Here is a 72,089-nt window from a genome sequence, read left to right as displayed (position 1 = left end):
AATGCGTGTTCCACTTTGCGGTATCCCAAAAACAGATTGGCCAAAATCTTCATTCGTTGATACCCATACAAAGTGGTAACCACACACAAATATTGTAATAGGCCAGCGAAAGGCAAACAGACTTGCATGTTTTATCCGGCCGGATACACAAGTTTTTGTTAAACACTTAACACAATTCCTGAGCCCAAAAAGGCAAACAATGGAATTGACGCGGACTCATACGACAAAGGTATGGAGTACACTCGACCCCCATTCACAAATGGTAGAGTTCCGGTAATATAAGCTTTTACAAAGCTTAAGCAATTCTAAAACCCTCACACGGTAAATAACAGAATTGATGCATACCCATACAACAAAAGTATGGAGTATACTTGACCCCGTTCATAAATGGGTAAAGATTACGCATACACACGTTCAGACATGCAAGAATTAAAAACACTTGTACAAACTGAACAAAGAAACTTTATATTCAAAAAATTCAAGTATCCACATGATGCTTACGGAATTTACATAAAGTTCCTATTCTATACAAGAGGAATACAAAAAGGAGGCACACTCGCCAACCTAAACCCTATTTTGTACCGCTGGTCCCCGCGTCTCCTCCGGCACCACCAGCGGGTTCTTCCTCTTCCACATCCGGATAAAGCATCCGCAAGCGGTCGACATAGTCCGCAACCTCCAAACACTCGTCCAGCTCCCCTACACAGGCAAGGGGCGTATCATAAAAGGAGGCTACGGCCGCTTTCAGACGACCTTCGGTATCCACGTCACGGAACCCGGATGCCTGATCAGTATAACCGCCTGCGGACAATACATTGATATGCCCAATGCAGCGGTTATAACCAGCCTTGAAGCCAGCATCGCGCGCACGTTCCTTAACCAAGTCCAAACCAGATGAGGTCTCAGGGGCATTCATTATAGCCTCGACAATCTGCAATAAAAGGATCATAAGTCTTGAAATACTAATCCAAGCCAATGTAAAGGCAACGGATACTTACACGCGCGATACCGTGAGTCCGCAACCACTCACGGTCAGCTTCCAGCTGGTTAAAAGAGGACACCAAGGCATCCTTGGCCTCAACAGCAGCGTCAGCCCGCTTCTCCGCAGCAGACACGCGGGCAGTAAGGTCCGTAACCGCGACCTCCCGGGCCTGAACCTCAGCCTGTTACAAAAACAGCAAACAGTTCACTCGATAAATATTTTCAAAACAATAAAGGAAATATACAACAGAGGTAACGAAACATACCTGAAGGCTGGAAACAACCTTACCCAAACGAATGCACTCCACATTCGCCTCGTCCAGAGCCTTGGAAGAACGACTCTCCTTCTCCGCGGCCTCTTCAAGGGCCTTTGAGGCACGAGCCCCGGCTTCCTTGGCCTCTGCAAGCGCCTTCAGGGCGTCGGCCTTCGCCTGCAGCGCTTTCACAGAAACGGCCTCAGCCGCAGCCTTCTCCTGGCTCAAGGTAGCATTCGCTGCCTTGGCATTTGTTAGCTCCTGCCGAGCATGAAACAGAATGTCATTCTGCTTAGCCCACGATGCATTCCACTTCTTGCGCTCATTGGACATTTTTTCATTCCAACTTTTGCGCTCATCAGCAAGAAGTTTAGCAAGGGTACGCACCTGTTTTAGCTGGGCAGCGGCAGCCCATTCCGAAGTCTGCTTCTGCTTCTCAAAAGCAGCTTTATCCTTCTCGAGCTGCTCCGCACCCGCACGAGCAGCCTCGACCAACTTCTCTGCTTCCGCCCGCATACGAGCAGCCTCCTCCTCGCGGCGGCCCAGCACCTTATAATCTTCCAAAATGGCATTAGCCACAATGGAAGTCCCTACCAGCATTGACGAGAGCTGATTTATACGCAGCTCTCGGGGTACGGCACGGGCACGCTCAACTTCAAAAGGGGTGCCCAAACCACCCAGAATCTCCTTGCAGGCCGCAGGGTCATTTGAGATATCATCCCCCTGCATAACAGTCCAGGGGGTCGGTGATACACCATACTGCGACCCGGGGAGTATGTGCGGTAATAATACTCCAATTCAGACTCCCCAGGCTGAATTGGAGGCCCGTCATGACCCGCACCACCAGCAGACGAGCCGCTACCTTTCTCCCCAGCAGGAGACTTCTGCGGCTCAGCATCCTGCTGCCGCACCTCAGCATCAGACTTTTGCTTACCGGCATCTGAAAACCTCAAGTTCAATCCATCACCCTCATCAGGAGAGATAAGATTGTCAGAGGAGTCCACAGTGTCAAAAATCCGGTCAGCAGTCGTCTCCACCGTCTTCTCCAAAGAGGGATCACGAACTGGCCCAACAAAAGGGGCCGCAGGCTCCTTGGGCGCGACCGTCTCCTTCGTTACACCCGCACCCGCAGCAGCGGTGTGCGGAGGAGACGCAGGGATGTCGAAAAAAGAATACCCCGCATCTCGGGATTCTGCAATACAAAGAGTATTCAATGAGTATTTCCCACCCATGGTACATACAAAACAAAGAAAAGGGATATACTTACCAGCAGCAACTGCAGGTCTCTTCTGCACCGGAGCAACTCTCCTGGTCTGCAGCCTCCGCCTCTTCGGTTCACCACCACCAGCAGCTTTCTGCTCTGGCCCCCTTTTCTCTCCAACAACGGGGGGAACCACAGCAGTTCCACCCGCGGCCGCACCACTACCTATAACACCCAAACCCTCAAGGGTGTCAGATACTACGACGTAATCGGTATATCCCCGAGAACAAGATTGATAGGTACCTGCGGCTTCAAAAACGGAAGCAGGGGCAGCTGAGCTTTCAACACTCCCCTTGCCACGACCCCGCACGGTCTTTTTTACCGTTTTCTTCTCCACAGTCTTCTTGGGGACGCGTTTCTCAAACTTCCCCAAATCCGCAAGGACACCTAGATTCACACAATCAACAGAACCAGTCAAAAAGATAAATTGAAAAAACTAATGCCACGTAAGACGTACCTCTTGCGTCTTCCGGAACCGGGGCATCCAGCACCGCTTTCGACGGCACACGGAAGTTCTTCAGAATTTCAAGGTTGAAACCTTTCTTCAGCTCAACCGCAATCAGTTCAACCTGGCCCTTGAAATCAGGCTCAAACATCCTCCATAAGCCAACCGCATCCGCTGATACATGCATGCAGGTTATTACAAAGGCTTAGGAAATAAGGAAAATAACAAAGGGTAACGAGCTTACCACCACCCTGTTCCCGCAACACGGGCCTTTCCTTCCTATCCGGTCTAGAAAGCATCATCCGCGATATCCACAGTTGGTCATTATCCAACTTCTTGAGTTCAATAGGCCGCAGCCTAGTGAACCAGTCTGCGGTCTTCGCGGAAGCAACAGGAATATCTTCATCGGAAACTCCAACATCGACATTCCTGAAAGACATGTTAGCATAGACCGCACAGGCTTTCACGTAGAAGAATACCCCGCATCTCGGGATTCTGCAATACAAAGAGTATTCAATGAGTATTTCCCACCCATGGTACATACAAAACAAAGAAAAGGGATATACTTACCAGCAGCAACTGCAGGTCTCTTCTGCACCGGAGCAACTCTCCTGGTCTGCAGCCTCCGCCTCTTCGGTTCACCACCACCAGCAGCTTTCTGCTCTGGCCCCCTTTTCTCTCCAACAACGGGGGGAACCACAGCAGTTCCACCCGCGGCCGCACCACTACCTATAACACCCAAACCCTCAAGGGTGTCAGATACTACGACGTAATCGGTATATCCCCGAGAACAAGATTGATAGGTACCTGCGGCTTCAAAAACGGAAGCAGGGGCAGCTGAGCTTTCAACACTCCCCTTGCCACGACCCCGCACGGTCTTTTTTACCGTTTTCTTCTCCACAGTCTTCTTGGGGACGCGTTTCTCAAACTTCCCCAAATCCGCAAGGACACCTAGATTCACACAATCAACAGAACCAGTCAAAAAGATAAATTGAAAAAACTAATGCCACGTAAGACGTACCTCTTGCGTCTTCCGGAACCGGGGCATCCAGCACCGCTTTCGACGGCACACGGAAGTTCTTCAGAATTTCAAGGTTGAAACCTTTCTTCAGCTCAACCGCAATCAGTTCAACCTGGCCCTTGAAATCAGGCTCAAACATCCTCCATAAGCCAACCGCATCCGCTGATACATGCATGCAGGTTATTACAAAGGCTTAGGAAATAAGGAAAATAACAAAGGGTAACGAGCTTACCACCACCCTGTTCCCGCAACACGGGCCTTTCCTTCCTATCCGGTCTAGAAAGCATCATCCGCAATATCCACAGTTGGTCATTATCCAACTTCTTGAGTTCAATAGGCCGCAGCCTAGTGAACCAGTCTGCGGTCTTCGCGGAAGCAACAGGAATATCTTCATCGGAAACTCCAACATCGACATTCCTGAAAGACATGTTAGCATAGACCGCACAGGCTTTCACGTAGAAGAACCTCTTCTTCCAGCCTGTCACACCCTTAGGGGGTGTCATCAACTTCAGACTCCCATGCCTTTGAGTAAACGAGAAAAAACCGGTGTTCACCGTCAACTGGTAGAACCGCCGGAAATTCTCTACTGTAATGGGCAGACCATGGGCACGGAATGTGTACTCAAAATTCCGAATCCGGAACATTCCGAACAGACTAAGCTGGGAGATATGGAGGTGATAATACTCCAACACCTCCGCCACAAACACCGTCACCGGCAACCTAAGGTTGCCATGGTTGAAAAAATCTGCCCACAAGGTTATATAACCGGCCGGAGCATCGGCACCGGTGTCCCCCACTTGTGGGTAAGTAGCATTCCAGTCTTTGGCCATCTGAACAGTGGCCATCAGGGTTTTAAAACTACCTTTTGTCCACTTCAACACCGGTAACCCACCACCGGGAACATCAACATCATCATCTTCGTCTTCATCAGCCGATACTATCGGCTATTCAGGGTTTTCACCCTCCACATTGTGTGGATTAGATGGTTCAGCCATCAAGAATATCAAAGAAAGAGAAGATGGTGAACGGAAACACCAGCAACCTCACCGGAATTTCAGAAAAAATAGTCGGAGAAGACAGATAACAGTTTCTCTCTCAAACGGCAATTTTTTTTAATTTTCGAACAAGTAAGGGGAAACCACGAACGGTTTCCCCTTATATACCCATCGCAATTAATGCGGAGGGAGAAAACAAATGATCACGTTCAAAAAGAGCGAATCATAGGACACCACGTGTCGAGCGCCGTTTCCGCTGACGGTTATCACGCGCGCGTGGCCGCCCACGCGCCTGACACAAGAGACGTTTACACTCTTCGCTACAGTGCATTTAATGCCTCGGGCAGTGCAAACGTCCTTTCATTTCAGCACATGCCAGGAAGATCTCACCAACTTCCACCAACTCACACGTGCGTCCAGCCACGTATGCAACAAAAAGCGACTACATTATCCAATTATAAGCGGCATGCGGTTTCTCTGGTATACCGCACCATAACCCATACCGCATGTCGTTTTTTAACATACCCCTAAAAATAGGTAAAAACATATATCTCTACACTATAAGGGGGTATAATACCTATCCGCACGACCCACGAGCACACGTGGAATATGCGGACATGACACACACGAGCCCGTTCAGGTGTGTCAGATGCTCAGAACCAGCGTTGGCCGTTGGACTGAACCGCATCTCAGACACAGGGGAACTGCATTGCCTTCATTCTCTTCAAGCTTCAAATCCCTCCTGCCCGGTTCATAACCGCAGAGGGTATATGAACATCTTCTTTAACAAAAGGAAGGAAGGGTATGCACGCGAACGCACATCAGCAACCCTGTCTCCTGAACCTTCAAGAGCTACATCCGACCCACACCCACTTCGAGCAAATGTGGTAATACAAAACCGCAAACACTCACGAGGAGCTACGGACATAACCATAGCTTCCGCAGAGTGGTTACTACGGAAGAGCCAAGCTCACTCCACATCACCGAACAATGCTACTACAAAGCAAACTCGGTATTAGAGCGGGAAGGTAAGTGGCTCCAAAACGAACGCAGAACAGCGCTCTAAATAAACCCGCGTCGAACAACAAGCGTCCGAACAGCGGTAATAAGTCTGCTTATGACTTTATTAACCCGATTATGGGCCGCATAGAATAAACAATGGTGGGCATACCCTTGCCTATGACCATGTTTATTTACCCATAGTATGAATATACTATGACCAATTTTATTGATACATTGTTCGACCAAACATGGCCAACAATGACGCAACGAGGTAACCGCAAAGACCATGCGGTTACTAGAGAGCTACGACGATAAACACGAAAACCCCACAAAAAAGGGGATCGTCGTCTCATAACTCGAGGCTGAACATAGAGCTCGAGCAAAGCACTTGCAAGCATCAACAACTTTTGATCCCAATCTCAAAGATTGGTCTAAAAGTTTTCTTTTCTTCTTCGTGCACCAATTCAACAATTGGTATGAAGAAAAGCCCACCTTTAAAGGATGGGAAACCTCCACATACCTTCGAAACACCATCTCAGAGGTTGGTTCGAAGTTTGTGCAGCATTACTAACAAGGTCTCCAAGAGACCTTCGGCACAACAACAGGTGGCAGACCACCTGGTGACATAAATCGGCTGAGAATCTCGCACCAGACGAGATTCCTTCACCGATACGGAAGAGGCGTCAGATGACCCTTCCGGACCTCCAGCTCCATTTACATACAGAAAAGACCACACATGGTCTAGGATCTTCTCCAGACTCCAAACTACCTTCCAAACACCATAGTCCAGTACTCCTCCCACATACACCTTGTATGTGGCAGCAACACTAGACTGGGGGGACTTGAAGGGGTATGGTCCCAGATCTCGCGTCAGCATCGACCGCGAGTGACCATTACCCTTATCAAAACCCCCACTAGCTAACAACCCACTTGTGCCCATGCGGGAACGCATCGACACAAGGGTTGAATCCAATCTATCTAGTAACAAAGGAGGACTTACATGGAACAGGAGAACGGTAGAGTGATGCGACATAGCATCACATCTGGTGTACGAAAACGGAAGCATTCACAGCGACGCGGCATCGCACCGCGTCCAGTGAACACTTCTATCAATACAGGAAAGCCTTACCTTAGGCATAGAAGGAGATGAACGTAGTGGTACGGCTGACACCGCACCATACGGACATTTTCGTCACGACAAGGGATGCAGGCAAGACGACGATGCGGCTAGCACCGCATCTCGCGTATTCCTTGATCACAAGTAGGAGACGCGATAACTTCAGATGTTACCGCACGTAGCGATGCGGCTTGCACCGCATCCTATGTACTCAAGCAAGTGGTACTGACACCACAGTGCAAGTGGCACCAATGACAGTTACCTGTCAGAGCTACGTAAGCAATGGACTGACGTGGCGTAACCTCCATAACCGACGAGCCTGACACACCTGAAAAGGGGCAGCACGTCGTCAATCCATCCATCATCATCCTCCTCCACTCCTCGGCTATAAATACCAACCCCAAACCAGGTTTGAGGTATCTTCTCACAACTCTCTCACTACTACTACTATCTTACTTTGCTTCCCAAGCAAACTACTGATTCTCACGCCGGAGAGTGGTAACAAGGAGCACCCCCCACCCCATCCTCCTTGTTACGAGTCACGGCTTGTTTCCTTGTGCAGGTAATCAACCACCGGTGATCCAGCCAGCGATCCTCGAGAGGAAGGGATTAACCCTTCTTGACGAGACCAGTGAGTTAACCCTGCCCGGTTAACCATTGTTTCATCAACCCCCTTGATCTGTCACTCTCGATATCAGCTCTGGCACCCCTGTTCTCTCTCTCTCTCTCATTCAGTTCCGGCGAAGACAAAGGCAGCGCCGCCTCAGGCGGCGACGGTTGTTCCCCGTACTCAAAACCCCCAATCTAGAGAGAGAAACCTCTCAGGCGGCGATGTTCTGTCGTTGTTCATCGAATGAATATCGATCTGAATAAAAAACAAAAGTTGTGGTGTTGGATTCTGGATCGAGCGGTGTTATTGAGAGAGAGAGAAGAGAGAGAGTCAGATTTTGTTTAGAGAGAGAGTGTGCAGAGACTTTATAGAGAGAGATGTATTTTTTAGGTTTTTTTATTTGACCAAAATGCCCATGCACTAAAGGACAAAATAGGCAGCTTTCAACAGTCAAAAAAGGGGGTTTTGGGATTTTGGATTAAAATGACAACAAAATGCAAACCACAGGGACCCAGATGTAAAAAGTTTGAGATTTGGACTAAAATGGCAAAAGTGCCCAAACCACAGGGACCAAAATGGCAGTTTACTCTTCAACTACTATACGATGACTACGTGTTTTTAACTTATACTTCTAATTTATTTTTTTTTTCAACAAAATGTGATTGGTGATTTTGTGAGTATATGAAATTCGAATTTTTAAGTCTATAGTTAATCTTAAACATTTAGAAATATGGATAGTTTTCAAAATATGAGAACTTGTAGGGAACAATTACATAATCGGGTAATGTTTTTTTTTTTTTTTTTTTTTTTTTCATTTCTAGTTACCATTGCAACTTTATTTTGTGTTTGCTAATATAATCAATTATATTTTAGACCAGACTAGACATGAAGTTCCAATGTTTGTTTGTGAGAATCGGACCACCGAAAAAGGTACGCATAGAAGGAAGGTTGTGTTTTTTGACCAGAATCCATTCTGACTCGTCACCCGACCCCGCCCATTTTGGCAGGTGTAATAAGGAAGGTTGTGTTTTTTATCTTTTGGTTTTTTGCAGTTTCTCGTTAATGTGGGAGGTTGGAGTTTTTTTTTTTTTTTTCATTTTTCAATAAAGCCCCTCAAGTTATTATGGATTTTTCAATATAAACCCTAAAGTTTGTTTGAGTTTTGAAAGGACTTTAAACTATAATAATTCAAATATATTAAAATTTGGTTTAATTTTTAGTTATAAATTAAAACTTTTTAAATATATTAATTTTTAGAGTTTAAATTAATTTAAAATAGTTTTGGGAAAATCTGAGACTACATCATACACAATGGGGAAAACTGAGATAAGTGAGGAAAAACTTATATGGCATCGATGTGACACACAAGGAAGTCTGGCGAAAATGGACGACTCCCTTCACCCTAAGATGTGAGTCCGTAATCATGATTTTTTATTTTACTTGAAAGACTCAAGAAACGACCAATTTCATTGACAACAAATGCAATTATACAATAACCTATACGCCAGAATAACTATGAAAGCTCTAGAACTTTTTGAGTTTATTCCCAAATTTGACTAATCCTCTTGGATATAAAAATCAAAAAGTCTTGATTTTAGATAAAGGGGTGGATGTCCCATATACTTTATGCCCAAGTCGATCCATGGTAGAGGAGTCGGTTGACCATATATTTAGAGGATGTGATGTGGCGGTTAAAACGTGGAAGGCTATTTGTAAATGGCTTGATGTTTCTTTATCTTTGGACTATCATTTCAAAGGAAATTATGCTATGGTTGGATTCTTTGCAGATTGAGAACAAGAAACATAAACTCATTCGTGGAGTGATTCTCAAGACTTGATGGACGCTTTGAAAAAGTCGAAACAAAGTTATTTTTGCGTAAAATAACATAGCAAAGTAGCTTATTTATTAGGGATTTTACATATTTCCCCTTCCTAAGCTGCTTTATTACATATCTACCCAAACCATAAAATCAATTACATATTTCCCCTCCCTAACTGATATATATTACATATTTCTCCTTTTCATTAAAATGACTCTTATTTATGACTATTTTACCCTTAGTGAACTAGTAAATGAATATTTACATATTTCCTCACCATTAACAGTGAACTATCACATTGATACCTAGTTAAACAGTCGAGTATCACATTCACAGTGAATTTCACAAAATAATTAAGAAATAGTAATTCGTTGTACTATTTTCCTTTCATTTAATCATCCATATTTTTTTACATATCTGCAATCACAATTCTGAATTTACATTAAAAAATTTCCTGCAGCAGTCTGGTATCAAGAAACCATATGGTTGAAAAGTCAAATCTCGACGGAAAACGTTTTCTCAGTGCTTTTGGTATCAGAGCCCATATAATATCTACTTCTAATGTGCAAAAAGATTGCACTTTGCGTGATGGATCTATTTCCGTAGGTAAAATTGGAGAAACAATAAAACCAAATTCAAAAAAAAGTGGAATTTAACACTTTCCAATGGAAAGATGTTCCTAACAAAATGGCAAGAAAGTGTTTAGAGGATAGGGTTGATGTCATTGATCAAATTTCTGATGTCATTGTCCAATGGAAAGATGTTCCTAACACTAACAATATGTTCAGAGTGTTGACTGCGTGTAGGGTTTTTTTTTACGAACTGATTATATGCTTTGGTGAGGGAGGAGTAATTGAGGGTAGTTAGGTAATTTCTTAAAAAAAAAAAGGGAAATATGTAATTGATTTTATGGTTTGGGGAAATATGTAATAAGGAGGTTTAGGAGTGGGAAATATGTAAAAATCTCTATTTATTATTAGATAATTTCCCACTTGTGTTTTATAGTATGGTAATAGGAATAGAAAATGTAACATTACATTAGTTATAGAGCGTGGCTTGAAATTCTTTGATTGTCATATAAGTTTCCCATTTTTTAAACTTTTTTTCGTATCCAATCGTTAAAAAAAACTTCTGAAGTCACTTTCTAGTGACCTCCAACTTTCTAAACACCGTCCACGTTAGAAGAGATATCAAGATTTGCAAGAAAAATAGTTTTTAGTGTTCGGGTGTGGTAATGATCCTCATGGTCTCCATGACCCTCCACATTAGCGCCATGTCACTTATTTTTAATCCATCATTCAAAACCACTACCCTAAGGGTGTAGTCATGACCCAAACCACTATTATCTTATTTTAATTTATTTGTAAAAAAAGAAAAAAGAATATTAAAAAAGGAAAGGGGGGTCATGGTTGCCATGGTTTAATCCATGCCAATCATGGTGGATGAAACAAGGGGGGTGGTGTAGCAATTTATTAATGATCCTACATGGCAATTAATGACCCAACCATGTCCCCCAGAACCTTTAGCCTAATATGTTTTTTCAAACACTTACAAAAAAATATATAAAAATTGGCAAGAAAATAATCCACTTTTCAGAGGGGACGAGATCTTTTTATTATAAGAAATGGTCTTACAAGTATATTGTTACATACTTACATGTATGATGTGAATATGAATTTTGATATGCAACTAATAGATCTCTGTCTATCAAATATATAATAAAAAATATTGAACTTTATTTCTTAATTATTATACTATGGGAAAGAAATCATGATGGTTCAATAGATTGCTCCAGGAATTTTCTAAGTAATCCAAGAGAACAATCACAACAGGCATGGATCACAATATATTTTAATGTTATATTGAGATCAAAACAAGATCCAATTAACAATTGCTCCTGCATTTAACTAATAGCCTGTTTTAAGCATAAACCTATAAATCGTATAAACTTAACATATTACTTTAAATATGATATATTTTTCTCTCACTATATCTGATAACACTAGGTATAAGTATCATTACACTTCTAGCGAATTTCTACTTTGAATGGATCAGCACAAGAGGTATTTACTAGAGAAAGTATGTGCGTGTGTTAAATACACATACGATTGGGTAACGTATTTTGGGTAGTCCACTTGGTAGAGACACTTGCTTCTTAAAGGGTAGGTCCCAAGTTCAAACTAGGGCAAGAGGAGTATGTATTATTGGTGTAAAGTAGAATACGAGTAACATTTGTTGTTAACAAATATTTATATGTCTTAAACCACCTTTGATTAATTACCAACCAGCTGATACTATGAAATAATTGGGATACAAAGGGGACTGAAATTCTTTTAACTACAAAATTGCAAATATTTGTACACAACACAGAAACAGCTGTTAAATGACTTATCATGCACATAAATGTCTTAAACTCACACTTCTCAGAAATATTAACTAGCTTGGAAAATATTAAAAATTAAAAAAAAAAAAAACACTTCACACTAAACAATGAACTACTTCAGCTCCTAACTCCTTAATTGATCCTTCGTTAATTCACTTATATCGATTGCTTCCTGAAAAAAAAAAAAAAAAAAAGAAAGATATTTTATATTTTATTAAACATAATGACAGCTATAACTCTCTCTATATAGAACTTTTTCGTTATATTTTAATGACATTCAATCTTAATTAAATGGAGAACTATACAATGATATTCAAAATATATACAAACATGAATCAAGAACATCGATCCCTCCTTTTCGTCCAGTCCCATGATCAAAGCGATCGGATGACCCAATAATTAAGTTTTCTTTAGATAGAGGGACGTCTCATCCCAACCAATATTATATTATTATGTTGAGAACTTCGAGAAACGCATAATACTTTTGTACCCCTTTCGCTTTAAGTTACATGACCCCCATTCCACTATTTTTCTCTCTTGTTAAATCATCAATCTACTACATACATGTGCTTTATGCCGTTCTTGAGCTCTCAACATACTATTGGTTGTATAAAAAACACACCCCAATATAGCAAATTTTAACATATAGTTGACCATGATAAGTATACAACCATATGAAAGAAGAATATATATGGTTTTAACAAACTGTTAGAAAAGAAATGTAAGTGAAACCTCTTTACAATTTAATCCAAAATCACTTGTTTTCTTCCATGAAAAAAACCAACATTTTGTTCCTATAAGATAAAACATAAATATGATGATGACTGATCTATATATAGTGATATACTAACTTGAGAGAGATTGCATGCTAACCTGAGAAATTGGGATTATAAAAGGTAGGTTTAATCTTTGTTTCATCAATGGTTTCTAACCCTACAAGATTCTTGTTTTGACATTTTCTGAGCCCAAACTTCTCTCTCCACCATCCTTTTGAGTTCTTATAATTGTTAAAGAACATAACATCATCATCATCATCATCTGCAAGAAGCTCATCTCTGAGTGTCACCACCACCTTCTCCTTCAATGGTGGAAGTTTACCAGCAGCTTTGAAGAAAACTTCATCTGCAGAATTTAAGGACAATGTGGGAACTGAAAACTCAAAATCAGAAGACACAGGGGCTTCGGTGTAACTGTTTTCATGGTGATTATTTGAATCAATGAAATCAGTTGAGAAAGAGATTCTTGGGTCCATCAGGTCTCCTTGTGTTTCATTCTTGACTTGCATGTTTAAGCAAGCCATTGATCTATCTTGATTGATGATGTTCAAAACACACACAAATGTTGTTTTAACTGGTTTGGTGGTTGTGTGGCACTCCAGGCCGGGTATTTATACACATATATAATGATAATGATTCTTTTTTTATTTTCTATTATTTTTCTTAGTTAGTTTATTTTATTGAAAATTAATATTACTTTTATCTAGTAGAGGTACGCTCATTTCAAAACCAATGACGCATGAGAACTGCTAGAATCGCATAATGAACTTGTAATTTTGCTTTGATATAGAAGGCGGTTACATAACCACCTCCGTACCCAATTATCTTACTAAATCATCAATGCGATACGCAGATACGCAGAAGTGCTTTATGTGGTTCCACATTTCTCAACATAAAATTGGTTTCGGAAAAAAACTATCTGTTACATTATAAAATTTCCTAAAGTCATTGAAACATCATGAAGAACATTATAAAGGACAAGGTATCTACATTTTTTCTATGTGTATACTTTATGCCGAAAATCCTAACTTGATCATACTAGTAAATTTATAACAAATCGAAATAAAAAAAAGTATAAAATAAAATGAAAAATGCATGAAAATATGATCAGTTATCCTACATTGTAAGTTTTGTATACGGTCAAATTCCCAACACTTCGAAGGCGGAGTGTAAGATACGAGCTAGAATTCTCTATCCTTTATTGATCGAGACAATCCAGTATATATACAAGAGGCTAAGAGTTATTCTCTAAATCAATATTAAATGCCTATGATACTATACAATCATTTCTATATATAGGCTATCTATTACAACCCCGCAGTCGAAGCGGGAGGAGAGCGTATGCTGAGACTGGAGCGAAAGTCTTCAAATAGAATCCGTGGGAGCCCTTTGGTGAAGATGTCAGCTATCTGATAACGAGACGGTACGTTGAGTATGCGGACATGGCCACGCTGGACATGTTCCCTAACAAAATGAATATCCAGTTCAATGTGTTTGGTACGCTGATGTTGAAGTGGATTTCCAGAGAGATAAATGGCACTGACATTATCACAGTAAACTAAAGTTGCACGCGAAAGAGGTCATTGTAGTTCAAAACGTAAGTTGCGAAGCCAGCAGATCTCAGTTACCACATTTGCGACACCCCGGTCTTCAGCTTTTGCGGTGTGGAGCAGGAGATGGTGGACTGTCGTTTAGAGGCCCAGAAGATAAGGTTGTCACCGAGATATACATAATAGCCAGAAGTGGAACAACGAATGTCTGGACTACCTGCCCAATCAGCAAATAATTTTGATAATTACAAAATTACCCTACAAGATCATTTGTAGAGTAATTTTGATAATTACCCTACGAGCAAATAATTACGAAAATGTCACCGTGTTTGTTTTTTCATGTCTTTCGTACGTTTTATACGATAAGGCTGTTTGTACGTGAACTTAACTCTACTTTCTATCGTAAAAATAATAACCACCACCACGACAACAATATAAATAAAATAATAATAATCATAAAAATCATAATAAATTAAGTAGAAATGAAACTTCGCATTTAAATCATAAAGACTAAAGTTTACTCCAAGTTATATATTCTCATAAAATCATATAACAGTAACATTTCAAGAATATTATAATTAATCAAAATAAAACGTATTGCATTACTCACATCATCTTGTTAATATTATAAGTAAATCAATCAAATTTCTTTAGTTTGTAATCGTATTAAGAATTATTAATTTAAGCTGATTTACATGCTTAAGTTCATCAAGGATGATATTAAATGTAAATATTCGTTTTATTAGTTAGGGTTTAAATGATCATCAGGTGAATTTTGAAAAACTTTTGGTTCATTGAGACCAAATGATTATACCAGGAGAAAGTAAAGTAAAACTGAAAGAAGTATATATTGCCTTCTCTGAATATCAACAAATACGATATCAGGGTTATTTGTTTACATCTTAATGAGGCTCTTAATAGTTCATACGTTTTACTGGTTCAGCACTTAATGGTTCAGACTGTTTGTTTCACGAGCAGATGTCTGAATGGTTCAGAAATTTGTCTCTGAATAGTTAAGATTTATACAGAGTCTGAATGGTTAAGATTTATACAGAGTCTGAATGGTTAAGACCTTTAATCTGAATTGGTCAGACATTTGTTTTGAACGGTTAAGCATTATACAGGCTCTTAATGGTTCAGACCTCTTACTGGTTCAACACTTAATGGTTTAAACCTCTTACTAGTTCAGCACTTAACCATTCAGATGTTTTCAAACACCCATCATTATTTAAAAATCATTACACAATTAATAGCTTTACATTCAAACGAGTAGGTTTTTGCATGGTGATGACCATTAGTCATCTTGAAAAGACAAAACTGAAATACATGTAGATCTTATAACATTAAACTCGTCATCAAGCACAGTAAAATATATACCAAATTGTATTTTTTTCCCCATGTTTCACGATTGTAATTGGTTATCCAAGACAAAGTTTTTTTATAATCACATCTTCTTATTAACAAGATAAAATAAATTGAATATGACAACATGCATGACACAAACTTATACTCGGATCTAGGAAACTTATAATCGAGAAAACTCGTTACCGATGACATCATGTTTTGATATTCAACTAGGAGAGACACCCGCGCTACGCGGCGGGGTATCTGGTAAGAAAGGTTGTTAACATATTTTTTTTACCAACCTTTCACATATATGACATTACGATAAACAAAGAATCTACATATTTTGGTTTGTTACTAATAAAAAAATGACTTATTTCAAGTACAAGTCCGTTTTTATTAAAAATTTATATCTGAACATACAGAAAAAACTAACCGTGTATTTAGTTATTTTTATCTAAAAAGACAATAAAGCAAGTTGTTAGAGGAAAATAACGTTACTAAAAAAATAAATGAGTTAAATATGTATATAGCTTGTAGTATAAGGGTCGAAATTCATAAAAGCGAATATCGCTCCCGATAATTCGATAGTAGAATTTTTTTTATATCGAACATGACTATTTTTTTTTTCAAAATACTTATCTCAAAATGTTGAGAAAAACAAATTGATTACAAAAACATATTTATGTTTTTTTAAGTTCATGTAAGTTATTAAATAAAATTAAAATTACTAAACTTAAATGAGTTATCGACATGCATTAGACATGTATTCTTTCTGATGTAAGGAGTGAATTATTTATACTTACATTCCATTTATAACTATGTATTGATTACAAAGTTCCTATAAGATACTTATTTTAGTAATATGGATTTTTTAAATAAATATTAGTTAAAAAAATACTAAATCCATATGTTGTGTTGGGGTGTTATTATAATTTTGGTTTTGTAGTAAATAAAAATTATAATTTTGGTTTTGGAGTAAATAAAAGAAAGAAGTCCTATGTTTAGACGTTCAATTAAGGAAAAAACGGAACTTGGAAAAACTCCAAAGGGAATCAAACTCTCGGCTGCACGCTGGCTTTCATATTAACTTTCCACTAATGTAACAACTTGCTTGTTAGTTTTCTCGCATTATTAATCTAATACAGAGAAATAGCCTGCAATTAAACATAAATAAAAAAAGGAAACTTAATGGATGTCATATGGCATCCACTAATTGGCTCCACCACTTCTCACTAACCAAATAAAAGAGGATATTAGGTGACACGCTTGCGCTACGCAAGATGGTGTTAAGTAAGAAAGATGGCGAGCATATTTTTATATGAAACTATCACATATAAGACATTTTAATAAACAAAGAAGCTTTATAGTTTGTTTTATTTCTAATAAAAAAATTATTTGAAATACAATTTTAGTTTAAAATTAAACATGAAGGAAAAATAAGGTAAAGAAAAAAAATTCAAACTTCGGTGAAATGGATTATAGTTTCTCACTTCACCTTATTTGTTGAAGACGAGTCTAATTATCGATATATCTTAAATTAAATGACAAAAAAGGTGATATATGCCATCTAATTATCAATATATCTTAAATTAAATGATGAAAAAAAGGTAATAGATGCCAAATGTCATTCACTTATTGAAGCCATAAAGATTACTGTACATCCTCTTTGTATTTGTTAGATATAGAATGTCTAATATCTTGATATATAAATGTATTTAACGGGATCAGATAATTAACCAAAACTAGCTTTTAAACCCACACGTTGCGGCAAGATCGTTAAACTGAACAAACATATAGACGTATAAACATTGAACCATACATATGCGTTGCAACAATCGTAAAATTTAGACCAAAACGTAAAACAATATCATAGAAAAGAATAACTAAGTAGAAACATTAAAAAGGCATTATTCAAGCGGGTTTGAAATAATAATAATAATAATAATAATAATAATAATAATAATAATAATAATAATAATACAGAGTTTAATAAAATTAAAAGTAAACCATAAGGGTAAATTTATACTTTTACTAATACTCTAATTATAAACATGTGAGTACAACCAACTTTGTTAATTAATGCTTTGTTAATAATAATAAAAATAATAATAATAATAATAATAATAATAATAATAGCTAAATAAGCTTAAAAATATCAGGTATATGAAAACTTAAACTAAACCATAGGGTTATATTGTACTTTAACTAAAAATAAAGTAAAAGTTATTGATCCTCTAAAGGAAAAAATAAAAAGCTATTGAAGTTAAGGAAGAAGATGAAAATTATAAAGTGAGGTACAAAAGAATAGAATAGTGTGCAACCACTTAAAGCACTAAGAATTTGAGTAGTGAATATATGAGCACAAATCTTTTTGGGGATTAATACTATATAAATTCTAAAAATAATCATGTATACTTATGGTTAAAAAAACAACAATTTCAACAATCCTCTTATGTTTTCTCTTTCCTGTGTTGTGTCATCGTCCAAAAATATACGGTTTCACTCAAATATTGAATATAAATATAACAAATAAAATTAACTTATCAGTGTCACATGATATCAGTCTCTTATATCTACCCCTGATCATACTTGAGAAATAAGGGTTAAAAACAGTCGAATTGTTAGAAAACTTTTTCATTTAGATAATATGTTGTGAACCGAACTTTTTCTATTGTTATCCACCCCTGACTATACTTTAGAAATAAGGGTTAAAAGAAGTCGAATTGTTAGAAACTTTTTCATTTAGATAATATGTTGTGAAGTGAACCATTTTCTATTGTTAAGTAAACCCAATCTGTCTATTTTCCTACTTTATTATTTAATCGTTACCTATTTCAAACCCTTACTCCACGTTTTCCATGATGACCATTTGACATGATGAACAGACAAAACTTTGCATGTATCAAAATGTTAATATCTTGAATTGAATATGTTAGTGAAATGAGCTGTAGAAGATGCCCACCACCTCTTTAAAGTTTGACCACGCATTTAGTGGGTCAAAGTTCAAACCAAATGGTTTTCACTAAATTTGTTACCTACCCATTCCATTCTATCTTTATCTCATTAAATCCTATTTTAACACACTCATACAACTCAATAATGCATGCATATATACCATAACCTTATTTGGTCGGATAATCATGTACTTCTTTTATCTACCGGTTACAACTAGTGGAACCCAGGCCCGACTAATCTATGTCGTCGCCCGAGGCCTAAATTTTCAAAGGGTCTGAAAGCTTTTTATATAGTATATGCATATATGTTTGTTATACATAAAAGTGTTGGTAGTTCAGTGGAAAAAAACATCCTAAGATAATGTAGATATCTTAGGTTCAAGGTTTGGCTCTAGCACCAAGATCTTACTTTTTTTTTAAATTCAGTTCTCCTTAACCATAACTTTGGGCTCCACTTTTTATGCCGTCCAAGGCCTTGTTTTTTTAAATTCTATCCTACTTTGAATGTCGAATAGAATCCTCTAATTTTTCTAATAAAATATTATCCTCAAATTTAAATTGTAAATTAAAAATATTTTTAAATAAAACAAATTATTTATCACAAAAACAAAACTTTATATTATTAGATATATATGGTAGTTACCAATGTATAATCCTATTTTAGTTACCATATATTAAGGGTAAACTATCTTTTGATTCAATTAATGAAAACTTCAAGTGTTTATCAAGCCCTATTGTACATGTGAAAAAAAAAACATCCTTGGTCAGGGGAAAAGGATAAAATTAAAAACACACCCATCAAATCTTTCATTAAAAGATGAAAGATTTTGTATCTGAACAACAGACCCTTGAATTTTGTTTTGTGTATCACAGATGCAAGCTAAAAGACACAATTGGTGACCTGCAGTCATCAATTTGAATTCACACCCAAGTCAAAGAAACAACACAATGAATAAGACAATAGTATCATGTCATCTTACACATATAGTACAACCAACAACTTCAATTTGGTTGAGTTATTAGGCTACTCGGTGTGGGAAATGGAGGATGGGCCTCCACGTCAGCGCCACGTAGGATGTGTGTGAGGATGGGGCAAAGAGGATGAACCTAAGAAAATGGAGGATGGGTCTAAAATATATATATATGTGTGGTTTTGTCATCTTCTGCCCGTCCTCTTCGTCTACCCCCCGCCGAATTTGACGACGACGTGCCACCCGAAATGGTGTTTGGGGGCGTCGCCGGGCCTGGACGACCCCCACACCTAGTGGCCTTATACATTAAAACATTAACCACTCATACGAACTAATATTGTCTCTTTTGCCCATTAGAAGCACATGGATTTGGTTTCGGTTTCCGAAGTGGAAACTTCTCACAATACAAACGTTTTTTCCGCAAAATCGAACTCATACATTTACTCACTTTCAAGTGAGTGTAATGATCAAAGATGATAATGAGACAAAGAAACTGAGCTATCAAATTAAAATCTAACATAAAGACTACACCACACACACACTAGATTGACATTGACTAACAACATGTGGTCTTAGAGAAATGATGCCTTGTTTGTCCTTTAATCAGTAAGAAGTACTGAGGCTCACATGGTTTTTCATCCACTTTTGTGTAAGAATTTTGAATGAAACGTTTACAGGTGGCTGATTCCCACCCTACCCCCACAACACAAACACAAACACACATTCAGTAGGTGTAAAACTAGCAAGGGGTCATGGATCTTGTGTTTAAAATATAGTTTGGTTTGGTCTAAAGGCATTTGTTCCTTTGTTGGTCTGCTGAACAGTGTACAGGTTTTGTTTGTATTGGTGATAGTTTAAGGCTGTTTACTTTTTATATTATCATGTGATAAAATATGCCATATGCAACCCATGTTCTAGGGGGTTTCCAGCAAAAAATATTGGCTCAAAGATCTAAACCTATAAGGGTATACAGTAGAAACTTAAAATATACATGGGATCCCAATATACATGCCCTTAGTCGAAAAAATGTTGCTTCGTTGCGAGGCAATTCGTCAACCACGAAAATAAAAAAGACGAATGGTGTGCGATTGCTTTTAATACATAGAGTGTTCGTTTTTAAGTAACAAGTAGTAGCAAGGGAAATGACGTTGATATACATATGGGCCGAGAACTATACATGTAACATACCGCTTTCACCAAACTGATTTCATTTTGGGTTCAAAACCAATTCCAGTTCATATATCGGCATCTAATTTACATTTGACAGGGTGAACATGCTAAAATAAGGCTTAAGCTTAGCTACTTGACAAAGGCAACTTCTTTCTTTTGTTCATTTAGTTTAACTCTTATACTCATACGCAGACTTGTGTTAAATGCACTCTGGATATTTAATCTTTTAGAATCCATGAACCATTTGTGTCCCGTTTCAACCAACCATAATTTTTGCAACATACGTCAATATGCCTCCTAAACAAGTATGTTTTCTTAAAGGTGTGCATGGTTTGGTTTGGTTTTACGGATGTTTGTAACCAAAACAAGCTTAAAATATCAGTTATCAGAAAGTTTAAGACTATAAAAAACCATTGCAACTAAGCACATCAGCTAGGATTGTTCACAAGCCGAGTCAGCACCAGCTCGAGCTCGACTCATATTCTAAACCAAGTTGTCTTTGCTCGACTCAAATTTTAAACCAAGCTAAAAGTTTGAGCTCAGTTTAATAGGATGGTATAAAAGATGGTATCAACCTAGTACTTTAGGGTAATAGGCTTGTTGAAGAGACAACAAACATGTAAGGTTCTAAGTAGAGGTGTGAACAGACCCAGAGGCTCGAGAGCTACTCGGAATCGGCTCGGTTAGAAGCTCGAACGAGCCGAGCCCAAGCTCAGGCCTGAAACACAACTCGTTTAGTTATCAAGATCGAGCCTGAAATACATAGCTCGTTTAGGCTCGCGGGCCTAAACAAGCCCAAACAAAATTTTAGTTTTTTAGATACATTATAATCATAATGATAATGAAGATTATAACCCAATCATACAAAGCCCAAGTTGAGTTCAACTTAGGCCCATATGATTTAAACTAATAACATTGGCGAGTCAAACTTTGGCTCATTTAAGTGATACCAAAGCAAGCTCGAGCCAAGCTTTTAGCTCGTTTGAGATTATTCTCAAAATGGCTCGAGCCGAGCTCAAATAAGTAGACTCGAGCCTAGCCAAGCTCAAGCTTCATAAAAACATGATGAGCCGAGCTCGAGTAGTGGAAGACTCGGGCTCCGCCCGACTCGTTTACACCCCTAGTTCTAAGTACAGCGCCAGTTTAGTTGGACCTTACTTTTAGTTAACACCCCACAATGAGTTGAGTTAGATTTCACATACTGAACTCAACAAACACAAAACAAAACCATGTTGGCAAGAACTTTTTTTCATTGATCGAGTATATATGCAGCCTAAGATACAACATTTCCTTTTATATGAACTCTATAGACCATGTAGAACAATGTTTATGCAAAATCATCATCATCGTCTACCGGACCAGAAAAGAATCGCTTTTGAGGCAAATAATTTTCAAGGGAGGGTTTAAGTTTTGATGCTACATGAGTTTTTATTTCTTTTGGTTCTCCTATATGATGTGAAGTCCTAATAGAAGTTGATAATTTGTTTCTGACGGACGCGGGCCCACTTTTGGACCATGCAGACGGTATTGTATGTTGCCGTTTCGATGATATCGTATAACTTTTGAGCGAATTACCCTTTAATGAGTGTGTATCCGTGTTCCTGCTCCTGTTCCCATCATCTGGTCTCGACTTAACCACTGGTTCCACAGGTACAAGCTTTCCACTAATTTGATTTGTAAAAACAAAAGTCACCTGCACCAAAACAAACATCAGATCAGGTCAATTTAGCCGTTTTATTAAATCAAGATTGACCTATATGATTTGACCGGGTTTCGGTTTTCACATGAGTTTTACGTTTCTTTGTCATCCCTATCAATGGAATGTGATTACCTCATCTCCAGCTGATGCTTGTAAAATAGTATCGGGTACAGTATTTGGCGAAAAATGATGACCCCAATTAGCTAGATCCTCTTCTAGTGGGGCCCCAACCTGTTTCTCTGAGCGTTTTAAGTTATGCAAGCATCCAGAAATGCCTGCAAATCCCCCAATATCCTCTTCTTCATCCATACAAATGGCATCTTCTGTATGTTCTCCACAACGTGTGCAGTTCATCTTCCCGTGAATTTCAGATCTGTGAACTAAGATGTTAATGACTTTTCACGCAATAAAGATAAAAGTCGATAAAAAATTAAGCTTACGTGGCATCTTCATAGAATGTAAATAGATCCCGTAAATCCTCTGTTGAGAAATTGTTCCCCTGCATCTTAGAATCAGCTAGCTCTTGCTGAATTACTTTTTGAAGCCCTTCTTTCGACATTTGTCGCTGGTACACCTGCCATAATACTAGACTCCATCATACACGTATTAAATGAGCATGATATATATGTAGACACGCACACACATAATCTAATACCTTTTCTTCAATGGTTCCTGTGCTTAAGAACCTATAGATGTATACTCTCTTTTTCTGCCCATCTCTCCACACTCTGGCAGCAGCCTATATAGGCGAAAGTAAAAATATATATATTAGATTTATTACTAGAAAAAAGAATAATTTTCAAAAAATACAAATAAAATGTACTTGTTTATCATTGGCAGGATTCCAATCAGGGTCAAACAGAACAAGTCTATTTCCGCCTATCAAGTTAAGGCCACAACCACCAGCCTTGCTGCTCAAAAGAAACGCAAATTCATCCTGGAAGATAATTAATTATATGATTATTATGCATTTGAATTTTGAAAAATGATAGTGAAGGAACTTTGAATACCTTTGACTGATCATTAAAGCAATTGACCAGCTTTTGTCTTTTGCTGATTGATGTAGTCCCGTCAAGCCTTAAGAATGGATATCTTCTCTCTCGACATAATTGAACGATAAGGTCCAGTGTCTGAAAAATTAAATCTAGTATCATCACCTAAAAGTCTAAAACCAAAAAATTTAATCTAGTTGCTTAGACGTTCATAACTAAAAGTAGAACCTGTGTGTAATTTGAAACCAATACAATTCGGTCATCTGTTTTCGTACGCAGATGACCCAACAAACGAGCTAACACATGCATCTTCCCAGATAATTCGACCCATGCTCCATCTCCACCAGTCCAAGATCCAGATCTAACCAAAAAAAAAGTAAGATGAATATAAATAAATATAATAATCGTGATATACTATTAATAACTATGATAATAAGAAGAAAAACAATAACAACAATAAACAGCTTACCTTCCGGCAAACATTTCTGGAGGGAAAAAGCGCATACAGCCCTCAAACCCTGCGGTCCCAGGGTTCCCGCTTTTCATTGTATCATAAATCAGCTTCAATATAAAAAAAATATATGCATCAGAAAACATTTCGTAATAATTACAAGAGATCTTAAACACCACATAAGATGTTAAAGGACATCAGTATAGTGGCATATATATACAAGAAATACTTGAAAACAGTTATTTTTATAATGCTTAAAATCTCAGTAATGTTTACCTTTGGATGATTGCAGAGCTTCTTCAGGGCAGTTATATAAGCCAGAACTTTTGTTTGTTTCACATCTTCAGCAATTGCTTGTTTCACCTATATTCAGTGAACCGAAAGGGAAAAATCATGTATGTTCAGATAATCAGATGTTCAGTTTTTAGACCACTATCAATGCAAAATGAAAAAAAAAAAATATCATTAGAGTGACAACCGAAAGAAAAGCATACGTTTTTTGAATGAATAAAGTGAGTATAGAGTTCTTTTTGAAGAGGAGTCAGCTTGCAACAGACAACCTCAACTATCTGCAAATTTTACTCAACATTTAGCAAAAATAATTGAATCAGAGAAATTATTTAACTATAAGAAATTAAAAACAATTGCATACCTTTGGTGGCAAGTGATTTGACAGCAATGCATTAGTCCTCCTCAGTATAAACTAACAACACAAATTCTAAGTATGAGCAGATGCTGACATACAAATCTGTAATTAGTTTTATTTAGTATCAATAAAAAAATTACCTGGTTCACTTTTGCACTCAGTTCTGCTGAGCGCTCATTGGCAAGATGTTTCTCTTCTTCAGAGGCAGTGGGTTCTCTCCCACAAATGATTGGTGTCTTCAAATCCGTAAGTTAAGCACAAATTAGGTTATATTATATAAAAACTATCAGCGTCCAAATCTACTATAGTTCAAATCAAGGATTATTAGTTGTGAAATATATCAGTTATATGGTAATTAGCAATTAAAAGGTTAATTAGTAAGCTGACCTCGTAATAACGTCGAAAAAACGCAGCGTCACCCAAAATCCCTGGATTAGTGAAGTTCACCATGGCATAAAACTCTTCTAGGTGGTTCTGGTAGTTTAGATTAGATGAGACAAGATTGTGTTACAGACAGAATAATTGATCTGACAACAATGAGCACTTTATGACAATAAAATGCGCCGTGAACACAATAAAAATCTACAATTATTCCTTACTTGCATTGGAGTCCCAGACAATAAAATGCGTCGTTTGCAAGAAAGAGCTGCCAGTGCCTAATCCACAAAACAGAATGACCAGTAGTCAGGTGTCAGAATACCAAAAAATCCAAATTTTTAATTATCTACAAAATTACTGCTAGTCTACTCTTACCCTATTGGTCAAGGTCTGATCATTTTTCAGCCTGTGTGCTTCATCACATATGAGAAGATCACAAGAGCCACTATCATTAAACTTTGACGAATGCATTCGAAAGGTCTCGTAGGAAACAATCAGTACCTGTGAGAGAATCAGGATTAGTTTGTGTCTACTTCTAACATCAAGTAACTTTAACTACCTTTACCTGCAATCGGCTACGTGGACTTCTGAAACTATCAATGCTGGAAATGACATCATCACGACTACTTTCACATAAAGCAACAAGCTTAACTCTTTCACCAACCCATTTCTTAATTTCTGCCTCCCAGTTGCTTACTAGACTCGTAGGAGTTACAATTATTGCCTTTTTAACCAGTGGTTTTCCATCAAATCCTTGACGAAGAAGAGTATATAGCAATGTAATCGACTGCAAAGTCTTCCCCAATCTATTTAAAAGGACACAATAGTGGTACATAAGAAACAGTCAATGTGCTTTATCAGTTATCACATCATTATAAACAATAACAAGTGATATTTAGCTATTTACCCCATGTCATCAGCCAGAATGCATCCGTTAATATCAGGTGTGCATAAGCCTGTAACACATTCAAACATAAACTGTACACCTTCCCTGCAATATCAGATAACTACAGCTTGTGAAACACATGTAACAAGACGTAGCCTACACAGAAACATGAGTATCTAATGAATTTTCAAAGTAAATAAGGTACCTCTGATGGGGTCGGAGGAACTTAACAAGTATATGATCCACTTCTATGGGTATTAAACTGCAATCTCCATCTTCCAAATTTTCAGGCTGCCATAAGATCAAAGGTTCAATATCTGGTGGCAGCTTTGTAACCTCTTCTGGCACTTCCGCCTCCACAGAAACATGAGCATTCAACCTGTTTGTTATGGGAATCAAAGCTGGCCTGTTTGATCCCCAAGGTACAAACCGTTTACGAGCACACAGGCGGCGAATCAGCTGCTCATTCTGGTTGGAATACCCATCAGCACAAGGAGGTTTAAAAGGCTTCTTGAGAACAGCTTCTCTTTCACTAACTGAATAAACCCGCGGTAGTAGTGACTGCCTTTTCACAACAAGATTTCCTCTGATACCAAAATCACAAACTTATGTTAGTTTATTCAAATACAAACTCTGATAACATGATCTTGTTAAAAACAAAGAATCAATCACTTATCACTCCGTCCATCCCAAAAACAACTACAGAGCTATTCAATGGTTTTAGGCCTGTAAACAAACCGAACGTTCGTGAATTGTTCAGCGAGATGCTCATGTATTTAATAAACAAACAAAAATGAATGAAAAAATTTGTTCATTTAATTAAGCGAACCAACATGATCGCATGTTTTCTTGGTTCATTTATGCCCGTTTGTGTTCGTAAATGTCCGTTTAGATTTTAAATGAACGAACATGACCGTTTTCTTAACAAACAAACATAAACAAAAAAGGTTGTCCGATTATATGTTCGTGTTCATACTCATGTTCAGTTAAAGTCAACTTAACGAACACGAACGTGCCCCGTTCATCTTCGTTCGGTTCGTTTAAAGGCCTAATGGTTTTTATGTTAACCCTAGGTTTTTCCAAAAGCAAATTATAATCAAAATCATGCTACAAACTTAACCCATACATCTAAAACAAACTATTCTAATCAATTGTCAGCTAAAAACACACAAATTCATATCAGTTCTACCAAATTTCATCGAAATTATGTATCCACAGATGCGAATAGAAATAACTAATTGCATTTAATAACCAATAGAACAACGGTGTACCTCAAAAGAGCATCTACATTCTGCGATTTTTGCTCACACGCAGCTGGTCGTGCGACGTCGTTTCCGTGAGAATTTTCATCGCTGTCAGATCTAGATAAGCTATCGTCTCCGTCTTCAGATTCTTCGCAAGTGAAATCTTCGCCCGAATCGCTAGTATCGGAGATTGATAGAACTTCTACATCGTCTTCCTCCATAAACCTAGGGTTCTTAACTTTGGAATTAGGGGTTAGGATTCAGGACTAGTTGTTCTGATTTTATCTGGTGTGTTTGAAAGGAAAATGGCGGTTAAATGTAAGCCCTCTTTTGTTTGAAAAGGGTCGGGTCAACATCCTTTCGTGTTTAAAAGGTTTGAGGTTTGAACTAAAGTAGAAAAGTGAACAAACCTCAAAAGACCATTTTGATACTTTACTCAAAGTTTAACCCTTAAAAAGAATCAAGTGACGGTAACATAACTAGTTTTATGTCTAGCTTGTTATAAGTTTAAGTCTTTAAGATAATCAAGAGATGGCCTCATGTATAAGTGTATAACATAACTAGTTTTATGCCTCACTTGCGTTGCGACGCGCTAAATCAAATATTTCTCAGCTTGATAATATGTACATTTGTGTTTCGGTTACTTATGCATACTACTCATAACACGATCTCAATAAAAATTACATCGAGACGTAGATAAAAACACGCTTGTCAAAAAAAAAATATTTTTAAAATTTAGGGAATATATAGTAACTTCATTAAAGTCCAGGGGTAGTAGCGTAAGTTGAGGTTAAAAAAAAGACAAGGGAAAAACTTGGTAAAATTTAGGGATGAATGTAATATTTTCAAAAAAAAAAAAAAACCTGCACCAGTGCACCTCCCGAGTTTCAAACACGTGTCTCTTGATTTAGGTTGATCATGCATCAACCACTCCACCACATGCCATTTTAAGTATGGGAGTTTGCTTTCACATGTATATATACTAATTTAAAAACCGGAATAACCAAAAAAATAATATAGTAACCTAGTGGACGCCATGTCATGGCATCCACTGGTTGGCTAGCCGCCTCTCTTCACCAATAACAAATGTTCACTAATCTCACCCATGAGAAATGTATATATAGGTAATATTAAACATTACATTATATTATGTGATTCAGGTTTTGATATCAATAAATATTGTCTATTTTATTTTTATCCATGGAAACATATGACTTTGATTTTCTATTTCCAGTATTGAGACTTCGATGAAGGTGTCTCGCCTTGAATTTCTTGGATCCAAACACATTTAGATATAGAGTTATACTCTCGCACATGTCCAAATTGTTAAGAGAAGGTTGATGGTATTTGAATTGAGGATTCCTTCAGTCAAGTATCACTCATGTGAACAAATGATGTGGGATTTTATCTAAGGTGTCAAATCTTCATGTGAGATTGTCCCGTCACAGGACATGTTATTATACCATTACTCGTTTATTTGGTATCATTCTAGTTCTATAAGCATGTCACTATGCCCACAAGTATTTAATGCATATACAACACATAAAACAAGACATTGTATCCAATATTTATTTAGAATGTCTTTTATTCATCACGTGAGCAAATATTTCTTAGTTTAGTAGTTTGAGATAGTAAAGTAAAATATGAGACTTTTTTTCCCACGTAATGGTGGTTTAAAACCTCAAATCCTTAATGACATTACAACTTGCAATGGTGGTTTAGATCCTCAAATAAGACAGCGATTGACGAAAATACAGTTTGTTTGATTGTGGTCGGAATGGGTCTTCTGGATTCGTGGATTTGATTCTTAAAAACTGAAGACAAATAGACTCTGAGAATCAAGATAAAAGGGGTTGTAAACTAAACCTGTCTCCAAATAGAATGTTAGTATTTAGTTGTGTGGATGAACCATAAGGGGAGGGTCCAAATACATGAGTTTATTAGTCTCACAAAACACCTTAAAACATGCATCGTTCTATTGTTATCCATTTTCTTGTTTTAGACTGATTATAAGCATCTAGATTGTGAGTAATGTTATTTGTGTCGACATTCAGCTAGATTATGTATTAAACTTTATTTGTTTACATTGAGTAGTTCACGTTATGCCAACCATTGCCTCCGTTGAAAAAAGTGTCGCTTATAAAATTGAATTTCCATTTAACAAGATATATACGTGTCATGTATAATCCCCTTATTAACTCTGTGTGTGTGGTGGGTCTCTCTCTATATAAAAGCACTGTGTTTAAAATCAAAGTGCACAAGCAGTACTTTCACCACACCAGATTTTTGCATGTCATCAAACTAGCGACGTTTAAGGATGCTTTCATGATGACGAATAACTTCAATTCTAACTACACAAAGATGACCTCAAACTTTGCACATGGATTGCTTATAATGTGACTTTTAAATGAGTTATTGTTAGCTTTGAAACTAAATTTGTATAAAGCTTGCCTTTGAGTCATGCCAACAGGGTATATCCTGTAAACTTTCAGCTCCTTTTCGTCACCTCTTATGCTTTCAGGCCTTTCCGTCCTCCATATAGTTTCATGTTTCCGAGACTTGAATTTTGACAAAACCGCAGATTCTAAGGCCTCTATGCTCAAATTCCCAGACCTGTTAAACCAAGTTGTTATATTAAATTAGAGTTAATTGCGCGGATGGTCCCAGTGGTTTAACGTTTTTTCACGTTTAGTCCCCACCTTTTGAAAATAGCAGGTATGCTCCCTATGGTTTGTTATTTTGTTACTCGGTTAGTCACCGAGTAGATGTCAGTTAGTTTGGAAATAGCAGGTATGCTCCCTATGGTTTGTCATTTTGTTACTCGGATAGTCCCCTGACATTTTCTCAGGGGACTATCCGAGTAACAAAATGACAAACCATAGGGAGCATACCTGCTATTTTCAAAAGGTGGGGACTAAACGTGAAAAAACGTGAAACCACAGGGACCAACCGAATTACAAGAGAATATTATTACCTTAAGAAAATAGACTCCATATCAAACCTCCCCCTCTCTCGTACGTAAACATGATATACAATTTCTGAGCCCGTTCTACACTTGCATGGTCTTTTTGAGAATTCGGGCCTTTTTTCTTCTTTCTCGTAGATTCTAGTTGCAATGAAAATGCATAACCGGCAAGAAGAATGAACTGCAGCCAGATCCACAAGAGCCTTGAAAGAATCAGAAGGCCCGTCATATTTCCATCTGTAAGAATTATTTATTGATGACTGGTATATTGTATCAATCCCACAAAAAACTTATAATTTGATAACACAACCATATTCGACCCGTATTCCTTGCCCGCCCATTTTATGTGGTTATCTGTTATAAAAAAAAAAAATAATAAAAAAAAAAAACAGAAATAGAACTTGCCGTAGTGATTCATTATAAGCAGTCAGATTCTCTGCAAGGTGTTTCATCATTTTAACAACAGGCTCAACACTGGCTAGTTCCTTGATATGTAAAACTGAACTCGGCGAAGGAGCGAAATCTTGAATATTTGGAGCACCAACAACAACAGGAACCGTTCCTACAAAATTACTCAAACGTAAGCTCCCACAAGTAATTTTTATAATGAAGGAAATAATGTTCCAAAAGATAACAAAGGAAAGTGCATATAAATAACTCAAAATTTTTGCTACAAAAATGACATCATACCTGCAACAAGTGACTGGAAGAATTTTTCGGTGACATAGTCTTCTTCATTGGCATTCTCAAAAGCTAAGCCAAATTTGTATCGTTTAAGCGTTTCAACCTTGTCAACTGAAAAGAAAAATAAGAATTGTTGGTGATTAAAAAGGGAGAATACTAGAAAGTATAAATATAAATGTGCATATACAATGTGAAGACCAAATTTTGGATTTTGCATAAGAAAAGCTCAAACGCTTACCCTTTCCATTACGGTTTCCATGACAACGACCATAAGAATCAATCTTGACATTTGAATTTTCAAGCATCTTAAGGGCTTGTAAACGGAAGTTGCGAGCAGCACAGTTAGAAATAAACGCAGCTGCTAATGCTTTTTCAGTTTTTGGCACAACAGGTGCCATTATATCATACTCTGCCCAAGAGAAGTATCCAACAGGCACATCTGAGGAGAGACTGGTAGTCATAATGATGTCGTATCCTGCTCTGAAACGTTATATATATTTGAGTTTCTTTATTCAATTAATTCGAATATGCAAATTAAACAAAACTATAAATTTGTAATCTGACTACATGAAGGATTATCGTTATCATAGAGAGTGCATACCCACCGCCGCGCCACGGAGATCTCATTCTTGGGAAAGTAGTGAGCCGATTCCATCGACCGAAGAATGCCAGCTGTCCCATTCTCTTTATGCAACCCAAACGCAGCATCAGCATTCTTCTTGTAAACTCCAAACTTACACCCAACCGAACACGACTTCCAATCCTTCAACACCACATTAAGTCCAGAACTCAGAAAATCTCATCAATAACACAAACTCATGCCAATGATCTCTAGATCAAGTGGTGGAGGGCTTGCATTTCTCTTGAGAGATGCAGGTTCGACTCCCACTTGGTGCAGAGTGAGGCACTGGTGGGCAATGATAGGAGACCCAGGGAAACCTGGGTTGGATCCTTGAGCCAAACGGGTTTTACCGGTAATTTACTGTCGTGCCTACGGGCGGGTGGGTTATCGGGTTTTCCCCGGAACTGGTGGTGGACTCGGGTTACTCTCGGAGTACTCCGTTTGTCCAGTGGATGCCCCGAGAGTGCTCGGGATTGAGTTTGTTGGCCATTAAAAAAAAATAATAATAACACAAACTCATATTTACAGAAACAAACTTCAAAATGCATAATCAATCAGTATATACAGTTATACACCTTTCAAATCCTCACATATTTTCAGTCCTTCATGTCTTATTAGTGAGATAAACAACAATGGAAAACATACAGGGTTGTAAACGAACCAAACGGAGCCTTGTTGTATGTGCATTCATTTAGCATTGTACTAGTTCACGAACACAAACGAACATGTACCATTTTAAAAATTTTAAAATAAAAAACAACATTCTTAATCCCAACATTAGACATAATCACAATAGAATAAACAAACCTCCTCACGACCGGCAATAAGTACAGGTTGTTTAACAAAATCCCTAGAATACGCTACATTATCTTCTCTCTCCAACCACTCCTCACAGCTTTCTCCAGCACCACCACAGTTATGCACCAAACCTGATATCTTCTGATCGATCGGATCAGTGAAAAACGAGTAATTGTGATTGGATTCGAGTCGGAATAAGAAGCCGATTTCAGCTAAGCAGAGTAGAGTTAAGAGAAGAGGGAGATAATTGGTGAATTTCATCTTCGGATTGTCGGAATTATGGAGATTAGGGTTTACGGAATCCATAATCTGTTGTTGACGGAAACAATTGGGGGGAAAAAGGAATTTGCGTTACGTTTAATAGTAAAAAACTAAAAACCGAAAAAAAAAATAAACAGGAATAATAGATACACGCCCGGTGGGACTCGAACCCACAATCGCCTGATTAGAAGTCAGACGCCTTATCCATTAGGCCACGGGCGCATCTTGTTTTGTTGTTTAATATTATGGTAATTATCTCTCAAGAGAAAATTGCAAGATGCATGTATTGCTAATTGGTTAACCCCTTCATGGTAGTTGAAATAAGGACTAAAACCCTTGTTATCTATTGGAATACATAAAAATAACATATTAACATACATATGAATTCAAGATACTCGTATGTATTTGACATTTACATTATTATAACCTTCCATGTTAGAGCATTCACATCCAAATAACTAAATTATGTGTGTGGTGTTTTTAAAATATAAAAAGTATAAAAAGTGGTTGTGAGTAGAGGAGAGAGAAAAAGTTACTGTTCATCTGTATATTTGGGGGGACACTGTTCACCCCCTATAATTTTTTAATATATTTTGAAAGTGGTTGTGAGTGGAGGAGAGAGAAAAGATAATGATAAAGGTATAAAAAATATTATTTAATTGAAAAGGAGAGAGAAAATGTAGTGTTTTTTAGTGTAATTTAGGGTGAAAGTATGGTGGATTGAATGTGAATGCTCTTACCATTGAGAATATGTAAACGTTAATAATCAAGCTTTTATTAAAACATTTAAACTTTATACTCATGTGGATGAATCTTTTAGATTATACGTTGCGGGGGCTTGAAAATGGGGCGTTATGCAACATGTGGACAACATGTAAGCACACGTAAAAAATGGGGCGTGGTGCAAAAACGAGGGGTGTGGGACGGAGCGTGAAAGAGTGTTGTTTGACACGTGACACACACTTTTTTCTATTATTTTATATTTAACATAAAAAATCTATTTAAAAAAATAAAAATTACATAAGATTAAAATAAAATTACATCACTTTAAAATAAAATTACATAAACATTAATGATCGTCTTCTTCTTTATCAAGGTCGTTTCGTGGATGAGAGAAATGGATGATTTGATGTGCAGTTTTTGGGTGAAATATGTGATTATATATGGGGTATTTTTTCATAAAAAAAAAAGTTTTTTTACACTCAAACCCACCAAATACCAATTTTCCACGTTGTCTAGCGGTTTTCCCTCCAGACCAGTGAAAAATCGCTCGCCACACACACAACAAGGTTCACAACGCGGGGCACGAGGTGGTTGGGTGGGCGTGGGCTTGCAACAACGTCATGTTTCGACACCCACATGGTTCACAACGCAGGGCATGGGGTGGTTTGGTGGGTGTGGACCCCACTAGGGCCCTACTCGAACCCTACTACAGGGGTGATGCATTCTTGGAACCCCATCGTAAAGGGTATTTGTCTCAAAAATCACAGCGAAAAGCAAGCATTGTGGTGACGAGGGTTGACAACCAATAACATTTTAGCAAACAATATACATAATAACTTTAGAAATGTTTTATTTCATGATGATTACCATCATCCAAAATTATAAACTTAAAACGGATTAGTTTAAGTTCAAACAAATGATCCGGTTGCATAACTTGTCCCAAACATGTAAAAATATTCTTCACTAAAACACACTTTCACAAAAAACACAAAGTCGTTCATGTACCTGAAAAGTCACGCTTAAGAAATGTCAACCCAATGGTTGATGAGTTGAAAGACAAATTTAAATTAAAAAAAAAATCTCTATTTTAAAATGTTTAGGCAAATTTACATTTCACGAAACCTCCACTTTAAAACAACTAGCAAATCTATTTCCACATTCCCGTTTTTTTATTACAAACTTCTAGGCAAAAACCTCCCAGTTTTTTTCTCAAAAGTTCTCGTACAGAAATTTAATTAGACAACATGTGACATCATAAGCTTGCAAGGAATATGACATATGTTACCAACTATGAGCCCATAATCAAAGCATGAATATCCCCTATAATAATAATTCTCAAAAAGCATATAGTTACTCATCTTATTTCGGCCAGAGCGACAGACTGGGTTGTCAAACCCGAATACTCGATAGATCTATCATTATATTTTACCCCTTTAGGCTAATGATTATAGAGGTAGGAAAATTTCCATGGATCAAACCCCTTCGTTAGGGGTATCTCAATAATCCTTACCCACAGTTCACATAAATCACACTTAATCATTGTCCATTAACATGCCAATATATTAATACAAACATGTTTTTCCCCAAAACGTAAATAAAACTTTATATAAAAATGGGGTTGTGAAAACTCACCTTAGGAAGCGTGAAATATATAAATTATTTCCAAAAAGCCCTCAAAAGTAATCTATCTACTTGTGTCCTAAGGAACACTTTAATGATCGTACTAATACTATGAGACCTAAATTGTTCACCTAACTTATGATATTCAAACAAATGTTTAACCTTCTAAAAACATTTTAATTTAAACAATGTTTTATTTTCTAAAAACATTTGACCCGAACGACCTGTTGGCGACCTAAACTTTTGGTTAAGTCCATATTAAAATAAGTGACAAATTTATACCTTTTAAATAAACACCTAACATCTGTATTTTTCCCAAAATACAATACACATACCAAAATAGTGTGTGTCCTACGAGGCTTAGCACAATACCACAAATAAGATTATCAAATATCACACAGTATATATATAAAAAGAGAGAGAGGCCAGTTAACGTACAATACGGCTTAACGTACATCACGTATGATAGATAATTACGCACGTTCATTTGAATGTCACGTACGTTATAAACTAAAAAACCCAAATCACGCATGTTGAAAACATTAATCACGCATGCTGAAAACATTAATCACACATGTTTTTTTTTTTTTTTTTGAAAAGGTCAACAAATATATTATTTCATCTAGAACCAACCAACTCGTTGGCTCATCACCACAGAACTAATACAGCTACAAAGAAGACAAAAGGCTACAAGTTCAGACCATACATTTCAAAATTACACCATTGCACCCACTCCAAATTTTGGGCTTTTGCTCGATGTTTGATCCAGAGGTATCTGAGATGTTTTATCTCCTCCTTAATGTCTTCTACGTCCCTCACCTTCTGGTTAAAAATTAAATCGTTTCGCCATTTCCATATACACCATACACCAATTTGAGCAATGGCATTAACCAGTTTTTTCCATTTTGTAGAGCCTCTCATGTGCATCCTAATGTCCAGGACATCCTTTACCCTAAACAGAAAAGGATTAGGAATCCTGCACCACACTGCGACAAACTCCCAAACCCCTTGAGCCACTCTACAAGCCGCAAAAAAATGGTCTAACGACTCGTCTGCCTCCCCGCAAAACTTGCACTCAAGAGACCCGACCTGCACGTTTCTTTTAGCGAGTTCCACCAATACCGGGACCCGCCCCAAAGACACTCTCCACAGCAGAAAATTAACTTTGGACGGGACCCAATTGTTCCAGCGAAAAACCTGCCCGACATGCAATTGGTGGCTGTCTTCCAGCAACATTTTCAAACTAGTAATTGTGAACCTATCATCCGACTCCAGACTCCACTCCCACTTATCCTCCCCTTCGCCTCTAACCACCAACATTAGCTCCGCTATTAACCTCTCAAGCTGATCCAGATCTTCCATGGAAGCTGGCTGCCTGACCCATTCAAACCGAATACCTGGAGCCCCATCTATAATCTTCAACCGCTCAGCTAAGGTGACACACTTGACCCGTTCCAAATCAAAGAGACGCGGGAACCTGAGACACAAGGGAGTATCCCCCAGCCATCTGTCTCTCCAGAAGGAAACCTGTTTTCCACTCCCTGGTATGCATCTGAACTGGGCTTCAAGAGCAACCCCACATCTTTCTATATCTTCAGCCACCTTAACAATTTGTTTCCATGCCCCCGCCACTGACAGCTTTCTAGGAATGAAGTTCCACACCCTAGAATTATGATGTATGCTCCAAATTACTTTTCTCCAAAGGCAGTCGCTATCCAATTTTAATCTCCACCACCACTTAGCCAACATACCTAAGTTTGTATCCCGGAGCGAACCGATACCCAATCCGCCTCTCTCTTTTGGGGCCATCACTTTCTGCCATGCGACCCAATTAATTTTTGATTGATCCGCCTCGATACCCCATAAAAACTCTCTCCTTATCCTCTCCAACTGATCAATAACCGACGATGGCGCCCGATAAATTGAAAAGTAGTAAGTCGGTAAGGAGTTGATCACTGCCTTGATCAACGTTATTTTCCCACCATATATATCGTGTTAGCTTTCCAGATAGACAACCTCTTCCTAAAGACCTCCACAACCGGAGTCCAATGCTTTTTCAAGTTCATGTTCGCCCCCACCTGTAAGCCCAAATGTATAAAAGGAAAAGTACCAACCTTGCACCTCAAATTTCAGCCATGCTTTGCACCTGAGCACTCCCAACACCTATCCCATATACACTATTCTTTGCTAGGTTGACCAGCAGACCCGATGATAAGAAGAAACAACGAAGAATCCTATTAAGATTTCTCGCATTCATTAACGACCACTCCCCCAAAAATACCACATCATCCGCGTATAAAAAGTGTGACAACCGAGGCCCGTCATTCGCACACCGGATCCCGTCGAACAACCCGATTCCGCATGCCTTCTTAATGACCCCGGATAGCGCCTCCGTGGCGATAATGAATAAAAACGGAGACAAGGGGTTGCCTTGTCTTAAATCCCGACAACACTTGAATTCTTGTGTAGGAGCCCCATTAACTAAGACCCAAGCCCTAGTACCCATCACAAAAGCCATAACCCATCTCCTCCATAAGCTAGGGAACCCTATTTGATCAAGCACCGAATTAAGAAAATCCCAGCTTAATGTGTCATAAGCCTTTTCAAGGTCTACCTTGAAAATCATACCTCCCTTTTTGCATTTCTTCATCCAAGCAATGATCTCATTAAGAATGAGTGGCCCGTCAAGAATGCTTCTATTCGCCAAGAAAGCCGTTTGCTCCTCCGAGATAATATTGTGCATGACCTTTTTTAGCCTGTTCACCAACACCTTGGAGATTACCTTATTCACACACCCAATAAGGCTAATTGGCCCATAATCCCCAAGCCCTCCCGGATCACTACATTTAGGAATCAAGGTCAAAAAGGAAGACGTGCAACCTTGATTTATTGAAGCAGATTGAAAAAACTCCTCCAACACTTTAACAAAGTCATCCTCTAAAAGACCCCAACATCTCTTTATAAACTTAAAGTTTATACCATCCGGACCTGGCGCCTTGTCGCCACCACAATCCCACACCGCCTCCTTGATTTCACTCCTAGAGAACGGTTTAACAAGTAAATCCGCTTCCGCAACCGATACCTTAACCAAGTTTGGGCAAACCAACCTCGGTCTTGACACCATTGGTTCAATGATTTTGTTTGAGAAGAACGTGCAAACCGTATCCTTTATGATCTGGGGAGAAGTTATCCACTCGCCATTTATCATCAAACCATTTATCCGATTATTGGCCGTATTGGCATTTATCACCCGATGAAAATAAGTCGTATTTTCATCGCCATCTGTCGCCCATTTCACCCTCGCCTTTTGCTTTAAGTCCATCAATTTCTGACGGTTAACTTCCAAAACAAAGGCCCTATATTCAGATCTCATTTCCAATTCTCTCGATGTCAACCCCCTAAACTCCGCTGCCGTCTCCAAGGCCTCTAGCTGGGACATTTTTTCGGTGTACTCCACATCCCTATGTGCCTTATATTGCTTGTCACACCCCAACCAATGGCGGAAACATCGGGATGAGACGAAGTGTGAAGATTGCTAGAGACTTCATAACACTATTTGTGTCAATATTTAATAAACCCATTTCATTTCATAATTTAATTTGTCAACAATACAAGGAAATTCAAATAACAAGTTCAAAAGAAATACATAACAATATAATCAAAACTGATACAACATTTAAACCTAAACGTCTATATGTGTATCTAGGCATCATTGCTACTTCATTTCATAGCATCATCATCATCAACCTGTAACATGTTAAAATAAAATTCAATGCAAAAGCAAAGGCGAGTACACAAGGTTTAAATAGTATAACATAAGTATAAAGCATTTTACTCGAATCCACATGGCAATTTGTAAGCAAGGTAATTAGCATGCATATTATTACGTCTAAACCCAAAGTGTCCACTAGTATTTAGCATCCCTCGCCACAAAAGTGACGAGACCGTATAGTATAATGACCTAACAATCCCCCGTCGGGTGGTGTGCTACTCCTATAGCGCTATAATTGTTAAGCGAGGGTATAACATAGTAATGGCATAAAGCATGTATTATCTAGCATAACAAGTAGCATGTATAACGGATTGAGTTCATAAAGCATGTTTATGTGTGGGTAAGTGTAATTTTGTATGGTAACATGTTACAACCCAAAAGTGGTTTAAAACGTAAATGGGTCGAGTGTACTCACGGTCACTACTAGAAAATGGAGTATTAGACGGTGTTGAAGTTTTATTTTAGATGGGGTTAAAGCAATAACACCGTCTTAAAATCAATATCCATAGTTGCTTTGATTAAAATATTCAAGAAAATTCAAAAAAACCCCGTCTAATGCTTAAACACCGTCTTATACTATTTTATGCAACCTTTAGACGGTGTTGTCTTGAACACCGTCTTATAATCCGTGTTTTGGCAACTTAGATGAGAGTCTGGCCCTTGATCAACAAAAAGATCCAACGGTTGGTGTTATATCTTGATATATCCCTCTTAACATTAACAAAACCCTTAGGCGGCCTTTGCTTCCCACTTCCCCCCAAATCGCACAAGCCTGAGAAGACACCACAACCACCTGAGATGGGCACCACCACCGGAGCACTAGGTACCCACCACTCGAGACCCCTAAATAACCACCGTATCTCACCATTCGCGTCTGCAGTGTCCGAGACCCACCATTCACCACCACCGAAATACGCCGCACCACCGCCGGTTTCAAGGAACTCACCACCGTATCTCAACAATTGATGAATTTGGTAATTTTTTATATATTGTGTTAATTTTTTCTTCTGGCACTTGGAATTTGGATAATTTATAGTCTAGGGTTTGTTAGAACTTGATATCTACAGCTAATTGTTAAAACTTGATATTTAGGGCCACTCAGACCAGCATTTTTCCACTCAGACCAGCAGCCCGGCAGCATCCTCTTACCCTGACAGGACCAGAAATCCGGTCGGTTATTATGCACAACTTGTTTTTGCTCTAACTGTCGTAATATTCCCGCTGGTTTTAATGTCTTACCCTATAATTACAAGCCTAATTCCAGCTCAAACAAGTGTCCTCAAGCTTCAGGTATTCTAGTTTTCAAGGATTAATGCTGCTGTTGTTTTCATACTGTGATGCATATTATGATTTGAATTGTATGTTTTTCTATGCATACGACGTAATAGTCTAAGGCCATGTGTGATAACTACTAACCCTTTAAGTTTTTAAGGTTGGCCTATTCATGTTCTTGAAGATGTTAAAGATGCAACTCACAAGTTTTTTTGAGTTGCCAGCAGCTAAAGAAAAGAAGAAATACTCGAAAGATGCAACTCACAAATTATTTGATTACATATAATAATTATCTATCGCGGATCACGTGTGGGTCTAAACGGACTTAATTAAACTAACGAACGATACATATACATCTATCAATGATCACTGAGATTTTTTACTACAGGGTCCCGATTTGTCTGAGCTTTACAAGTCCGCAGTAGAGGTGGCGACTGTGACTGCGTATCTGGTTAGTTATTCGGTTACCCTTACGACTTCCATACGCCCGATTTAAATAAATCGAACCGTCTACGTGAACAAATAAATCTGACCAAATGTCTTATAAATGTTTTCTATACGCCCGATTTGAGCTTGATTACAAGCATTTGTTCTGGGTTAGTATTTGGTTTAGCCGATAATCCTAAAATCAAATCCAACAACATTGGAATAAGGTTTTAGATGGGTCAAATGTTTGACTATTTTTTTGGTAAAATGATGAATACTGATTGTTGTAGGTTAGTACAAAATGGACTATGAAAATGAATACCACCAACAGATCCCACAGTCAAGATATGAATGCCTGATTGCCTTCTTTTTGGTAAGCATCTAAATTTTCATTTCTGACTTGATTAAATTTTAATTTATTTTTTATTTAATGGGATTTTGAAATTTTGTTATGTTGACTTTTAGATGTGGATGACACCCTTTATCCTCTAAGCTCTGGGCTGTCAGCTGAGGGCACCAAGAACATCAAAGGTATTATTGCATATACAACTGATTATTTATAGATTGTTGCCTATATCATTTTTTGTTACCTACGTTAGAAACTTGTGTATTATATAGGTTGAATAAATGAAATATTAAATAGTTAGTAATGACGATTTAGGAATTATAAAACAATATTTTGAGATAGAAATTGATTGAAATTATGTATGGTAATTTCTGAATGGTTAAGTGTTGTCTGAACCATTAAGTGCTGATTAAGAGCCAGTATAATGCTTAACCGTTCAGAGGCAAATTTTTGACCAATTCAGATTAGAGGTCTTAACCATTCAAACTAGACCTGGCAAACGTGTCGGGTCGGGTTGGGTCATGTGTCAAAATGGGTCAATTAAAAAAAGGGTTGTTTTGGTTCGGGTCGAAACGGGTTCGGGTCAGAACGGGTTCGGGTTGAAATGGGTCCGGGCCAGAACAGGTTTCAGGTCCGGCCAGATTTTTTTTTTTTTGTGATGACTAAACTATGCGTTAATCATTCATATGCTTATTATCTACCGAGGGTAAAAGTTAAAAAAAATTATGATTTTAGACGAAATTTTGAACACTAATATGAGTTACTGGAAGTTATAGGCTTTGGATGTATATCAGTTTAGTGTTGTAGTTTATGAGCACAGATGGTTTCATGAATACATAAAAACAATATGATTTAGACTAAATTTTAACGAACAAGGTTTTTTCTAAGTCTGAAATGTCTATTTTAACAAACAAACACAACCATTTCATCACTATTTTATGGGCATAATACCTGAAACAGTGAAACTGCTACCCTAAGTTGATGAACATGAAAATCAACCTGTTTATAATCAACATCTTATGTTGATTACGCCTTAGAGAGTATATCTTATGTTGATTACGCCTTAGAGAGTATATCCAATTTAGATAAACTTTTCACTACAATATACTTTAAAACCTATTAAACCTCTTTTTTTTTTTTTTTTTTTTTTTTTTTTTAATTTGTGACAGTTTTAGACATGCATCAATTGGAGTGATGGTTTATGACCAGGGATTTGTTGCGGAGATGAGTAGCCGAAGAAGGATGTGGTTTTGCTGGCAGTGATCTTGTAGTTATGTGTGTATGAGAGAGAGAGAGAGCCGATCGATCGCTCCCAAAGACTGGAAACCTTTTTTTTTAACATCAAGCACATTAAAGGTATGTGGTGGTAATGAAAATTGGAAAATGTTGGGTGGTGGTGATGGTGGAATTGAAAATCGGAAAATGGTGGGTGGTGCTCATTTAAACAAAGATCAAATGAAACTGTCAAATGGAATACGTTTTCATATTTAATAGTATAAATTCGAGTTGCAATATGTTTTGACACCGATGCCGCGGCAACGCGCGGCGGTTATAATACTAGTTTATGTTAAAATTGATAAATATATTTTTTTTGTCCAGCTTGCATATGAGTACTTAATCCCCCTCCAGGCAGCTGTTTGGAAAGTATTTGACTAAGTATCTGATGAAGAAGCGGATGATGACACGGATATGACGTACAATTATTACATTTTATATCTTAGATAGTTTTATGACGTGTTTGTGAATTATGACTTAAAACGAACCCGGATTGTGACGTTTATGCTTATATTTTTTTTGAAAGGCAACCATTTATGCTTACGTTTATGCTTATTAGTTTATGTTTATTTTGTTTTTGTGTGTCATGAACCGGAACTTGGCAGGTTTGTATTGAAAAAACAAGAAAAAAAAAACGTTTTTTAAGCATCAGCGACGACGGAGAAATAGTGACAATTGCGACAATAGTATAACAGCGACGATTTATATCATAATATCAAAAGACGGTGGTCATCAAGTTTATCAAATTGAACACCAAAAGACGGTGTTCATCAAGTTTAAGCCGGTGTTCAAATTGAACACCAAAAGACGGTGTTCACCAAGTTTAAGTCGGTGTTCAAATTGAACACCGTCTAATAAGACTTGATTTTAAACCAGTGTACATTAAGACGGTGTTGAAAACACCGTCTTAAAACCCATATCACCCCGTCTAAAGCTCTGTTCTGTAGTAGTGGGTTTTGCAAGTCTTGAACTTGGGAATCCGAGAGTAAGTTGGTTGTTGGATTAGCTAGTTGGAGCAACTTGTCCTTCTACACAAAGGAACAAAGTGTATGAGTTTGGGGAAATCAGAAGATTAAGGATTCGAAACTAAAGCGACATGAAAATATTATATCAAACTAATCATCTTCACACATAACACTTGTATGACACTTGGTAACCACAAGGGTTTTAATGATTTCATGAGTTGAACACCCATAAGAATCATAACAAGGTTTAGGTCCTTAGATGATGTTCTACTACTTTGACAAATGAACATGATTTCAACATCAAAGGTTCGAGTGTACATAGATATTATTTAGGTTGTATAGTATATTATTAAGTCCACATGTTCAAGTATTTCAAGTATGAGGTAGAAGATTACATCTTCATTTAGGTACCTCAAGGTGTGTCATAGAAATCATGTAGGAGGTAGGAAGAACAAGTTTCCATTTAGGCACCTCGTATATGTTCACCACTACACTTGTTGTAACAACAAACAAGGAGGGTCATGAACTAAGATTAATACAATAATGTAAACAATCTATGCTATGAGAAATCATCAAATCATGTGGGGATTTTATGTTGGAAAAACCCAAGTTGTTCCATAATCACTCCTATATCAAGTTTGAAACTTGAACATGATTTGTGGGTTAAAACCCTAATCAAAACAGAATTTATTTGAGGTTTAACCTCTGATTTTGTATGTCTCAACCTTGTTTTTAAGCCTAACTAACCATAGAAGTGGTTATAAGCATAAGGACATAGGTTTGAGATGAGTTAGACTCAAGTTGAACAAGTTTAGTGAAGAATAGATGAAATCATAAATGAACAGTGAACTTTGGAGCCTTTTTGCCAGAGTTCCAGGGACTTATTTACTGTGAAAAACCCATGGAATCGAAGGTAAGGTCGATCCAAGCACATAGGAAAAAGAATGGACTAAATCGGACAAGTATTGAGTGAGTTATGCTCACTTTAGTGAAGCTTGCTGAATCTGTCCGAAATTCTGATTATAGCTGCGAATTTTAGGGAGTTTGAGAGAGTTTTGAGAGTGAGATTTGAGTTTGTAAAGTGGTAAGGAGGCTGAGATTAAGTTGTATTTATAGGGGGAAGAATTAGGGTTAAGTTTGATTGCAATTAATAGGTTTAGTTGGTGGATGAAACAATAAAACAAAACAATTCTAAACACCACACAAGGTGTGGCCGAAGGCTGTTAACAGCCACAATCATCTTCCATTTTTTTTTCGTGACATAATGATAGATATTAATGAAGCATTTTATGTATTATGATATTATAATTATTTGAAGGTTGTTAAATAAGAAAAAAAAAACATTCAAATGGAGCCACATGGTCCGATCGCACAAGGCTGTACATCCTTGTTTTATCTCTTTTTTTTCCCATTCCTTTTAACATATACGTTAGGCACTTTATATATATTAATATGATAGGTTAATTGTACATATATCTAACAACCAAAATATCATATGGTTAGATGATTTAAACCTTGAAAGAAACAAGGAAATAAGCCAGAAAGGGCTGTCCAACGAAACTGGTGATTTCATTAAGTTCTTTTCTTTTCTTTTTATAATTTATTTATTTATTATTTTATTTTTCATGCAACTTTATGTTGCACTTAGTATACTAATAAAATATTAGAGTTATTACTATTATTATTATTATTATTATTATTATTATTCAACCACGTATTTAATAGCTAACAATACATATAAGTTATGAGTATCAGTATGTCGAGTATCGGTTGCACGTTTGTGTTAAAGATTGGTAACGTATAACCCAGGTATTGCGACACGTATAAGCATGTATAAAAAAAATCGAATTTCATTACGATTGAAGTCTCGGATTTACAATGGTTTGAAACGAAATACGAAATACAAAAGGAACAAGCTTCCAAAAATAGAAATGCGAACAAGACTTGCTATAAATGGAAAGTACAAATAAGTAGGGCGTTACATTGCTCGACCCATCTTTTTATTTTAAACTTAACCCACTTAAGTTTCGTCGCGAGCCCCAAATCAGCAGGCCCATTAAATCGAAACTCTGTGCAAAGATTTTCCACCAAATCCATGACCCCGGGCACCTCTAACCATGAGTTAAAAAGTCGACATGGAACTGGTCCAAAGTCGGTCGATACCACTGACAAAAGAATCGGACAATGGTCCGACACGACATTAGATAAGGCCACCACAGATGCTTCCGGCCACTCATTCATAAAATTATGGCATACCAAGTATCTATCCAGTTTACTCTTGTGCAAGCCATTATCCGAGTGAAACGTAAATTTTTTACCCCCCATTTGGTACTCCAAAAGACCCGCAAGATGAATAAATTGATTAAAGTATGTCGCGTTTAACGCAACAAACTCCGAGTTAAGTCTTTCTGCCGGGTGCCTGACATCGTTGAAATCCCCAACGAAAACCCACAACCCTGACCTTGAACTTTTTACATCCAGAAGGTCACGCCATAATAGCCTGCGATCTAACGGGTCATTGAAGGCGTACACGTTTACCACATTTATATCCACACCCCTATTCCTCAGCTCCCCCGATACTACCATGAACCTTTGTCTTTTCACCACACTCGTGCATTTAAGCACAACAGGATTCCAAATACACAACAAACCCCCCGAGTTCCCAACAGCGTCCACTACCTCTGCTTGAAATGTTGACCGACCCCAAAAACGGCTAATCATAAAATTTTCAAGACCCCCAACCTTTGTTTCCTGGATTGCCAAAAAGTGAATTCCATGGGATGTTTTTAATCCACGAACCCAATCCACCTTTCGTTGGTCCCGGACCCCCCGTAAATTTATCGACATAAAATTCATTGGGGCACATTCGTTTCACCTTCACCAATGATAACCTTACTAACCTGGTCTCGAAATCCGTTTAACTGAAAACCCAGACGAGTACCCACGTCGATTGTAGCATCCACTTCTACTTCTACAGCCGTATCAGGTACCACCGTATCGGGATCTCCTCTTTCCATATCGAGGTGAGTAGCCACAGAGTGGGCCACCGCTCTGCCAGAATCCTCTATCTCTGGATTAAACCCATCTTCCTTCACCATCGATCCCCCAGTCGAAATCCCAGTATTATTAGCAGAGTTGTTCAGGTCGAAAGACCTTTGCACCTGCTCCTTTTGTATATCATCGCAATCCTTAAACAAATCCCCATTAGGACTTATCTGGCATGGGCTCCTAGTCCTCCTAGGTCTTTTTCTGGACACATTAGATTGGCCCAGACCCACATTCACATTTAAGCCCGATGACGAACCCTGGCCCAACTCCTTATTTTTATTTCTTTTATTTGGACCCACCTCAAAACCATGCATGCAGAAATTACGCCTAGGGGTCTGTTCCCCCAACAAATCCCTAGCCTCCAAAGTACCCTGGCCCTCTAAATTCCCAAGCACGTTTCCCACAGTGTCCAACCGTTCGGACTCCCCAGACAACCCAACCATCGCATGTGCCGGAACCAGAGACTCCTCCATCCCGTCCCGGAGTTCTCCCTCCTCCACATCTTCATCCGCACCCACACCCGATGTAACACCCCGTGTTTTCGAATGTCAAAGTCAAAGTCGAAGTCCAAGTCAACTTGACTTCTTTGACTGTTAACGTTTCTTTTTGCTTCTTGTATTATGTGGAGTAAGTGTTGTCTAAATAAAATGATCGAATGTTTAATCAATGCGACCGATTTACGACTGTGAATAATAGGAAGTAACAATGCGATAAAGTTAATCAATCGATAATCAAGTTAATCAAATCAATCAATTGAACTCGAGACTCGAACTATGCGAAACTGGTGTGGTAATGCTTACGTGTGTGTGTGCCTTATGTGTTACTTGTGCATGTTTACTTTATGTTTTGCGGTATTCAATCGAACCAATCGAAACTCGAAAAGCAATCAGACTCAATCAAAACCGACATCGAAACATGACTTATAGATGATTGTATGTTAGATATAGTAGTTGGGACTGAAAGTAATTTGACTAGGAACTCTATCGTATTCGTATCATCGTCTATCGAAATCAAAATATCGGAAACCGTCGCGAAACATTCGAAAAGGGTTGCTGATCGAACAGGAAGCATCCTGATCAAACAGGCCAGCCGATCGGCTAGCACTTTCCTGGCCGATTGAGCAGGCCATTCGATCGGAGATCCTGGCCGATCGGTTGACACTTTCCTCTTTGGGAGGCCTATAAATAGCCCTGTCATTATCACCCTTACTATTTTTGGAAAGCTCTGACCGAACCAGCCTTGTTCTTCACCTTTTCGCAGATTTCTCCTAACTCCGGTAAGTTTTCACTCTAATTCTTGTACGTTTTTTATCATTACATGATTCTTCACCTTTCTATCTTTCAAAACTTGATTTCTAACCGTGAAATCACCAAGATCTAAGTGTTCTTGGGTGATGTCATCATGGTGTTCTTGAAGAACATCATACTTTGGCCTCATTCAACCATGAATAGCTTAGATCTGACCGATTTCCACATAAACAAACTAGGATTTGTAAGAATCTTAACATTTTCATGGAAGGATTTCCAACTTTTCTTTAACATTTTACACTCAAAACCTTAAAACCGATAGAAACGGAGCTCGAACCAACTAACTAATCATTCTAACGGTTAAAAGGTTCAAGATTCGGATACTATCTACAAGGTTCACCGATTTCGGGTTAAACATCAAACTACCGTTCCGAACAGTTCACCGGCCGGACTTGGGTGATTCCCATCCGAACTAGTGAAGCAAGTAAGGACCCACGTTCTATGGTTTAACTCGCTGTCAGAATACCTTAAAATCATCAAACAGCCAAGTGTTAGACGAAAGGCCGACCAGGTCAGAACTGCTGGCCGAACGGCTAGGCTGTTCAAACGAACAGCCCAGCCGATCGAACATACCAGCCGATCGGCCGGGCTAGCCGATCGGCTAGCACATGGTTCACCTTTCAAATTTCATGAAGTATGATATTGACGAAGTGATGTTCGATCGAATACGCTACTCGATTGGTAAACATTACTCTTCGGATCATGAGATACTATGCTTCAACACTTAATCGATTTTGCAACTCGTTCGTAGTATGGAATGCCAGCCGATCGAACAGGCTGTTCGATCGAGTGACATTCTACTGAGAACTACTTCTGAAGTTCCTAACCGATCGGTTAAGCCGGCCGATCGAGGGGACCGTTCGATCGATCGACCAGAAAGGTAAGAACACTTCAGTGTTCTCAAATGCTACAACAAAAAACTTCAAAAGTTCAAACCATCATACACAAACACATCAGAGGAAGAAACAATCCACTCGAATGGGCCAGCCGATCGAGCCTACCGGCCGATCGAATAGGACTGTTCAAACGGACTTTCAAGCCGATCGAACAGCCCGTTCGATCGAACCTGCTGTTCGATCGACCAGACTAATTGATCCATTTGCACTTATTTGCGTTTCCGCGTTACTCATCGTTATGCTATCGAACTATTCAGGCTAACCCTACTCTCAGCGCTCCCTTCAATCCATAACCAACCACTGTGAGTATACTCGAACCCTTTTTGCTTTAGCACTTTTGGGTGTTACATACGTTACCTATCAAAATCACAATCGAACACACTATTCAAACTATTTGAACGCTAACCGATTGCATGTATTACGTGACTAAATGTATGCTTGTTGTTATGTTTACACGTGGAATGTTGTCTACCTGCCTTAGCAACGTAGTACTATAGTTTGGACTCAGCACCCGTTCACACGGGGGTTGTTAAGGACAATTACTTGCATGGATTACGGTGGTAATCATGTATTGCGAACTGTCTCGGACAGTCAACCCGCAGTCGTTGGTATCGATAGGTCCATGTCGATAATTAACATGCATCATTTCCCTCTGTGTACGTGCTGGTTATGCGTAAACTATTCGAACTCTATATGCTATATTCAAACTTGTATGCTCACCTTTACATTTCATGTATTGACTTTATTTTAACGTATGTGACAGGTGTTTAAGGTATTTGCTTGCTAGGGAAGTGAAGCTAGAATAAGTCTCTAGAGGCCCCCAACAAATAGTTGTCTGTCAAGAACAAGCTGCTAGTGCATAGTTGTTTGTAGATCTTGTCAGTCTGGGTCTTTAGGGGCATTGAACAATATTTATGTTTAATTTGAATCTGAGTTGTCAGAACAGTATTAGTTGTTTGGATGTTATCTGTAATAACTTGTTATTTATTCGGGATACAGTATGGGACGTATCATTTTAAACTGAATTTGTATTAATAGTTGTTGTGGAAACTTCTGGACAATCTGTTTCGCTCAGTGCCGCGCCCCGATGATTCCGCCATCGGTTGGGGTGTGACACCCGAAGCCGCCGAAACGACCGGTGAACTTGGGGCCTGAGACTCTAGTCCGTTTATCACTGTCTGAATTCTCCTGTTATGATCTTCCGAAACCCACACTTTGTATTCCTTGTTGTTCCATACCATAACAACCTCCTCGTCTATCCTTTTCCCCATCTTAGCGAGTGCCCAAATGTCACGACCCTCGACCTACCCTGGACGGAATCGGGAGTCGGGAACAGCCCAGTGGTACCGGTGATTATTTTGAAAAAATGTTGCAGCGGAAATTTCATCAGGACCGTGAGTTAGGAAAAATATCAGAGTTTAGAAACACCGGATTTTATTTATTTAATAGATGGGATAAACCCATGTTTTTACAAAGGTAGCTTAAATAAAAATGATATTTCTTAATTTGATTTAATTAATAAAATAAGCCACTTCTTGAAGCCTTTCAGTGCAGTATCCAATTCTTACTCTAATCTATTGTAATTACCTGAAACATGTTTGAAAAAGGTTTTGTCAGCAGGAAATACTGAGTGAATCATTCATTTTGCTAAAACGACTCGTTTGTTATAATTTACAGTATTAAGAGAGATTACAATGTTTCTGATATCAAACTAACTACCCACGGTACTTTGTCACTCGACCCATTGGCCCTCTAATTGTCCAATGGTGTCTGTGATTATGGTCATATCACCCATTGGCTGCCCCAATGGTGAAGATTATCAAGTAATGTATACAAAACCCCACATACCGGCTGTAACTTGGTGACTACAAAGACTTAATCCCTGTAATTATAACTTTAAAAACAATTTGGAGTTTTGTAAAAAAAAGAGAATGACTCACATTATAAGCATGCAGATTCATATGGCCAAAGTTTAGTCTATAGATAATCCTTGATATATTGCAGATTTATACAGGCAGAGCTTAGCCTATTGATTTAACCTTGTAACCTAGTGCATACGAACTAGGTAGGTAACTTAATACAGCAATTACGATAACTCACGAGATTAAAACCCTCACAACGAATGACAAAGTGCAATCACTTAAACATCCATCGGATTCACAACGAATGACAAAGTATTCCCCGAATTCGGGTGGTACTCAAACATCCTGTCGGAATCACAACAAATGACAAAGGATAGCGCTTAAACATCCTGTTGGATAGATTAAATCGATCGGACATTGAATCGTAGCAGCCCCCACTATACTAATTAGTGATTGTGTGTGTTAATTGTAGTAAACAAGTGATATTTCGACGTAGAAAATGAATTTGAACGTCGTTCCAACTCCAGAACTCAAGTCCCAATGTCTGCTATTTATACACGAAAATTAACATGCTTACGGACCGTAAGCATTTTTTTCCTTACGGTCCGCAAGGGACACGAAATGGTCATAGGTTTGCCGCGTGTGGGTGTAGGCTTGCTGAGTCGACGGTTTCTCGAAATTCAATTTAGACAGCAAGATATATGGATAATCGTCGAGTAGGAAATACCTCCCTGAGTTTTAGGGGCCCTGATCCTGATTCTGATTGTTCTGAAATTTGTAGGGTTTGTGCAGAATCACTTGGGTGTCTCAATTAGGGTTTCCTATTGAATAAAATAATAAAATAAATAGGACTTTTAATGAGGGTTGTTACATTCTCCCCACCTTAATAAAAATTTCGTCCTCGAGATTTGGGCTACGATATTTCTTTTAGAGTTATGTTACATCTTTGTCAATAAGAATAGTATTAGGGAATGATACAGAATCAAGACATCAAATTTTGTGAATATGAGTTGTACAATAAATAGGACTCAATGGTTTAACTGAATTAATTCAAGAAATCGAGGTCAAATGAATGAAATGAAATGATATAAATTCCAAAGTGACCATGTTCAAGCCAAAAGATATATGATTAATGGATGTGAATGGTTAAATGATATTCAGAAATAATAGAATTTATTGTCAATAGAAAATTTATTTTGATTATCAACTGATGAAGATTCAAAATTAACAAGCTTGAATAAAATAGAAGTATGAAAAATGATTTGTCAATTATTGAATTATAGAAAAAAAAATCAGTGTGTAGACATCTATTGAATTGCAAGGATACACCGAATTACAATAGAATTTAGTGTATCATTGTCTTAAGATATAGTGGTATCAAACACTTTCAAGAATGAGTTAAGTGAAAGAAATAAATGGTTTTAAATGATTCGTATGCTTATGATTAGCCCAAGCTACAAGTTTATATTAACACCGCAAGGTGTCGTAATGATTGAAATAATTCAATAATTATGGTGATCGAACAAATTCACCGTGTAATTAACTGAAAGCTTTTAATGAAGTAGATTTGGATATTCATTTCGAATAGGATTTTTAGTTGATGATGATAAGACCAAATAAATATCATAGAATTTTCGATCAGTGATGAAAGAAACTTTTAGAGGTACACGGAATATGATATGAATTTGTGTACTTTATCTTAACACATAATTGTATTAAGATTGTTTAAGAAAAGGAACGAACAAAATTAAATAAATTAAATCCGTACATCAGGTGTGAAAATGAGAATAGCTCAAATTTCAAATTAAAGAAAACCCCACCACAAGGTGTCGTAGCGATCGAAATAATAATAGCGGTGAATGAAACAAGTTTCACCATGCTTTAAATGAAAGTTCAACGAAGCAAGTTCGAAAACAATTCTAGTAGGATTTTCAATTGAAATTGAATAATGTTTTTCGATCAAAGATGATAAAGCAATAAAGATTATGAAACACTTGATTGATGATGTAAGAATCATTAAGAGATACACCGAAATATGAAATGAATTTGTGTATCATTATCTTAGCACAAGATTTGTGTTAAGATTGCTTTTATAGAATAAACCAATAAAGCGGATTCAATATGAATAAATAATTAAATCCGTATATAATGTGTGCAAACGAAAAACATAAATAGTTTCGCATGAAACGACTGATAGTATTTTAGCACAAGTTGCAAGTTTATACCAACACCACAAGGTGTCGTAGTGATTGAAACAAGGAAATAATAGAAGTGATCAAATAAGTATCACTGTTTTTCTAAAATTTAAGCGAAGGGTTCACAAAGTAAATCTAAATATTTGTTTCAAATAATTTTTATAGGATCTACAACTGAAAATGGAACGAATGAACAGTATTTTTGAGCGAAGAGAAAAGGTAATGAATATCACGAAATGTTCGCTCGATGATGAAAGAACCATTAAGAGGTACATCGGAATAGTTAACACGAACTGGGGTACCATTATCTTAACACACAATTGCATTAAGACTGATAATACATAGATCAAACAAGCGGATTTAATATCAATACACAATAAATAATTAAATAATTAAATCCGAGCATGGTGTGAGCAACGAGATTAGCACAAGCTTCAAATTTGTGAAAACGTCACCACAAGATGATCGTGATCCAAGAAATAATTCAGTGAAGTCGAAGGCCAAACAAGCATGTTATAATTCAAAACAAATGAAGTGCTTGTTGGTATTATTTTGAATATGATAGCTTCAATCCATCATATGGGTTTTTGAAATGAATATGTAATGCGAGCAAGTTCAAGCAGTTTAACAAAACGAGTTCATGTATCAATAAGAAAGTTCGGACATGGTCACAACAAAACCATGTATACCAAAGAAAATTGAGTTTTTCAAGAATTTTATTGACTCGATATCAAAGAGTCATCGTTTTGCAATAATGCGGTTCACAGTGCCAAAAATCAAGTATGGCGAGATTAAATTTGAGTTGGATGAAACAACAAATTGGAATGAAGCCCTCCAGCGGTCTTCATAAATTAAACAAACCACATGCGCAACAAACAGTGTGGTTTTACCAAGAAATGAAATAGATCAATGTTTGTTATTATGAAAAAAATTCCTCATGGTATGATGACCAGAAGTAGAAATGCAAAAATCTATTCACGGAGGTCAGAATTTTAAAAGAAATTTAAGAAATTTATCTGGAATTTTAGGTGATAACCGTTGTTAAGTGACTTTACCAGGGAATGTCAAATAGAATGAAATAGGGGAATTGCAAAGGTATGTGACCCTTTTTACATTGCTAATAATTATAACTCTGATTTGACTATGCACCGATGGTTGGGAAATCTTGTTCCAACTTACCTCAGCGATATTCATATTGTTTGTAGGATCACATGGCAGAGTGCCGCTTTTTGCTTAGTAGTTCTTCTACTAACGGGATTCATGTCGTGGTGCCTAATCATATTTTCCAGAGGTCTTGCCTCGAAAGTCGTGTGTGATATACTTTAACGTCTGTGGACGTATAATTTAAGTTTCATGTATTTTCTTGTGCATTAGCACAATTTTACATGCTTCTTACTTGCGTTAAGAGTTTATGGTAACGTATTGGAAATTCTTATACTTTTAATGGCGTCCCAATTTAGAGGGTTTCCAGTGTTTATATTGTCGCACGAGTTACGAGACAGATGATCAAATGAAATAATGTTTGATATCGGAAAAAAGAATTCCAAATAAAGAAATCTAGACACATATGCTTGTGCTTTATTCCTATTTGGCTTCTGGAATTCCTTATATATATATATATATATATATATATATATATATATATATATATATATATATATATATATATATATAATCATATATTTCACATGCTGTAATATACATACCCTCTATAAGGTCAATGTATTTAACATATTCAAATTTCCAAAAATAAGTCAGATATCAGATCATGATATTATTTAGGGAAATCTTGTCACTTGTTTGACATATTATTTACCCCATCTTATCCGGTTTACGCCGGAGAGGTAACCCCAGTATATCCGGACAAACTGGAGAGTCTTGCTACACCATACCCAGTCTTGCCGGAGAAAATTTTCAATTTCCTGTAAATAGTATCTTTTTCAAAAGTGCCTCTTTTATTAGGGCTTTTATCCAGAACCAAGGAAACTTGTATTTCCCGTAACATATCTTATTCTAGCCCAAGTAATATCAATTAGCAAGAATTAATAGCAATTTAAGTGCTATTGCCTGCAATGTTCTAATCGTCATTCTTACGGCATACCAAAATCCTTCATACTTTATTTACACAAGTACTTAGCTTATCTCGAAGCTTATACTAAGACATCTCTTCTTAAGTTCAAGTCTAAGTACTATCCTGAGTGCTACCGGAAAATTTCAAATTCCTAACTCTTTGATTAAACTTAGGTATTATTATAACACCCAATTGCTTGAACAAGTGGCTTAGCTCTGATACCACCTTCTGTCACGACCCCCTACCCACCCTGGACGGAATCGGGAGTCGCAAACAGCCCAGTGGTTCCGGTGATTATTTTCTAAATACTTAATTGGCTTAAATTAGTGGCTTGATCAATGGCTCTGATACCACCTTTTTCTGTCACGGCCCCCGACCCGGTTTGACCCGTTTCAGGAGCCGCGGGACAGAAATCCCATGGTATTTAATTTAGGCGACAACGGAAGTCTTTTAAAACAGGATCTTTCAATATTTAAAACTGCCCGTTTACATAATTTAGGGATAAAACCCCGGTAATTTACAATTATTTGATTTCACTGGGAAATCTTTTATTTTACAAAACATGTTTCTTTATTTTATCATGAGCCACTTTCTTAAGCTTGTAGTGCTTCACGACTTTTCCTAGATCATAACAGATCACCTGAAACATGTTTGAAAAAGGTTTTGTCAGCGGGAAATACTGAGTGAGTTCATTCAGGTTTTATAAAATGACCCTTAGTTATAAAATTACAGCATAAGAGCGATTACAATGGTTTATATCTTATTTTTATCTGTCGCCGTGTCACAATGGTGACGATGGTCATACCACTATTAGGTCAATGAACCCAAATAGTGATGATTATCCCTAGTAGGTCAATGAACCTAACTGGGAGAAAATTAGTAATGTGCACAATACCCCACTAGCCAGTGATTCAAGATAACCACGACTTAATCCCTGTAATTATAACTTTTGAAAAATAATTTGGAGTATTGTAAAACAGTTGATAAAAAGAGAATGACTCACATTGCAGATTTAACGAGCAGTGTATAAGCCTACTGATTTAGCCTTGTTTAACCTAATTTTAATAACAATGCACACAAACTGGGTTAGTAACTAATACAGCAGTTACGACAATTCACGAGATTAAACCCTCACAACGATTAACAAAGTGCAATACTTAACAATTCAGCGGATTCACAACGAATGACAGAGTATAGCCCGAGTTCGGACAGCACTCAAACATTCAAGTCGAAATCACGACGAATGACAAAATATAAACTCAATTTGAGCAGCACTTAATCATACGTTGGATAGTTTCAATCGATCGGACGTTGAATCGTAATAGCGATCGAGTTACTACCCTGTTTTGCGGCAGCGATTTGTGAATCGTGTGTGTTAATTGTGGTGAACATAACATAACTCAGTGCCTAAAACGAATTTCTTTGTCGAACGTACGCAGAATATCAAGTGCCAATGTCTGCTATTTATACACTGATTTTGACATGCTTACGGACCGTAAGCATTTTTTTCTTTACGGTCCGTAAAGGACACCTAATGGTCATAGGGTTGCCACGTGTGGGACTAGGCCTGCTGAGTTGATGATTTCTCGAAATTCGAATTCGACAACAAGTTATTTAGATAATCGTCCACTAGGGTTTACCCCCCCTGGGTTTTAGGGGCCGTGATCCTGATTCCGATTGTTCTGAAAATTTTAGGGTTTGTGCAGAATCACTTGGGTGTCTTAATTAGGGTTTTCTTAATAGATAATTAACATACTAAGTATTAATTTTAGTGAGAGTTGTTACATCCTCCCCACCTTAAGAAAAATCTCGTCCTCGAGATTTATTGGAATAAATGAGGATATTTCCACTTCATTTCTGATTCCAGCTCCCAAGTGTATTCTGGTCCTCTCTTTGAATTCCACTTGACTTTGACCAATACTAGTCGTTTGTGTTTGAGAAACTTGATCTTTCTATCTTCTATTTGTAGTGGTTTCTCTACAAATTTAAAATTTTCATTTACCTCTATATCTTGAAGAGGTACTACCAGGGATTCGTCTGATAAACATTTCTTGAGATTGGATACATGAAATACATCATGTACTCCAGCTAACTCTTCTGGTAGTTGTAAACGATAAGCAACTGGTCCTATACGTTGGATCACTGGATATGGTCCTACGTACCTTGGACTTAGCTTTCCTTTCTTACCGAATCTAACAACTCCTTTCCAAGGAGATATTTTCAATAGCATTTTGTCTCCAACTTGAAACTCCAACGGCTTTCGTCTATTATCTGTATAAGTCTTCTGGCGATCTCTAGCCGTCTTCAGCCTTTCCTTTGTGATACTGAATATCACAGTCGTAGTCACTTAGGATTTTCATCCATCTCCTTTGCATCATGTTTAATTCTTTTTACTCAAATATATATCTTAAATTCTTATGACCTGTATAGACAGTAAACTTACTTCCATACAGATAATGTCTCCAAATCTTAAGGGCAAAATTATGGCTCCTAATTCTAAGTCATGAGTGGTATAGCTTTCTTCGTGCTTTTTCAATTGCCTTGATGCATACGCAGTTACCTTTTTGCGTTGCATTAACACACATCCAAATCCTAGCTTTGAAGCATCACCATATACTTTAAAATCTTCTGTTCCTTCTGGGAAGGCTAGGATTGGGGCATTTGTTAATTTATGCTTTAAGATCCTAAAGGCTTCTTCTTGTTTAGGTCCTCATTCAAACTTAACTGTTTTACATGTTAGCTTAGTTAATGATATAGCTATCTTGGAAAAATCCTTAATAAACCGTCTATAGTATCCGGCTAAACCTACAAAACTCCTAATTTCCATTGCGGATTGCGGAACCGTCCATTTGGTAATTGCTGCTATCTTATCAGGATCTACGTGAATACCTTCATGATTCACCATATGACCTAGAAATTGCACTTTTGGCAGCCAAAATTCACACTTCGAGAATTTGGCAAAAAGCTTCTCTTTTCTTAACAAAGTTAAGAGTGCATGCAAGTGCTGATAATGTTTTTCTTGACTTTTGGAATAAATAAGTATACCGTTGATGAAGACAATTACAACTTTATCAAATATGGTTTACAAATCCTATTCATCATGTCCATGAATGTTGCAAGTGCATTCGTTAATCCGAAGGGCATGACTGCAAACTTGTAATGACCATACCTAGTTCTGAAAGCAGTTTTAGGTATGTCTGTAACACCCCGTGTTTTCGAATGTCAAAGTCAAAGTCAAAGTCCAAGTCAACTTTGACTTCTTTGACTGTTAATATTTCTTTTTGCTTTTTGTATTATGTGGAGTAAGTGTTGTCTAAATAAAATGATCGAATGTTTAATCAATGCGACCGATTTACGACTGTGAGTAATAAGAAGTAACAATGCGATAAAGTTAATCAATCAATAATCAAGTCAATCAATCGAACTCGAGACTCGAACTATGCGAAATTGGTGTGGTAATACTTACGTGTGTGTGTGCCTTATGTGTTACTTGTGCATGTTTACTTTATGTTTTGTGTGGTATTCAATCGAATCAATCGAAACTCGAATCGAAAGTCGAAAAGAAATCAAACTCAATCGAAACCGACATCGAAACGTGACTTATAGATGATTGTATGTTAGATATAGTAGTTGGGACTGAAAGTAATTTGACTAGGAACTCTATCGTATTCGTATCATCGTCTATCGAAATTGAAATATCGAAAATCGTCGCGAAACACTCAAGAAGGTGCTCCTGATCGAACAGGAATCACCGATCGAACAGGCTAGCCTATCGAACATGCTGTTCGATCGAGCAGCCCAGCCGATCGGAGATCCTGGCCGATCGGCTACCACTTTCCCCTTTTGGAGCCTATAAATGGCCCTGTCATTATCACCCTTTCTATTTTTGGAAAGCTCTGACCGAACCAGCCTTGTTCTTCACCTTTTCTCAGATTTCTCTCAACTCCGGTAAGTTTTCACTCTAATTCTTGTACGTTTTTTATCATTACATGATTCTACACCTTTCTATCTTTCAAAACTTGATTTCTAACCTTGAAATCACCAAGATCTAAGTGTTCTTGGGTGATGTCATCATGGTGTTCTTGAAGAACATCATACTTTGGCCTCATTCAACCATGAATAGCTTAGATCTGACCGATTTCCACATAAACAAACTAGGATTTGTAAGAATCTTAACATTTTCATGGAAGGATTTCCAACTTTTCTTCAACATTTTACACTCAAAACCTTAAAATCCGATAGAAACGGAGCTCGAACCAACTAACTAATCATTCTAACGGTTAAAAGGTTCAAGATTCGGATACTATCTACAAGGTTCACCGATTTCGGGTTAAACATCAAACTACCGTTTCGAACAGTTCACCGGCCGGACTTGGGTGATTCATGTCCGAACCGGTGAAGCAAGTAAGAACCCACGTTCTATGGTTTAACTCGCTGTCGGAATACCTTAAAATCATGACAAATAATCAAACAGCCAAGTGTTAGACGAAAGGCCGACCAGGTCAGAATTGCTGGCCGAACGGTTAGGCTGTTCGAACGAACAACCCAGCCGATCGAACATACCAGCCGATCGGCCGGGCCAGCCGATCGGCTAGCACATGGTTCCACACTTTTCAAAACTTCATGAAGTATGCTATTGACGAAGTGATGTTCGATCGAATATACTACCCGATTGGTAAACATTACTCTTCGGATCATGAGATACTATGCTTCAGCACCTAATCGATTTTGCAACTCGTTCGTAGTATGGAATGCCAGCCGATCGAACCAGCTGTTCGATCGAGTGACATTCTGCTGAGAACTACATCTGAAGTTCCTAACCGATCGGTTAAGCCGGCCGATCGAACAGACCGTTCGATCGATCGACCTGAAAGGTAAGAACACTTCAGTGTTCTCAAATACTACAACGAAAACTTCAAAAGTTCAAACCATCATACACAAACACATTAGAGGAAGAAACAATCCACTCGAATGGCCCAGCCGATCAAGCCTACCGGCCGATCGAACAGGACTGTTAACCGAATGAACAGCCCGTTCGATCGAACCTGCTGTTCGATCGACCAGGCTATTCGATCCATTTACACTTGTTTGCATTTCCGCGTTACTCATTGTTGTGCTATCGAACTGTTCAGGCTAACCCTACTCTCAGCGCTCCCTTCAATCCATAATCAATCACTGTGAGTATACTCGATCCCTTTTTGCTTTTAACACTTTTGGGTGTTACATACGTTACCTATCAAAGTCACAATCGAACACACTATTCAAACTATTTGAACGCTAACCGATTGCATGTATTACGTGACTAAATGTATGCTTGTTGTTATGTTTACATGTGGAATGCTGTCTACCTGCCTTAGCAACGTAGTACTATAGTTTGGACTCAGCACCCGTTCACACGGGGGTTGTTAAGGACAAATACTTGCATGGATTACGGTGGTAATCATGTATTGCGAACTGTCTCGGACAGTCAACCCGCAGTCGTTGGTATCGATAGGTCCATGTCGATAATTAACATGCATCATTTTCCTCTGTGTACGTGCTGGTTATGCGTAAACTATTCGAACTCTATATGTTATTATCAAACTTGTATGCTCACCTTTACATTTTATGTATTGACTTTATTTAACCGTATGTGACAGGTATTTAAGGTTTTTGCTTGCTAGGGAAGTGAAGCTAGAATAAGTCTCTAGAGGCCCCCAACAAATAGTTGTCTGTCAAGAACAGGCTGCTAGTGCATAGTTGTCTGTAGATCTTGTCAGTCTAGGTCTTTAGGGGCATTGAATAATATTTATGTTTAATTTGAATCTGAGTTGTGGGACAGGATTAATTGTTTGGATGTTATCTGTAATAACTTGTTATTTATTCGGGATATGGTATGGGACGTATCATTTTGAACTGAATTTGTATTAATACTTGTTGTGGAAACTTCTGGACAATCTGTTTCGCTCAGTGCCATGCCCCGATGATTCCGCCATCGGTTGGGGTGTGACAATGTCTTCCTCTTGTACTTTCAATTGATGATATCCGGAATGTAGGTATATCTTAGAAAAATATCTAGCTCCTTGAAGTTGATCGAAAAGATCATCAATCCTAGGTAATGGGTATCGATTCTTAATTGTAACCTAATTCAATTCTCTATAATCAATACACATTCTCATCGAACCATCCTTTTTCTTAATAAACAACACTGGTGCCTCCTCCCACGGGGATAAACTAGGTTGTATGAAACCTTTACTTAAATATTCATCTAATTAATTTTTCAGTTTTAATATTTCTGTGGGTGCTAACCGATAAGGTGCCTTGGCTATCGGTATAGTTTCTGGAATTAGATGAATCCTAAATTCTATCTCCCTATCTGGTGGTAACCCTGGTAATTCTTCTGGGAATACATCTGGGTATTCTGAAACTATAGAAATTTCCTTAAGTTCTTTATCTTTAGTATTAATGATTACTGAAATCATTTATACTATTCCTTGCTTTTGTTCATAATTAGCAACTTTCATTACTGATATAAACTTTATGGGTTTACATGGCTTATCTCCTGTAATCATTATTACTTCTCCAGTGGGTGCACAAATTTTTATGGAATTCTTATCACAGATAATTTAAGCATGGTTGTTAACTAACCAATCCATTCCTAACACATCATCAAATTCAACTAATTTCATAGATAATGGGGTTGTAGAAATTTATGACTTAAAAGTTCTATTTCTACGTTTTGCAGAACCTTATTTATTTTAACTGAATTCCCATCTGCCGTTTCTACTGTAGAAATTTGCCTAATGCTGGTTAAAGGTAAGTTAAGAATTTGGTAGAATAAAATATTTATAAAACTTTGGTTTGCACCAGAGTCAAATAATATTTTTTTGTAAACGTTGTGAACTAAGAACGTACCACCTATCACATCTGGAATGAGCTCTGCTTCCTGAGCAGTCAGTTGGAAGGCTCTTACATTCCTTTTTGCTCCTTCTACAGGTTTGGCTTTATTGTCAGATAGTTTGTTCAGTTTTGGACAATCTGGCCTAAGATGTCCAGCTTCTCCACAGTTGTAACAGACTGAAAATCTCTTCCTCCTGCAGTCTTCTTCTTGACGCCCCGGAATTTTGCAAAAATTGCAATATCCTTTGCATCTTCCAATATGCTTCCTTTTGCAAGAATTGCAAAATGGGCTAGAGGAAGATTGCCCATTCCCTCCTTTCTTGAAATTGTTATGGTTACCCGGACGGAATCCTTGGGTAATCTTTTGGGCTACTTCCTTCCTTCTATTTTCTTCTCTTGTCCGTACTAATTCGTCAGTCAGAGTATTGGCTAAATCCACCGCATCATCAATCGTGCGAGGTTTCGTAGCCTTGACGATATTACGGATTTCAGCAATCAATCCCCAAATATAACGAGAAATAAGTACCGGCTCTGGCGAAGCCAGGGTTGGTACTACTCGAGCATACTCGAAGAATGTTGAAGTATACTTTCGACAAAGCTCGTAAATTCTTCCCAGTTCATAGCATACGCCATCCTACTTCCTTTTGCTTGTAACACCGTATTCCACCATTCTAGCGCCCCTTCTTTGAAAAGGTTTGACGCGTACATGACCTGATCATCCTGAGCACATTTACTTATGGCAATTACTGCCTCGGTTTTCTCTAACCAACGCAGTGCCGCAGTCGCTCCTTCATTGCCTGCAAACTCAGTGGGTTTACAAGCAAGAAATTCTTTGTAAGTGCAACCAGGCGTTGCAGCTTTCATTTTCTTAGGGGAAGGAGCTTGCCGTGGTTCATTCTCATGATTAGTATGATTATTGCCTCCGTTTACGCTATTACTGAAGTTATCTTCAGAAATACGGTTGCTAGGAACGATTTGTTGTGGTTCTATTGAATTTTTAACAGCAGCAACGATTGCTGGAATAACATTGGCTATCCCTTGAGTAACTATTGCTGGAATAGCGTTGGCAATCCCTTGAGCAATGATATTTTTTATATCCTGCCTAGTTATATATTGATCCCCCGGTTGTTGCTCAGATTGATTAACCCCATTAACTGGTTCATTACTAGTGTTTTCCATCTGATAATATATTTATTAGTATTAATAATAACAATTATACATAAAATAATCATATTAATTTCACAATACACATATAGCCAACTCATTGATTTCTTGATTTCCGTTTATATTTAATAGTATGCATCAATACACACCATTATCTTACAAAGTTTTATTTTAGGTTATTTTACAGACTAATTTTTATTATTACTATTACACAACCATAGTTCCATAAATCCCCTATCCTTTGTCAGATGATATTCTAGTAATGGCGTTCCCTCTCATCGTATTTCCAGGAGATCTGTCCCCCAATCTCTTGGATCCTATTCCCAGTATCCATTAGTTCTTTGCCAAAGTGGTGGAGTTCAGCCATATTCTCATTACTCATTGGTGGATTTGGTAAAGGTTCTAGATTGAACTGAGGAAAAAGCTTATAGGGATTGTTTTGGAACTGTATTTCATTAGTTAACCATTCGTCTATTTGCGAGTGGATTGTGTCACACCCCGAAATATCAGAGCTGGCGTGACTGGACCGGTATCTTCATTGCACAGCGGAAGCAAATAAGCTAAGACTTCTAGAAAATGAACGCCACTAAGTACTCGAATTCCTGTGGGTTCTCCTATTCCAACCGTTCCATAGTTTTGAAAATGCAACCTGAGAAAGAACATGCGAAAAAGTCAACATAAAGTTGAGCGAGTTCATAGTTTGTTTTGAAAAGATTTAAAAGAAATCTTTTTGATAACCGGTTTTAAAGTTGTTGAGAAAATATAGTAAAATCATTTTCTTGGCATGATATATGAGAACTGTGAGTCTAGCCCACGAGAGTCTTTGTGCATTGCACGAGAGAGAATGGGCCGAGCCCAAACGAACCTTTGTAAGCAGGATCAGCGCTTCCTCTTACTTAGGTATAACTTGAAAAACGTTACCAAAATTTGTAATTCATGTGTTTGTGAGTTTCCATCAAATGAATCTTATGAATATATGAAAGTTTTAATGTTGTAAATGGGTATGTAAAGCGTCTATGAACAGGTTGATCGTTAATGTTTCGCGAGGACATTAACGTATGCGGCGACATAGGAAGTACTCAACCTGTGTAGACGGTTTTTAGTGTCGAATCACCTCGACTGTGTCGAATCACCTCGACTGTGTGAATCACCTCGACTGTGTCGAATCACCTCGACTGTGTTGAATCACCTCGACTGTGTGAATCACCTCGACTGTGTCGAATAACCTCGACTGTGTCGCCTGTACCCATTAGAAAATCATGCACGTTTCGTAAATATGCGCGCGTTTTGTAAAACCGGTATGTTTGATCGAAATCATTCGTAAACCATTTAAGTTCCTTGAAATTCATTCGCAACACGGTTTAGAAATATGAGTTTTCGTTCATCGAAAAGTTGTTTATTTTTGCAAAACTTGCATGTCTTTCCACCCCCGAAAACATTTATAAAAATGTAAAACAGAAAAAAGTGGGGGTTATGAACTCACCTGGATATTCCTGTGCAAAGCTAGCTTAGTGTGATTCTGTAGTGCCGTTCCAAGAATCGTGAATTAGCTAGCGTGCAACTATGACATTCCTACAAAGGAATTCTTATGAGTTTTCTAAATAAACGCACCTAAACTATGTGTCCGAGCTCTACCGCGTCGTAAATAAAACGACTCTATGAAGGTATTGTTAGTTTGACTTAGAATAACCGATCAATGGTTATTTGATCTTGAGTCGTAACTCTTCTTGTGAAGACACACACACACACACACACACACACATATATATATATATATATATATATATATATATATATATATATATATATATATATATATTTAAAGAAATATGTTCTAGCCACATAGGATGCCACACTTGTATAAAATGTAAATTTTTTCGAGCAAGTATATATACACATTTAACATGTATATATAGTTTAGTTATTTATACCAAAACCCGTAAAACGAACGTTTCGTTTCTCGAATAAGTATGTATATTTAGTATAGGTACTTGTATCAATCCCTATAAAATGGATCTATAAAATTTAAGTTTTTTTTTACTGTTATGTAAATTACATACTTTTAATAAAACATACATAGCTATGAACAACCCGTGATATATGAGTATGTTAAAAATACACCCATTCTTTCAAAGTGTATATAAAACTTTTCTTATCTTAAAAATACTATATAGATTATAAAAATCCATAACTTTCTTATCTTAAAAATACAATATAGTTTATGAAAAACATAAGTATTTCTAAAGTTCTGGATCTAATTTTTTATGAACTAACCCAAAGTTCAACAAAATGTGCCTTGTCTTTTTACCCCATGACATATTTATGTGTTATAATAATTTTTATATGAAAGTTGATTAGAATAAGTCACAGTACAGTACGTAAACTTTCACCAAGCCAAAACAAGCCTAATGTGTATTCTTGTAGAAACAAATGTATACATGTGTTTTAGATGTGGTTCGAAACTATTATTGAAGTAAAAAAAATTAACAATATAGGACTAGTAAATCATACCAAGGGGATGATGAGATGAGATACTAGGATGTGAGTACTCCAACTTGAGATTCCATTTACTTGTGAAGCTTACAATAATCATCAAAAGAAGGTGTAATATTGTTGTGAGAAAGGCTTTGGTTAGAGAGAGAGAGAGAGAGCCGAAAGGGAGATAAGGTTTAGTTGGTTGAATGTTGTAGGTGTAAATGAAGATCTATATCCATTAGAATAAGAAGTTGAGATTATGTACTTGAGATTTTTATTATTAGGGTGTAAGGGGTGCTCACCTAAGAGGTGAGTCCCCTCTCTTACGCCCAACCAACCAAATAGTGCCACGTCAACTCCCCTCTAATACTCCCCTAACACCCCTTTTTGATGGCGGCACTCCCCTCTTAGGTGAGTTCGATTTTTTTTCTTTTTTTTTTTTTGTAAAATTATGCATGTTTATAAATTAAATAAAAGACATTTCATTAAATTTAAAAAAAATACATTCAAACTAGAAAATAAAAATCACATTCAAACTAGAAAATAAAATTTTAGAAATCGCATGGCCACCCGTACTTGTTAGCGATTTCGCGCTTTCGGGCGAGGATGAACGGCAACATACTTGGCGGAACATCGTCGTGCGGCTTGAGGAATGTTTTCATATCTCGATCGTAATTGTAGTTTTTCATCGTCTCGCGTTGTTCCGATATGAGCTCGCGAGCCTCCGACTCTCTTTTTTTCCTCAATTCGATCGCCTCCAATTCTACCGCTTGCTTCGCTTCTTTCATGGCGGTGTACACTTTGAATTGTGCCGCCAACTCGGCCGAGCTTCCCTCGGACGATGTAGCTTGACGCTTGTCTCGCCGTTGTGGTCTTTGTGGCGAGGGGTCTTCGTTCATATCCGGTATCGAAGGGTCCACGTCAACGGGCTTTCTTTTATGTGCGGAACCTTCACCTTCCTCACCCAACAATGGGACTTGGGCCTATTTCTCGTGTCTTCGAACGACCTCCCACGCCTCGATGTGTTGAAAACCGTTCGGAAATCTATCTTTAAATTCTTTTAACGCGACTTTCATCACGTCGAGATCCTTACATCCGCTTCCTCGTGTGCGATCCTACATGTTATAAAATAATAAAAATATAGAATATTAAATAATAAGTGTTAAAAAAATATGAACTTAGAAAAAAAATTAAAAATATACAATGTTAAAAAAATATAATTTTTACCGCTTGTTGGTATAGGCCGTTGAAAAAGTTTATTTTCGTCATCATCGGGTTCCATTTAGACCGTACTTGATGAACGGTCCGGTTACTTCCACCGACAGTTTTGTTAAAATGCTCTAAAATTTTACGCCAAAAACTATCGCAGTTTTGTTGATTGCCCTTTTTTTTGTTGGTAGAGCAATGTACCCACGCCTTCGCCAACGCCTCTTCTTGGTCCTTTGTCCATTTTTCGCTCACCATTTTCCCCTTTTTATCCCGAGCGTCATCTTCTTCGTTGCCCGCGTCTTCATTCACATTATATTCATCGTCCTCGTCCTCGCCCTCGTCGCCCAAGTTTTGAGTTTCGGGCACTACCTCATCGTCCTCGTCGTCGTAAATAGGTAGAGGACGTTCGACATTTCCTCGTGTAGATGGAACTTGTGGGGAACGAAAAGCATATGGGTCGAAGGCGGGGGATTGAGGAGGAGCGTCCATTGATAACAAATTTTGAAAATAGCCGAAATTGGGTTGTTGGGTGTTGTAAAACGAGGGGTGTGAAGGTTGTTGGAAAAAAACGGGGGTTGTGAAGTGTATCCGAAAGGGGGTTGTGGTTGAGCACTTGCACCGCTCGAACCACCACGAGACGGTTTCGAGACCCGTCCCTTAGTTTTTTTCTTGGCCTCGCAGGGTTGGTTCTCCATTGCTCGGTGTGAAGGGGGTGTGGTTTGAGAGTATAAAAAATAAAAAGTGAAGTGAGTGTGGTTGGAGAGTATAAAAAATGTGTGAGAATGATATGGTTTGAGTATAAAAAAATGGAGTGAATGAGATGGTTATTTATATATGTTTTAAAAAAGTGAATTTTTTTTTTAAATCGGACCGTTGCTCATGACCGTTCCTCAATTCTCGTGCACATAACGCGGTGAGTCTACACCGGATGACCCCCCCGATTCGGGTCCCCGCGTTGATGGCGGCGGTGTTCCCGATCGGGGACAAGGGTCACCGCTCCTCTTCCCCGAGAACGCCCCGTACACCCTTAGGTTTACCATACCCAAGCAAATGATTATGGATGAGTCAACAAGAAAGTTATTACATGATTGGTTTGAGTTGAAGTGAACTCTCGAGAGAATGCTTGACAAAAGTATGGCATTCTTTATTTGTTTAATCTCATTGGGTTGTGAGGTCACATCCAAATTCAAAAAGGTGGTGATTTTGGGATGATATAACTGACAAAGGGATGAGTTTGTCAAAGCATGACATTCTCATTTTTTTAAGGCTACGATAGTGGTATACATTGGTTAAAGTGTGGTTTTGATAAATACCCATTCAGTTATAACAACTACTCACTCCTTTCTATTGAAATATAATATATGACCATAACAAAAATATATATACATAAATGTGTCGGGTGTACAAAAATATTTTTTTTATACATTCGTATTCATGTCGTGCTAACCGCGTATCGTAAATATAATTTACAAGTTACGCGTCGAAAACTTCAAATAATAGAAAATATATCACTATATATATTTATAGTAGTATACATGTAATAATACTATAGAGTGATTTCCAAAGGATTAAGACAATTATAACCAATGTTGGTGCATGTCGGGTTAGCTCGTGTGTTTGAATGAAATTAGGGTAAAATTTTCTTATAAGTGTGTGTATATATGTAGGGTTTTAGTGGGCTTGGGCCCATGTCCCAAGCCCGTTTTGCGAGGTCGATACGTTTACGAAGCCCATTTTCGAATCTGATCGTCGTAAAATGTCGTAGAATATTATTTTAGGGTCGAAAGTATGTGAAATTTGTCGTAAGTCGTTTATTAGACGCATACGCTTTTCAGTCGCGTTAAATTGCGTAAAACACTTCGCTCGTCGTTTCTAACCCGTTTTCGATCCGTTTTCAACTACGGATAATAATATTTGAAAACTAAGCTAAATATATCATAATATATTAATATCGAGACATACCCCTCGAGTCCGGGGATTCCGTTTCGTTGCCGGTGTGTTCCCACAGTCGCGTTTTTCGTTCACGTTTGCGTTTTGTGTCGTTCGAACGCATGATATCTTCATAAAGACACATTCATATGTATAAGTTATATGTACAAATTTCGTATTCGTTGGCGCGGTCAGTATTTCGTACGGTGTCAGTTCGTTACCGCGTCTCGTTCAACAGTCTTCTCGCAAATCCACATTCGCGTACTGTAAAGTCAGACAGGCGTTCCTAGGCATTCCAATAGCCTAATTAAGTTAGTACGTGTCTTAAACACTGTTAATTATCTCCTTATACGTTTGTTAATTGCGTAATCAGAAGCCGTTAATTACCGGTTGTCACATTCTCCCCCTGTTGCAGAAATTTCGTCCTCGAAATTTAGTCTATGTTATCTCCTCAGAGTTGTGTCGTTCCTAGGTAAGTCCGAATAATACCAAAGTGAATGACCATGTAATCGAACCAAAACTTGTTCAGATTACGTGATTGCAAGAACATTTTGAATCAATAGGAACCCAACGATTTAACTGAGTTTGTTCTAGAAATCGATGTCAAGTGAACGAGATGTTGTGAAACTATCACCAATATGACTAGGTTTACTGGGTTCAACAAAAGAGGAAATTCAACCAGTGGAATTCCAAATGAACGTTTACTAACTGCAAATCAATTTCTGAAACAATAGAATTTACTACCAACGGAATCTAGCGTTGGTTGTTGTATAAGTGAAACTCGAATTTAACAAACTCAAATAACTAGAATCATAAAAATGATTTATCAACTCTTGAACCATCAAATGAATAAAATCAACGTGTTGCAAGGATACACCAAAATGAAATACAACTGAACCTGGTGTATCATCGTGTTAATACATAGTTGCATTAAGACTGTTTAAATGATTAGCCAAGCAAAGAGCGTACGCAGTTTTGCATGAAACGATAGATCATGATTAGCGCAAGCTACAAGTTTATACCAACATCACAAGGTGTCGTAGTGATTGAAATAATTCAATAATAGCAGTGAGCAAACAAGTGCACCATGTTTGAAGTCAGATGAAAGGTTCATCGGAGTAAATCTGAATATTTATTTCAAACAAATCTCGTAGGATTTTCAACTGAAAACGAAACAAATAAACAATGTTTTCGAGTAAAGATGAAAAGCAATGAATATCACCAAAATGTCCGCTCGATGATGAAAGATCCGTTAAGAGGCACACCGAAATATGACATGAACTTGTGTACCATTGTCTTAACACACAATTGTATTAAGACTGATTTAACATGATAAATCAACAAAACATATTTAATATCAATAGACAAATAAATAAATAATTAAATCCGTACATGATGTGAGCAACGAGATTAGCGCAAGCTTCAAATTTGTGAGAACGTCACCACAAGGTGATCGTGATCAAGGAAATGATTCAATGAAGTCGAAGACCAAACAAGCATGTTATGGTTCAAAGCAAATGAAGTGCTTGTTGGGATTATCTCGAATATGATGGCCTCAATCCATCATATGGAATCTTGAATCGAATATATATTACGAGCAAGTTCAACAATTGAACTTGGTTTAGTCACATTCCAATGATGAATGCATGTGTTAACAAGAGATTTCGACATGGTTACAATGAACAAACCATGTAATGTATTCAAAAGAAAAGAGTTTCAACTAGTTCGTTGACTCGATATAAAAAAGTCAACACTTCGCAACAATTCGGGTCATCTAGATCACAATGCAAAGATCAAGTATAGCGAACGATATTTGAGCTTTGATAAAACGACAATTTGGAGTGAAGCCCTCCAATAGTCTTCACGGATCAACGAACCACATACGCGACAAACAATGCATGCATACATATGAATTCATCAAAAATAAAACAACTGAGTGTTTGCTATCATGGAAGAAAATCTTTGTGGTGCAACGATCATTAGGGGGGAGTAGAAATGCAAAAATCTACTCACTATATGCAAGAAGTCGAAATTTCAACAAAAGAAATTTAAGGACTTTACCTGGAAGTTCACGTGATGATTGGTTGTTATGTGACATTACCATCGAATGTTGTACGTAGCATAATCACCAAGAATGAAGTAGGGGGACTGCGAAGACATGTGACTTCTTTTGCAGCGCCAGCAGTTGTGAGTCCCTTAGACTAAGAATCGATTGTTATGAAATCTCGTTTTAACGTACCTCAGTGTGATTCGTGGCGTTTGCAGGATCACTTACCGATTTGCCGCTTTTCGATCTGAAATTCTCCCGCTGACGGAATTTGCATCATTTTTGTCGTGCCTAATCATGTTTTCCAAAGGCCTTGCCTCGAAAGTCATGTGTGATATACTTCGACGTCCGCTGATGTATAGTTTAAGTTTCATGTATGCTTGTGCACTAGCATTTCGTTCCGCGTAGAATGTGATGTGCTCCGACATCCATTGACATATAGTTTGAGTTTCATGTATCCTCATGCGCTAGTGCTTCGTTCCACGTAGATTACCTATTCGGGTAATTAGAATAGTATAGACAACATAGATAATGGGTTTGCTCGAGTCGTTAGTCACGGTTTCTAAGTGAGGACCTTTAATGAGTTTCGACATAATCTTTACAAAGGTCCTAAATGCATGTTATCCAGAACTCACAAAGTTTTGCTTAATGTATGAATCTGTTTCGTGAACCGTGTATCAACACAACACTTGTGTATGTTTAAAACCAAAACTATTGAATCATTGTTTTGGCAACGGTTGGAACCCATATTCGAGTCCTAGGCGTTCTGTATGTGTTTCAAGTCTTGAAATCTAAGTCCCCAGAGGAGAGTGAGGTTAAAGCCTAGGTATCTCTACAGAAACCTAATTCGCTGAAACCTATAGCTCTGATACCAATCTGTCACACCCCGAAATATCAGAGCTGGCGTGAGTGGACCGGTATCTTCATTGCATAGCGGAAGCAAATAAGCTAAGACTTCTAGAAAATGAACGCCACTAAGTACTCGAATTCCCGTGGGTTCTCCTATTCCAACCGTTCCATAGTTTTGAAAATGCAACCTGAGAAAGAACATGCGAAAAAGTCAACATATGTCACACCCCGATTTCCACGTGTCACCGGTGGGCCCGGTGTGGGGTACAGTGACGTAGTTGGCATCGTCATAGACAATCAACACAATATAATAATGCACAGCGGAAGCAGAATAGAAACATTTCAACTTTTAAATAAAGTGTAATAATAAATATCACAATAGTTGAAATGGATCCACAGGCGGATCAAATGAAAATAGAAATAAATAGTTCAACAGATAATTGTCGTCCGAGCTTGCGAGACTATAGTGGACGCTCTTAGGAAACAACCAGCCTATTTCCGTATAGTACCTGCACTTAACCTTTTGGGAAAAATACGTCAGTTTACACTGGTAAATACAAATCGACTGACTCATTTTGAAAATGATTGAAAATTTATTTAAATGCACAAGGCATAAATATTTTTATTAACTTGGGATAATTATATAATATAAACTTGTGAACGAATTACATGCACTTATATCTCTGGTGGCCCGGGATCTACTGTCCGGGCTAGAGATTTAATTGACACACCACATTAAAGAGTTATACACGACGGGTGTACGCCTACACCCCGTGCTCTGGTCGTGGCCATCTCGTAAGATAATGCCAAGGATATCCGGGACACGGTCAATAACCCCCCAAAGCCTTTAAGTAAGACAAGACTGTTTAAACGAAATCACACAAGCTATTCAAGACTGTACACCCATAGGGCGCAGGACTTGTGCGCCCGATCAAGCGGTATTTTAAATACCGTACCCCAAGCCCGTATAGGGAAAATAAGTCAAAATGTATTTACCTGAGCAAGTATAAGTCACAAAGGATAAGTGTTGGTAGCTTTTACCGGGCCTCCTAATCTGGAACAAAGGTTTATAATTAACCTATTAGATTCCTAACGGGTCTTTTATTTAAGCCTAAGCTTTGACCGGTTAGTTTTAGGAATGATACGGTTTACGCACGATTAAGCGAAAGACCGGATAGAATGTGATTTAGACCCGACAAGTTTGAATACTTGTATAATATGGGTATACTAAATACATTCTGGATTTTGAAATAAAAATGATATCGTTTGACCCGTTTCGGTCAATTTACGCAAACTAGTTACGTAAACCGAACCGAACGCGAAAAGGGCGATACGGGTAGTCCAATGATTCAAATGCAAGTTCCCTGATGTAATATGCTTAAAATATGATATTATATCAGTAAGTTATGTTCTATATTGCCCGGAATAATTTTAAACCCAATTTATGCCTTAGAAGGGCATTTTGGTCATTTAAAA

The 72,089-nt window shown here is 37.8% G+C and overlaps 4 protein-coding genes, 2 long non-coding RNA genes and 1 other non-coding gene across 7 annotated transcripts; 1 reads left to right on the top strand and 6 right to left on the bottom strand.

Moving 5' to 3' along the window:
* Window positions 1-11,798: 11,798 nt before the first annotated feature.
* LOC110916001 lies at window positions 11,799-13,238 on the bottom strand. Its single transcript, XM_022160751.2, has 2 exons — window positions 12,763-13,238; window positions 11,799-12,061 (listed from the first exon to the last, which is right to left on the bottom strand). Exons 1-2 carry the CDS (start codon window positions 13,187-13,189, stop codon window positions 12,042-12,044), a joined length of 447 nt encoding a protein of 148 aa, XP_022016443.1. The 5' UTR covers window positions 13,190-13,238; the 3' UTR covers window positions 11,799-12,041.
* An 8,651-nt stretch (window positions 13,239-21,889) lies between these two features.
* LOC110916496 (protein CHROMATIN REMODELING 25) lies at window positions 21,890-27,238 on the bottom strand. Its single transcript, XM_022161216.2, has 19 exons — window positions 26,981-27,238; window positions 25,915-26,295; window positions 25,731-25,814; window positions 25,389-25,629; window positions 25,199-25,324; window positions 25,045-25,101; window positions 24,833-24,919; window positions 24,586-24,681; window positions 24,452-24,502; window positions 24,294-24,368; window positions 24,076-24,162; window positions 23,818-23,909; window positions 23,577-23,709; window positions 23,367-23,486; window positions 23,180-23,293; window positions 23,012-23,095; window positions 22,797-22,930; window positions 22,489-22,729; window positions 21,890-22,350 (listed from the first exon to the last, which is right to left on the bottom strand). Exons 1-19 carry the CDS (start codon window positions 27,172-27,174, stop codon window positions 21,985-21,987), a joined length of 2,763 nt encoding a protein of 920 aa, XP_022016908.1. The 5' UTR covers window positions 27,175-27,238; the 3' UTR covers window positions 21,890-21,984.
* Window positions 27,239-29,177: 1,939 nt separating this feature from the next.
* Window positions 29,178-32,449, bottom strand: LOC110917016 (glycoprotein 3-alpha-L-fucosyltransferase A). The gene is made up of 7 exons (XM_022161637.2): window positions 32,032-32,449; window positions 31,208-31,365; window positions 30,841-31,082; window positions 30,609-30,713; window positions 30,324-30,480; window positions 29,928-30,155; window positions 29,178-29,566 (listed from the first exon to the last, which is right to left on the bottom strand). The coding sequence occupies exons 1-7, from the start codon at window positions 32,326-32,328 to the stop codon at window positions 29,305-29,307; spliced, it is 1,449 nt and encodes a 482-aa protein (XP_022017329.1). The 5' UTR covers window positions 32,329-32,449; the 3' UTR covers window positions 29,178-29,304.
* On the bottom strand, window positions 32,433-32,505 carry TRNAR-UCU. The gene has a single exon. It is a non-coding gene; the product is annotated as a tRNA-Arg (tRNA).
* A 5,902-nt stretch (window positions 32,506-38,407) lies between these two features.
* LOC110916898 lies at window positions 38,408-42,266 on the top strand. Its single transcript, XR_002580099.2, has 7 exons — window positions 38,408-39,372; window positions 39,491-39,688; window positions 40,059-40,121; window positions 40,387-40,469; window positions 40,562-40,627; window positions 41,612-41,798; window positions 42,042-42,266. It is a non-coding gene; the product is annotated as an uncharacterized LOC110916898 (long non-coding RNA).
* Window positions 42,267-42,401: 135 nt separating this feature from the next.
* On the bottom strand, window positions 42,402-43,755 carry LOC110916899. The gene is made up of 2 exons (XR_002580100.2): window positions 43,667-43,755; window positions 42,402-42,745 (listed from the first exon to the last, which is right to left on the bottom strand). It is a non-coding gene; the product is annotated as an uncharacterized LOC110916899 (long non-coding RNA).
* Window positions 43,756-44,629: 874 nt separating this feature from the next.
* On the bottom strand, window positions 44,630-45,538 carry LOC110917248. Its single transcript, XM_022161838.1, has one exon. The coding sequence runs from the start codon at window positions 45,536-45,538 to the stop codon at window positions 44,630-44,632; it is 909 nt and encodes a 302-aa protein (XP_022017530.1).
* Window positions 45,539-72,089: the final 26,551 nt, after the last annotated feature.

Source organism: Helianthus annuus, chromosome 16 (genome assembly GCF_002127325.2).
Source record: "Helianthus annuus cultivar XRQ/B chromosome 16, HanXRQr2.0-SUNRISE, whole genome shotgun sequence".
NCBI classification, from domain to species: domain Eukaryota; kingdom Viridiplantae; phylum Streptophyta; class Magnoliopsida; order Asterales; family Asteraceae; genus Helianthus; species Helianthus annuus.
This window is presented reverse-complemented; position numbering and strand designations above follow the sequence as displayed.

Excerpts from the sequence above, each read along its gene's own strand:
- LOC110916001 (XM_022160751.2), bottom strand. The coding sequence starts at position 13,189 with ATGGCTTGCTTAAACATGCAAGTCAAGAATGAAACACAAGGAGACCTG. Across the intron at positions 12,062-12,762 it reads TTATAATCCCAATTTCTCAG|GAAGCAATCGATATAAGTGA; the intron begins GTTAGCATGCAA and ends TTTTTTTTTCAG.
- LOC110916496 (XM_022161216.2), bottom strand. The coding sequence starts at position 27,174 with ATGGAGGAAGACGATGTAGAAGTTCTATCAATCTCCGATACTAGCGAT. Across the intron at positions 25,325-25,388 it reads GTCCACGTAGCCGATTGCAG|GTACTGATTGTTTCCTACGA; the intron begins GTAAAGGTAGTT and ends ATTCTCTCACAG. Across the intron at positions 22,730-22,796 it reads ACATTCTATGAAGATGCCAC|ATCTGAAATTCACGGGAAGA; the intron begins GTAAGCTTAATT and ends CTTAGTTCACAG.
- LOC110917016 (XM_022161637.2), bottom strand. The coding sequence starts at position 32,328 with ATGGATTCCGTAAACCCTAATCTCCATAATTCCGACAATCCGAAGATG. Across the intron at positions 31,366-32,031 it reads TTATTGCCGGTCGTGAGGAG|GATTGGAAGTCGTGTTCGGT; the intron begins GTTTGTTTATTC and ends GTGGTGTTGAAG. Across the intron at positions 29,567-29,927 it reads ATGGAGTCTATTTTCTTAAG|GTCTGGGAATTTGAGCATAG; the intron begins GTAATAATATTC and ends TTGGTTTAACAG.
- LOC110917248 (XM_022161838.1), bottom strand. The coding sequence starts at position 45,538 with ATGAATTTTATGTCGATAAATTTACGGGGGGTCCGGGACCAACGAAAG.